The sequence below is a fragment of the Mustela nigripes genome, chromosome 4, assembly GCF_022355385.1.
Source record: "Mustela nigripes isolate SB6536 chromosome 4, MUSNIG.SB6536, whole genome shotgun sequence".
Classification (NCBI taxonomy): Eukaryota; Metazoa; Chordata; class Mammalia; order Carnivora; family Mustelidae; genus Mustela; species Mustela nigripes.
In genome coordinates this window covers 99,252,468-99,324,556 of record NC_081560.1, presented here as the reverse complement: position 1 = coordinate 99,324,556, position 72,089 = coordinate 99,252,468, and positions in this window count along the sequence as shown.

Here is a 72,089-nt window from a genome sequence, read left to right as displayed (position 1 = left end):
AATTTAGCATTTACTAAGACAATATTAGATGTTAGGACTATGTTATCCCATTTCCCAACACCTTCAGGATGGAGGTGATATTTTGATTCATTGATATTTTTAATTCAAAATCAAGATGTGACCATGCCAAATGATAACACATGTAGGAAATCCAATGCCCAAAGACACACAGTTGAAAACACACAAACACACATGTCACTTCTAATCATTTAAAACACATTTGAATATTTTTAATTGGTTAATAGTGTTATCAATAATGTAAATTCTTTGAAATATTTAGTAATATCATTCTTTAGCATATAGACTATATTATTTTAGCAAGAATCATCTTATGATGTTGCTGGTTTAAAATATTCTTTTTTTTTTTTTTTCCTAATAAAGGTGGTAATTTCTGGGCAGCAGGGAGCCACATGAGTTTTGCATTAGAAATCAGTTAAGGCCATTTGCAATAATTTTACACTATAGAGTTTATGGAGAAAAATGTGCTTCTTTCTATTTAAGTAAAACCAAGTACAAAAAATCAAGTATAAATATAGCATATTCAAATGGAAGTTTAAATTAGAACATGTACCTTTGCCTTGTTCTAAGATTTTCCAAGGAGAAACAGACCCATTGAGAGGAGAGAAAACCAAAAACTTGGCAACAACATTTTCAAATGTCCAAATCCTACGTGGTCTGGTCAGTTTTCTGGAAATGTTGCTTTTTAAGTCTTTTTATCTTTAATTGGAGAACATTTTTTCATTTTGATATGATAAGCACATAGGGGCATCCTCAATTCACAAATAGGTTTATTCGAAAAGATTATTTTAATAAATTGAATGTTTGAAGCTTATAGTTATTCCCCCTAGAGACAAGTTATAAAGTAATGCTTGAATCCTATATCCACATTAAAAAATGCATTTTTCCTATCATGTGACTGACCCATTATAAAAAGGAGAATGTGAAACTTGTATTTATGATAAATTTCATCATAATATAAATAGCTCATTTCATTACAGTAATATCTTTATTAAGTAACTTCATTTACACTCACACTTACCTGAAAATATAAATTTAAAGAGGTGTACACTGTGCCTTTAAAGAGTTCACATTCTGATTAGTTGTTATGATTATGATTATGATTATTATTTAAGGATTACAAAGTATTTACATAGACAGCTTTCCCAAGGATGCACCATGTAGTCAGCATGCAACAATAAAGTGTGAATCTTTAGGAAGTCACACTAAGTCTGCAAGTGTTTGGGATAATTGACTTTCTCAATCTTATCTCAATAATACTGTGTTAGTCCACATTCTCTTCTCAGCTCACTCCTGGCTCAATTTTTTCTACTTGGCGATTACATGTATTTAAATTTTTTTATTAATTGTTTACTTCAGGAAACCCTAAGAATCTGCATGATTGAGAGGCAACGAATCTATATTACAAGCATACAGTCACATGCGTCTATAGTCTATAATCTTTACTTACCATCTCTTTCCTGGAGAGAAATAGGGGCTGTTCACATAGAATCAGGGTTGCCTAGAGTAGAGGAAGGGTGGGTCCTTGTCTGAGAGGAAACTGAAGAGCCCATTCCCTGACTGCTAGAATTCTAAGGCTGAAGTAAGCTTGGGGCAGGTAATGGTGAAGGACACAGCTGACAGGGGGAAACATTAAATGATTGTAAAGTTGGACTTGACCTTGCCTTATTTGAGGGTGATCAGAAGGCTACTTATTGCCTGAGTATGCATAAGAAACGTTTAGAATTTCCAGAAAATCCAATCAGAGGCAAAAAGATCATCAATAGACTAAGTTTTAAGGGAACTAGTAGGGAAGGATCAAAGTATTCTCTGAAGGTGGTTGAGTCCAACTGATTTAATCAATGTGGCTTTACTCAGAATTCTTCCTTCTGAAGTTCAAGAGGAGAGGAGTCATACTTACTGGACTGCAACTTTTTCCTCACTCCTGGAATCAGCTAGGGGAGCTTTGCCTTCATTGAAAACCCTGCTCTTGACTTGCTTTTTTGCTGACATTCCTGTGCAATACTTCTAGAGAAAACATTGTTTCTGTCTCACTAAAGGATTCATTATCTCCTCCCTAAATCATTGTAAAAGGCACTGCCATGCAGCTTCTGATTCTTTACAATTTGTCTTCCCTGGTAAGGTCAAAAGTCTCTTCACACGAGTTAGCATAACTGAGTGATCTCCAAAAAAGTAATTAGCCAAAATAAAAATAAATGTAAAATAAATAAGTCATGGAGATGTAAGGTACAGCATAGAGATGTATGATACTATAATAATGTTGTCTGGAGACAGATGGGGCCTGCATTTGTGGTGAGCACAGCATGACATAAAAAGACATTGTATCACTACGATGTGCACCTGTAACTAATGTAACATTGAGCATCAACTAGACTTCAATAAATAAACAAACAAGCAAATAAGATAAAATAGGAAGCCTAATAAAATAAAATGTCCTCTGTCTTATTTTCCAAATAAATAGATCTACTTTCTTATTGGACCTTGTATGCTGGCCCCAAATGACTTTCTTTGGTAATTATTTTGTTAATTCCCTGTATGTTCTAGTCATGCAGCACTTCTTGGATGTCTGAAAAATATTACATAATCTTCTCTCTATTGTGAGGAAATTCAGGGATTCTCAAAAGCATAGATTCTCAGCAACTCACACTATGATAGTTCAGTCACCTTCTAGATGAGTTATTCTTGGTGTCTCACTGTTTTCTTGGTCTCTGAAGTGGATAATAATAGCATATCTTAAGTTTTATTGTATGTATTAAATCAGGTAATGTAATCAGAAGTTTAAACACAGCATTTGTGCAATGAAAAACAGCTGCAGTAATTCCCTTGTGATCCTTTTGATTATTCTGGGAAATACTGGGTAAACGTTCTCTGCAACTTCTTGAGCTCCAATTCCAATGTTACCTCTCCTTTAAATTCTTCTGTCACCCTTTCATTCTCAGTGACTTTAACTCATACTTGTATTATATTTGGCCCTAGTTAGAAATGAATTTCTTTTTATTTCTTACTTGAGAATGAATTCTTGGAAGTCATGAATACTCTATTTAAATTTACCTTATCATCTCTGCCACAATACAGAGGCTTCACTGATTGGGATGCGGGAGAGCCAGGTTCTTGTCTCACAGAGTCAAGAATAAATCTTGAGGACAACGGACCGTGAGTAAAGCAATAGAAGTTTATTAAGTGAGGATTCAAAAAAGAGTGAGAGGGGTCCCCACAGGGTTGCCAACAAGGTTGGTCTTTTAAAGAAAGCTAATCAGGGAATTTAAGTTCTTTTACGTTTCTACTGATACCACCACTGAGCAAGGACTAGTGATAACACCTTCAATGGCTTACTTCCTTTTTAGGGTTTGGTATTCATTGTCATTCACAGGTGATTATTATAAAAGACACACACACCCCACCCCAGGCCTAGGGCAGGGTGGTCCTGTTTGTTCTCTTATCTCTGGTTTCTCCACACTTCCACATTTGGGGGATTCTGTGAGGAGATCACTTAGCTCCCTATCTATCTCTCCCTACCTAACCCCACCTCTCCCTTACTCAATTGAATTTCAAGGAACGATGTTAATTTGACTGACTCTTTAGTCAAAAAACAGAAAGGGAGGACTGTCCTTCTCACTGAGGCTTCAGATATTCCTGTCATTTCTGAGCCAGTCCTTGCGTCGCTGGCCTCTCATTTGGGCTGGCCCCCGCAGCTCTTTGGGTTTGAACACACCTCCATTAACAGTTTCGTTGTCTGATGTCCATCTCCCATCCCTGGCCTTTAGGCTCCTTGGAGGTGACCTCCTGGTGTCTAGTAGCATGAAGAGGGCAATTGATTGATTCTGTGTATACAGGGTCAGCTGAAGAGAAATTCAGGAGTGAGTCCTCAAAACGTAAAAGAAGAAATAATCCCCTTGATGCTTTTATCCTGTCCCCTTATTGTGCCCTTTCTCTCTCTCTCTCTTTTAAGATTTATCTAAGAGAGAGAGAGAGAGAAAATGAGAGTGAGCAAGCATGAAAGGGAAAGGTCAGAGGAAGAAGTAGACCTCCACACCGAGTGGAGAGTCTGATGTGGGACTTGATCCTAGGATTCCAGGATCATGACCTGAGCTGAAGGCAGTCGCTCAACCAACTGAGCCACCCAGGCACCCACTCTCCCTTTTCTACCTCTATACCCTCTCCTTCCCTTTCTCCTTGTTCCCTATTAATTCATTTCCTTCAAATCTCTCCTGCGGTTCTCAGACATGTCCTTAATCTTTCCACCATGAAAATATATTTCCATGTCATTCTACTAATGTCCAATTACTATGTTTGTTACTAAATTGTTAGAGTTAACTGAACACCCCATGCTAGGTACCTGTTTTAGTCACCCAGGAAGCATGCAAATAAATTTCCCAGGAGGTCTGGACCTGTTTTGTTCTGCTTCATCTTGTCGTTTTGTCTTGTTTTGTCTGGACTTCCAAGTTAGAGGATTGAATTAGCCATACCCTTCAACTGATGTCCAAATGCAAAGCTGTTGCAGTCGGCACTTGGGCTAATGTGAAGACTCCACTGGGCCCATGTCTGTAACAGTGCTTGGCAATAATCAGCTCTTTCTGTCGGTATAATAAATGTAATTTAATACACATAATATGTATTATATATAAATAATAGTATATACAGATAATATTATTTTATCTGTATAATTTTCTCTTTCTACTGATAGATTTGAGTATCTCTCTTTTTTCCTTTTTTACCTTTTTATTTAACGTCCAGTTAGTGAACATCTGCTGTAATACTAGTTTCAGGTGTCTCGTACAATGAGGCAGTGCTTCTGTCCTTTACCCCGTGCCGAGCCTCTGCTTCACCATTAGGGTACGGGTCGTCTCTTCTATTCATGCACTTCATACCGTTTCCCCATTTTCGCACTGAAGCTGCTGTCTGCCTCTTCTTAATGAACAGGATTCCTGATTAGTTTCTTTCAATTTTAGACATTGCAAATCACTTACTCAATGTGTCATCTGCCTATTCACTTTAAAGACGATGTTCCTTTTTGAAGAGAAATCAATTTATAATTTTATGTAATCAAAATAACAGAATTCTGTCTTAAGGTTTCTGCCTTAGATGTTTTCCTTAAAAGTGTTTCACTATTTAAGCTTGAAAAGATATTATTCTACATTTTTATATCAACAATATATGTCTAAATATCACAGATCCTTTTAATCAGCCCAGATTTCTCTTTTTAAATTATTGTTCCTATAACAAAAACCTGAATACTATAACAAAAACCTGAATACTATGTATAACAACCCATTCATTTTATGTTACCAACTTTATTATATATTTAGTTCCTACACATAATTGGTCTTTTCCTGAGCTCTCTATATTCCTCCAAATTTGTTTATTTATTTATTTATTTTATTGATGCTATAATGTATCAATATATAAACAGCGAAGAGAATGGATAAGGGTCAAGAATATGTTCTTACTTTAAGGCAATATAGAGATATCTAGAAACTGAACAACAGAGCAGATTTTTATTTCATAATGGATAGGAATCTCAAGAATTTATGATTGTTAAGAATATGCACCTAGTCATATCGAAACCCATACCTAATGACTTGAGAGTTAAGATCACGGATTTTAACAAAGGGTAACAGTGACTACTTGGAGTATGTTTATAAGGCAGGCATAATCATATTTGCAAATAAGGTGTTACCTACAAAAGATACAGTCATGGAGTCTAATAGTTATGCGTTAACCAACCAAATAACCACTTAATCGGATAAGTATGTTATTCTATCCATGCTTTATCATATGGATAAAAATCAGATATCTGGCATGTCAATAACATTAGCTCTGAATAATGATAATATTTTTATTGTTATACTCATAAAAATATATTTGTATGCAATTTCTAACTCTACCATAAAGTGTGTATTAGTTTTACAAACAGAAGTAAATATTATATTTGTAATGGTAGCAGGATCAGGGTTTTTTTCTAGAACATGAATCCCCGGTAAGAAAGGGGCAACCCTGCTGGGACACTTGCATGCATGACCTACACAAGCTCTAAGGATTCTTCAAAAGGTCAGCAAAAATTGTGATTGCCTGAAGATTGCTTTGACCTTTTGGGGCAAGTTTGCAAATAAAAATGTCTAACTTTGTGTCCTCTCAATGAATATTTTCTCATTCCCCTTTTCCCTTTCTTCCTATTATCATTTCGTCTCTTCCTGTCTTCTGTTGTTTCTCTTCACCTCTATCTGCAAGTCTTTTCTGCATCTGGGATTCACATCATTGGTTTACTTTTGTGTCCCCTATTTTGTTCTTTTGATCTCTTCTTCATCACTCCTCTAGTTGGCTTTGTTAGATTCAAGAAGGAAAAGAGATGTAATATTCTATTCATGGAAGCAATAAAAGTATTGCAACCTGACAGATATGGGAATAAGAGAAGGGCACAATTTATAGTAAAATCAGTTGGTACTATTACTTGAAAATGTGGCTGTATGATGAACTAAAAATAGCAGCTCGGTTTTATGGAATAGGATGTGTGTGTCTGCGAGAGAGAGAGAGAGAGAAGGATTGCAAGGTTGAGACTAATTACTTAAGGAAGGGCTTTCAAGTACAAACTTCTTTGAGTTCTTGCATGATAAAAATGTCTTTCCATATATACATATACATATATGTATATATACCATCCTGCTTTCATTTCTTTAATGCAATTTAATCTTTTTGCTAGGAGGCCAGCTTTGATCAGATTTACAAAACATTTTCTAATTTTCTAATTTTTAAGTTTCTAATTTGAGTAGTTCTTCCATATTTGCAAATGCTTGTTTACCGATCCTTATTTTTTGTTGGAGCGTTTTGTGATCATTTTCCTCTGCTTCACCTTTCGTATTTTGGAATGTATCCTCATCATACGGCAAATTTGATTTTAATTTTTAACCTATTTCTGTGGCAGCTTACATGAATGTCTGTCATTTTTAAGATGTCTGTAAACGTCATAGATTTTTAATTGACTGGAAATCACAGATATTTCTATGGCAGCAGTTAGAACTCACTGGGTGAGTTACTGGATTTCATGTCTCAAAAATGCCCGTTCTTTTGGTTCAAGGAGTGCTTTGGGAAGGGGTTGGTATTTTCGCCGATAGCAGGATACTTTTGTTTCCATGTGATTCTTAAATTCTGTCACTTTTTCTCTTCTCCTTTTTTATCCAGAACCTCAAGGAGCCCCACCCCATTCAAGCCACTATTTTTATTCCAGAATCAGTGTTTTCTCAAGACCACATCCCTGATCCTACAAACTTCCAAGTCCTTCATTTTATTTCATCAATCATGAATGTTCTGATCTTCCACGTCTCAGGTCTTTCACAATTTGTCCCTATTCAGGGTGGGACCTATTCTCTCTCGTGCAGTGTTATATCCCATCACCATTAGGAAACAGGTGCACTTTCCTACTTCTGTGTATCCTCTGCCCAACTTTCTACTCCTGTGTGCAGTGTGAAAATAGCTTTTACTTGTTTACCTGAGTATTTCCACAGTTGAATGTAAGTAAAGTTTAGAGTATCATTTGTCATGGGTTTTGAATGGTTTTATGTGTTCTCAATTTTTAACTATATAATTTTGGAGAATGTGCAAAAAAAAAAAATGTCAACTTGCTTAACTTCAAATGTCCTGTGGGAATCCTAAGTTCTCCCAAAGTTCTTTTATTTTGAATATTAGAAAATCAAACCATTTTCTTATTGAATGAATATTTTGTAATACAAGTGATATCTAGAGTACAAGAATGGATTTTCCTATTATGTATGCATTTAATGAGGATATTAAAAACACTAGATATTGTCCTTAAAATAGAATATAGTGTTTTTATAGTGAAAGATTTGTGCAAACTTATTTTCAAATGTAAGTTCACATATTTGAATATCACATCCCTAAAATAAGTAAATACATGCATGAATGCAAAAATAAATATCAGATTCTTGTAAATTGTAAGAAAATAAACAAAAATATATCTTTAATGCTTGTGACCTAGAAAAAACAATCAGTTGCCTCTAGCCACTGGTGTAAACATTATTTTTCATGCGGTTTACTAGTTCCTGAATGTCATTATGAATAAGAAGTCAAACAACTGAGAAAGCTATGAAAAATGTAAATTCTCTGTTAGATCTGCAGGAGTTTTGATACCACTGGTCTCTGGGTGAATTCCAGGGTCTTCAGTTATCACAAGGACCAGGGGTCATTGTAGCCGAGAAACATCATCTTATGTTTTGTGTATTATTTTGTTCCTCCCATTCTCATAGCTTTCCTCCACTACATTACTGCACTATGATTCAAAACTACAGAATACATCACATTTTAATTAGTTGTTATCCATTCCCCTAAAATGTACATTACATAAAGGGTCTATTTGCTCCTCATTATATCCCTAATACACAGCATGATGATTTGCATACTGTAGGCAGTCAATAAGTATTTATTGTTTATGTGAATGATTGGAAATGACAAAAGCAACCAATGTCAAGCTCTAGATAATCACATTTCAGGTTATGAAAATCAAGAATGATTGAAAATTTTAATGTAATATATAGTGTTCATTTATCTATTTTAGTATATATTTCTTATGCTACCCATCCAAGGAAATTAAGTTATCAAACTGCTTATAAGTTCTGAAGAAAGGAACATTAGAATGTAGAAGGAATTATTTTAAGGACTCTTTCAAAGTCATCTAAACTTTTTCACTTTATGAGAAAACAGAAACACCCACAACCAGCCAATTCTCCTGCCTTTAAATTATAATATTATTGAAAACAATATTCAGAAACCTAGCCTCCTCCTACTGCTGCTTATACCTTTTCTTTTCCATTGTCAGTGATGTTCTGTTAGTCCTGTATCCAGTGGGTCTTAAATATCTTTTCCACATCATCCATCAGCAATAATCCTTTCTTCCAGCAGATAAATATGGATTAGCTCTTATGTTCAAGATTTTTAAAAAATGATGCTAATGGCTCCAACCATGGTGAATTACTGTAATTTAACAAAAGAGATTTATATTTGCTGCATCCATTACTGGTCTTTTCTTCCAACAGACAAATATGGATTAGTTTTTATGTGCAAGATTCAAAAAATAATGCTAATGATTCTATCCATTGTAAATTGCTGGAATTTAATGAGAAACAATTATATTTGCTGCATTCATTTCTGATCATCCGCTATGTTTAGGGACTTTACAAGCACCAGTCCATTTATCCTTCAATACAGCTCTGCAGTGAATATATAACCATCTACAACAGACTCATGAGGTCATTGAAATTCAGACAGCATTAACTTGCAATAAGATTCTACAAACCGGCATTTGTATTTTCATTAATTACAGAACTTGTAAGTTGTCCTTCTTAAAGTTATATTAAGCAAATGAGAGCATATTTGGCACAGAGGCAAGTCTTAAACTTCAGGTAAAATTGCCAGAAATCTTTATTTTCATCATTTACTAAGAAATTTGTGGCTGGAGCTCTCCCAGGTTTAAGTCTCAAATCTTATTTACGAGAGTTTCTTGGGCATGAATTATGCATCCAGGCTTCACAGATCCACCTAAGTGTTGAACTATTAAGGTGGCAGTTCTTATCCTTCCTCATCATAAATTTAATTAGAGGGCATTTTAAGTCCCTCTTCTTTTGACATTAGTTTTGACACCCCCTTTCTCAGTTCTAGGTTTTTCAAAAAAATTATTCATAACCAGTATCTCCCACACAAGGTAACTCTGATATGTTGTGTATAAAGACCAGGCCTACCCATAATGCACTGCAATTGCTCAACCATCATTAACTTTCAATAAAATACTCTCTCCTCTCCAATTGTACAGCACTTCAGAAATCATGGGAGACTATGTTCTCCTGGTTCCAGAAAACTAGTTAGTAGATTATCTCCTTCCCCATCCAAGAACATGGGTTTTTGATGTACTTTCTTTCTTTGTGAACTTTTCAAAACAAAGAATAACTTATTTCAACCCTGCCTTACCCAGATCGTCCAAGCACCACTTAACCTGAACTTAATTAATTGGTCTTTATCCCCCTCTTGGCCTACTAAATATGTTCCTCTTTCTTCTCATCCTTGATTAATGAGCACAAATAATACCCATGCATTTTCATAGTGGCAATAAAACTCATAGGTATTTTATAAATAGCTCATGATTCATTATAGCTCAGTGTTGTGCAAACTTTGGATTCTTCTGAGTCTCTGAGGTATGGGTCTAGACCAGCTGAGCATTGAGATGAAGAAAGGGCATCACATCTCTGTTTTGTCTGTAGATTATATGATTGATGTATAAATCGCAGCCACTGCCCAACACCTTCTGTAGAAGCACGTATTGCTCAGACTTCGGATTGAATCCCAAACTCCCACAGATGGCAGTGTTTTTCTATGTCCAGTGCTTTCTATCCCAAAAGCACAAGATACCCTTTTTTTCTCCCTAAAGCTTAGGGTGAGAACCACTATATCTAATTTCTGTTTCATTGAACACCATTGACACCAGAGATCCGGAGCTCATTTGCACTGCAGTTTTTTCTTTCACTTTGATGTGGGCCTTTCCCATCTCTGACCTGAGAAGAAATAACTCCCCCTTCATGTAGCAAAATTAAATTCTAGTAACAATGTCTACAGCTTCCACACAAAAACATCCTATCCCAACTACCCATTCTACAGATATGAGATTTGGGGAGGTGTCTTGAATGTTGTGAATTCTCATAAAGTGAAACAAATAGAAATAAATTCCCATATAATCAAATCCTAGACCTGGAAGATAACGGAGAACCTCAGTGGTTGATGTATCAGAAGGAAAAATTATGTGAGTTCAAGATTGTATATGTATGCAAGTAATATGAAATTGTTATTTTTTCAAAATTGTCAACTCAATCTTGCTTCATGATTTTAGCATTTTCAACTTCTACTGAGAATGTAGAAATCTGGAACACTGTTTTCACCACCACCACCACCCCCACACACAGAAATCTGGGTAATCTGTAACTTTCATCAACCTTCAAGAATGTTGAGGGCAGGACAATCAACTAAGGAAGGGTAGTATCTCCAAAGAAACATGGAAGTAATGACATGTTTATCTGGAGCTGACATGGGACAATATGTGAGCTGGTTTAAAACAAATAAACAAACAAACAAAACTTTGCTAAAGTTTATAGTGAATTACTTAAGTCTATGTGTGAGCTAGAATCAGAGTGTACACTAGTTGTAGTCAGGGCAGTCACAGGAGGCTATACACCTGTTCAAAGCCATTTTTCCACAGACCTTACCACACACTTCAGGGGAAATATTGGAGGCAGGGTGATATATAAAAGAAAATCACCTTTGTGGTGCATGTAGGAGGGAAGGGAATGGAAGCACCCATGGAAAAATCCCAAAGAAGGTCCACAAAGGCCCTTCACTCCTATCTCTCCTATGGTACAAAAACAAAAGCTTGTTGGGAGAGGGTTGTAGAACTGCTCTGTTTCAATGTTCCCATTGAAAATCTATTGTAGCTGTGGTAAGGGAGGTGGGTAGGAAGCAGGGATTGAAGGAGCAAGAAGGAAGAGCTCTACCCTTGCTGAAGGACAGGAAAATACCCACATACTGAGAGAGCCATGTGGCCTTAATCTCTGAAAAGTCCTCCTTGCTATGAATAGAGGCATTGCACTGGGATTGTGGCTGAACCAAAGTGTTTCTTGGGATACAATATCTTTTTCCCATCTCTGCATTTTTTTAAGTTTTCATTTGAATTCCAGTTAGTTAGCATACAGTGTTCTATTAGGATCATGTGTACAATACAATGATTCAACACTTCCATTCAACATCTTGGTTCTCATCATGAGTGAACTCCTTAATCCCCATTACCTGTTTTATCCATCCTCCTACCAAGCCCTCCTCTGGTGACCAGCAGTGTGTTCTCTAGAGTCGAGAGTTGGCTTCTTGGTTTGCCTCTCTTTCTCTCCCCCGACCCCACTTTGCTCACTTGTTTTGTTTTCTAAATTCCATATATGAATGAAATTATATGGTATTTGTCTTTCTAAGACTGATGTATTTCTCTTAGCATAATACTCTCCAGCTCCATCCATGTCCTTCTAAATGGCAATATTTTATTCTTTCTTATGGCTGATATTATTTATATAGATCGATCGATCGATCGTTCGATCTAGATATATAAATATCAGCCATAAGAAAGAATGAAATATTTCCAATATTGCCAGATAGATAGATAGATAGATCTATATATATCTAGATATATATCTAGATCGATCTGTCTAGATCGATCTAGATTAGATATATATCTAGATCGATCTATCATCTATTTATCTATCTATCTATATATACCAATATCACCTTCCCTTTATCCATTCATCAATTGATGGACATTGGGTTGTTTCTATGATTTAGTGATTGTAGTTGCATCCCTTTGAATTAGTATTTTTATATCCTTTGGGTAATATCATTATACTTTGGGTAAATACCTATTACTATGGCAGCTGGCTCATAATATAGCTCTATTTTTAACTTTTTGAGGGACCTTGATACTGTTTATCACAGCAGCTGTACCAAATTGCATTCCCACCAACAGTGCAAGAGGGCTTCCCTTTTCTCCACATTCTTGCAAATACTTGTTGCTTTCTCGTGCTGTTGATTTTAGCCATTCTGACAGGTGTGAGATATAACTTATTGTAGTTTTGATCTGTATTTCCTTTATGATAAGTGATGTTGGAGATTCCTGTGTCTTTGGAGATCTGTGTATCTTTGAAAAAAATGTATGTTCATGTCTTCTGCTCATTTTTAAATTGGATTATTTGAAGTTGGGTGTTAATGTGTTTTATTAACATATAATGTATTATTTGCTTTGGGGGTATGGTCTGTGAATCATCAGTCTTACACAATTAACAGCAGTCACCATAGCACATACCCTTCCCAATATCCATCACTCAGCCACCTTATCTCTACATCCCCACCGCCAAGCAACCCTCACTTTGTTTCCTGAGATTAAAAGTCTCTCATGGTTTTTCTTCCTTTCTGGTTTCCTCTTGTTTCAATTTTCCCTCCCTTCCCCTATGATCCTCTGTCTTGTTTCTCATTGAGAAACAAGATATCTTCACTGATATCCTCAGTGATATGAGGAATCTCACAGATTCCTCTTATCAGAGAGATCATATGATAATTGTCTCTCTCTGATTGACTTTTTTCGCTTAGCATAATACACTCTAGTTCCATCCACCTCGTTGCAAATGACAAGGTTTTATTTTTGATGGTTGCATAGTATTTGTGTGTGTGTGTGTGTGTGTGTGTACACCACATCTTCTTTATTCATTCATCTGTTGATGGACATCTAGGATCTTTCCATCGTTTGGCTATTGTGGACATTGCTGCTGTAAATGTTGGGGTGCACATGCCCTTTTGGATCACTACATTTGTATTTTGGGGGTAAATACCTGGTAGTGCACATCCAGGGATTCTTAAGCCTCATTCTATTTTTTTTAAGTGCCTTTCAGGGCGTGGGGTTTGCTCATGTTTTAATACAAAACAATGACAATTAAATTAATAAGTTTTGTATATCTTTAAATTGTATTCCAATTAGATTATTTTGTTAGGAATCCAAGAGGAGATTAATGAACTTGTTTATTAAATGTCCTGTATTTTCAGTACACTCTCCAATTAATCAATTTTTTCAGCATTTTTTTTAAATGCCTCCTATGTTCCAGGCACGAATAGAATTGGTGGATAAGATACTTATGCTTCCTATTACCACTGGAATTTTGAGGTGCTGGGAGAGGAAAATACAAATATACATAATTATTGAAATAATTCAGTGCAATACATACTACGAAAAAGAAGTCTGACAATAATACAAATTTGGATTTAAGATAAAAAATAATGTTATGTTTAATCTTCTGTGAGAGAATATGACATTCCATATTTATTTGGAGTTCATGTAATGGTTCTATAGTTTACTCTTGCATTGGTTGTGATACTATGTGGCTCTGCAGCAATGGCATTCAGGGGTTTGTGTTCCAAATTTCTGTTTCTTGTTTAATCAAGTGTGGAAATTTGTGTCTTTCTAGGACTTTCTTCATTCATCCAAATCATAAAATTATTGGAAAATCTGTTTAAAATTATCTCTTTTTTTAAAATTTAAGCTCACCTTACTTAACATATAGTGTAGTATTGACCTCAGGAGTAGAATTTAGAAATTCATCACTACATATGACCCAGTGCTCATCCCCACAAGTGCCTCCCTTGATGTCCATCACCCAGTTACTCCATCCACCACCCACCGCCCCTCCAGTAACACTTCCAGTTTTCTTAACTACAGAGTATCTTATGCTTAAAATAAGCTTTCATATGTCATTTTCAATCATCTGTAAGGATGATACTTCTTTCATTCCTCATGTCGATAATTTGTGCTGTTTCTAGTGCTTTCTCCAGTGTCTGCAAGATTTGTCTAGCATGAGGATTAATTATTTTAACAATTTCAAAGAATCAACTTTTGGTTTCCTACTTTTTTCTTGTTCTATTGTTTTATTCTATCATTTTCTGCTCTTTATTGTTAATTCAATCATGCTTACAGCTTAATATAATCCTAATTTAATTTTTGCTGCACTGAAATTTGCATGATTAGATTAGTTTTCTAGGTATTTAAGTAAAAACATTTCTTCTAAGAAACTACTTGAACTGCATCTCACAAATTTTGGTGTGTGCTTTTATTTAGGTTGAAATAATTTCTAATATACTTTGGCCCACACGTTTTTTTGAAGCATGTAAATTAGTTTCCAAATATTTGTAGAGATCCATAACAAGTATTTATATTACTAATTTATAATTCATTTTTGTTTCATTCAGAAAACACATTCTGATTTCAATTCTTTAAAATATATTGAGGAATATTTTATGTGAATATTGCATCAAACACTTAAAAAGAATGTATATTCTGCTATCATTGCAATAATTATCTTACTAATATAATTTCACTAAGGATTCCATGCAAGACTGAGAAAGGAATTGCCCCCCACACACACACACTGTTAGGAGTTGTCTCTAAGCTTCAGTTTTTCCTTTGTCGAAGCACACCAAGTGCATTTTCAGACCATTTTATTCATGCACAGGGCACTACAGTCCCATGTCTTAAACCTGGGTGTTATAGAACCTAAATCTTTTTTAACTGAATTGACTTATTCCCCATTCCTTCTTCTTTGGGGACTGTACTTTCTGGTTTTAGTTATATGGAGTTTGTTAATCTCCCTTTCTGATTCAGATTGTATATCCACTATCTCATCCAAATGTTGAGACATTATCTCTGTAGGAATTCACATTCAAGCATTTATTCACCTTCTTCAATCAAAGAAAACAAAGGGGAGGTTTATACTTGTCTTTGTTTCTTTCTCCTCCACCAGTCTATAGGTATCAGAATCCCACCAGGGAAGAGAGGCGGAAAACCAAGACTGCTCACATTGGATACCCACTCACCACGGGCATTTTGTTCTTGAAAACAGAGGTTTGTTCCATCCTTATAAACAATCCATCAACAAGGGGCAGTTTATTAAAACCTGACATGTGAGATGTACCCAGACCATAAAGATAAACGGAGCTAATGAAATGAAACAAATTATTGTAACAAACTGTCCAATATCTAAAAACTTCATGCTGAGCCACAAGTGACAGATGGAGAACATTTTCACTTTAATATCATTGAACAGCTGAATTTACCAACTATAACTTTAATATAATTTTAGTTGGATATAATTTTGGTTGGAATTCAAGACATCCTGTGTGACATAGTGATTTTAATTCCATGCTTGCCTGAACTTTCCTTGTCCTGACCTTGGGAACTGCATGATCTCTTACTCAACAGAAAGTTCTATCTTCCTGGCAACAGTTCTAAGATGACCCCAAGGTCATCAGCCACTAGTGGTATATGATCACTTTCCCTTGAATGAGGACAGGAACGGTAAACATAATGGGATACGAACCCCTTTCCTTAAATTGTATTATATAAGACTATTATAGTAGAACTCAAGGCTATTCTCCTGTTGACTTTTAGGAAGTAACCTACTGTACTATGACTGATCCACATAGCTAGGATTTGAGGACAGTTCCTAGGTGATGAAAGTGACCCCAGCAAAATCTTAATTTTACAATTTTACAACTTTTTACAATTTCTGCAATTTTACAACTGCAAGAAACTGAATTATGCCAACAACCTAAAAAGGCTTGGGAGAGAACCGTGAGTCTCAGATGAGATTGTAGTTGTAGCTAATGTCTGGACTTTAGCCTCCTGAGAAAAGAGCAGAAGACCCAGGTCACCTATTTCTGAAACCTGACCATTGGAAACGGTGAGGCAATAGATGGAAACTGTATTGTTTTAGGCAGCTACATTTGTGGTCATTTGCTATGCAGCATTAGAAAAGCAACACAATCTTCCTGCATTTTATGCCATATTACCTACCCTAAATTTAGAAAAGTATCTCCAATACCTAAAATGGTGAAATGCCGATCTTGAACTAGTAATTTTACAAAAACCCATGTGAAAATACAGTCTGGGGTTTTCATACATCTCAAATACTTAGACAATAAGAACTGAGTATAATCCATGATAATTTAATATAAAATATTACAATCTAGTTAACATTTATTTTCTAACTTAATGTTTTATGTTTATTTTATCTCCTTAGCTATTACATAAACTAGTTTCAGCTATTTTACATATGATATGTGATTTCTACTGCTTTACAATTCAACTCATAATGTCCTAATTCAAGTATAGAATAACAAAATCAGCACTACCTATTCTTTTGAAATTTCTAAGCAAATTTAGATGACAGGTGTAGAAATTGCATGACTAATTCAGAGGGTATGGGATTGGAAAGCTGTATACTAGTTGGCCCATATGATATTTCCATCTCATTCAATTCAGATAGCAGAGCCCTCAGAATCACCTTTTATTAGAAAAATGTTTGAAGACTGATATAAATTTGAATAAATGGCAAAGCAATTTGTCATAGATCAAAGTGCCTTTCCTCTTTTCCTACTGAGGCTTTTAAAACCTTCTTGAATGTTTGTTTATCAGTTTCATTCCATGGGCATACCATAGCATGGTAAAGCATCAGGGAAACAAAATATAGCACTTCATAAGTACTTTAGCATACTTGCAAGCTATAAATTGAATTATTTGTCTAAATAAGTTTCTCTGATTATAAAGGGAAATAAATATCCATTGTAGTGAAAATGGAAAATACAGATAAACAAAATGAAGTGATAGCAGTACCTCTAGAACTCTCTTTTAAACCTTCTTAGTAATTTAGAAAATATCTGTAAGACATTTGAAAATAAAAAAAAATATACATTAAAAAATAAAGGCATTGTTTACATTTACATATTTTTATTATAGTGAAATTGAAGTTTTTAAATATAACATAACATTATTTATTTTATCCTAGGTTAATTATTGGCAAATACTTTAAAATATTTTACTTCTTTCTAGTATGGTATTTATAACAAAATATGTAAGAATATTTTCTGGCCGTTTTCTTTTTGTTCTTGTTTTAACTACGTGTGCATTTCTCTGTGACTGAACATTTAGAAGTTTAAGCTGTGTAGTAAAAGCAATTGACCTACTGTTTTTTGTCTTTGGTTTCACATTTAGAAAAACTTTTTCTGTCACAAAAGTATACAAAAAGTTTTAGCAATCTTACCAAAATAATCAGTACATGGAAATCCCTTGAAAAACTCTCACCAATCCTTTAACCAGTAAGTTCAATATTTACAAGGCATTTCATTGACAGGGTATCTTGCTGTACTGTCCTGAGAAATGGGCTACAAATTCATTTTTCCTTCACAACCACAATGTTGCGTGTGTGTGTGTGTGTTTTGTTTGCTGTTGTTGTTTAAATCTTTAAGTTTTTGATGAATGTGGAATCGAACTTGTCTATTTTTATAAAGTGATAAACCTAGAGTTCTTCCCTCACCGATATTTTTTTTTAATTTTGTGTTTTTTGCTTGTTTAAAGAAAGATTGAATTCCAAACCCTCTTTCTAGTTCAAATTTACTAAGTGTTATGGAAGGCCTAATAGTCTGATTTTATATTTATGTTTAATGTATTCTTTCTCAATATTTTGCTTGCATTGCTAGTAAGTACTAGAGGGGCTCTTAAAGCAGTGCCAGAAAACTCTTCTAAATCAAAGAGTTGTTACAAAGACCTGCAGACTCCAATTTTTCCCCCATATCCTGTAGACCGAGCAGAGGCCCAGAGAGTCTCTTAGAATCATGTCAGGATGAGGATTAACAAAGGACTCCAGGCTTCTGAATGACTCATGGTCTCCCTGATCATTGTTTCATATTAAAAGTTTTATTTTATTTATTTATTTTTTAATTTTAATATTCCTCATATAAAAACAAATCTCGGGGCACCTGGGTAGCTCAGTCAGTTAAGCCTCTGCCTTATGCTCTGGTTGTGATCTAGGGTCCTGGGATCAATCAGTCAAGTCCTGCTTCAGGAGTTGGCTTCTCTCTCTGTCCTTCCACCTCCTTGAGCACATGTGCGTGCACATGCGCTCCCTCTATTTCTTAAATAAATAAAAATCTTAAAAAAAAAAAAAGACCTCTAAGCATATTGTATAACATATAAAACCTTGTAAAACAGACTAAAAATAAAAATCCATTATAAGCCTACTGCCTAAAGACAACCATGCTTATCAGCGGCCCATCTTTGGAGAAGGCAGGTAAGGAAAATCGTCATGCAATAATTTTGGTAGGTTCTTACAATGCTAGGAATTATTGCCATTGTAATCATCATCTTTACTGTTATTACTCTTCAAATTACTTCCCATTATCTGGAATTGTATGACAACAAAAAAAGAAAATATTTTCTTTTGTGTTTTAGAGGCTGTTTTGTTTAAATTAAATCTTATAAATGAATATCACGGTCAGCCTTCCCTAATTAATCCTTGCCCAATTTATTTACCTCTGGTTTATTTATCTCTGGTTCTTAATATAGTTTTTCTAAGTTATAAAATGTCCTCTGGAAATATTTTGAGAAGAAATGTTCACCTTTGGCGTACCTGGGAGACTCAGTCAGTTAAGCATCGACTTGATTTCAGCTCAGGTCCTGATCTCGGGGTTGTGGGATCAAGCCCCAAGTCTTGCTCTGTGCTTAGTCTTCTGGAGATTTTCTCTTCCTCTCTCTTTACCCTCCTCCTGCTCAGGCTCTCTCTCTCTCTCTCAAATAAATCTTTTAAAAAAGAAGAAGAAATGGTCACTTTTTAAAAAAGATTTTATTAACTTGACAGACGGAGATCACAAGTAGGCAGAGAGGCAAGCAGAGAGAGAGGAAGGGAAACAGGCTTCCTGAGGAGCAGAGAGCCCGATGTGGGGTTCAATCCCAGGACCCTGAGATCATGACCTGAACCGAAGGCAGAGGCTTAACCCACTGAGCCACCCAGGAGCCCAGAAATGGTCACTTTTTAGAAGTTCATGAAGGCTGGCTAATTTCACAGAATGGCTACTTGGTAAGAAATATATTTAAGATGAAGGACGGAATTGCTTGTATATAAAACCTGGAAACATGAAGCTCCTGAAAATATATTACAAACTTAGCATGATTCTATACTAGTCAAATACCTATTGAACTAAAGCACAAAAATGCCTAATCTCTTGTAGTAATATGAGAATAAACAGAAGCTCCAACTGATCTTAAACTTGTACCTGCATTATGGAGCACAAAAGCTATTTTCATAAACTACTTGAAGTTTGTTTATGGATTACAGAAAATAGGAGTTTCCAGCCCTATAAGCAGTAAACTATTCTTTGTTTTAATTAGATGTTGCTTTCAGTGAAATCCCTTTAAAAATTAAATGCCATCTATTCACTAAGTCCATATAGCACCCAGTGTAACACTAATCCCTAATTTGAAAGAAAAGAAGACTCGAACATTTATACTGTATGTATGAAAAGTCTTCTTTATCTAATTAAAATTTGATACTTAGGGTAACGTAAGAAAACTACTTCAGCCATGTAGATATAATTATGTGAGGTCATTTGTCACTGGTTCTATAATCTTCACAGAAATTAATAGGCTCAGATTCACAAAAACTTCCGTTAAATGTGAGGTGCATCATAAATCTTTAAAAAAATTAAGTTTAAAATTAATCTCCTTCCTAATAAATCAAATCTGATTTTCTTATATTCACTGGTTCTCACCCATCCTCCTTTCTTCTGCAAGAGCCAGTCTCTATTTAAAAAAAAAAAAAAAAAAAGTCAGTTACTCAATTGCTATTTATGAAAAATTACAAGACCAGGGCCTGCAGAGTGCTATGAATAGGCTACATTTGGTATCTCCTGGTCTTGAGATTAGACATGAGAATCCCATCAATCATATATGCCACTCAGCCTACATTCCTGCAACTTTTTTTTCTCTCTCAGTGGCTGTAGGTACCCTAACTGCATGAGCAACAGCTATTGCTTTACGGACCTGAATTCTTAATGCAAACGATGTTGGCTATCGGCAGTGACATGAAACTTCATCACTCTTGAGCAAGTGTTCCAAATGGAAAGTCATTTATTAGTTGTGTGACCTTGGTTAGTACGTAACTTCTGTTCATCTCACTCAACTCTTCATTTATGTATTTAACAAATATGTATGTGTGTATGAATCTATTTACCTATCTACTGAGAGAGAGACAGAGACAAAAGAAAAAAAAAAGAGAGAGAGAGAGAGTCAGGAGCAGGAAGGGGATGGAACATAGTTTTGTGTTGAATACGCCTGTGGGCTCTGGAGAGAGAAAAATAAACAGAGAACATAGAAACACCCACTCTCCTTGAACATGGCAGCTGATGAGGGCTGCTATCCCTGGAGAAAAATAATCTTGGAAAGGGTTGATTACTTGAATGGCTATGACCAGTTGTGTATTGGAGCTTGAAGAATGTCCGGGGAAAGTGTGCTGAGAAAGTGATGAACACTTGAAGACACCAAATGGGCCCCAAATTTCATTGAACTTATAAAATAGGTAGGATAATGTGACCAAGCTTGTTTTTTCCCATTACTTGTCTTAGGAATGTCTCTTTTAATAGAGATATATAACCAACCAACCGATATTTTCTATCTTTATATTTATATTTCCTGAATTACTATCCCTTCTGGCATTTACCAACTGTCTGCACAAAGTGAATGACTATATGAATAGATGAGACCCTGTGTGGTGTTTCACACATTAATTATAAACAGTAAAATCTGAGGTAACAACATGTGTGATTTGGGATTTACTGAAACTAGTTTCCTTTGAACATGTAATAGAAGACGCGCTAATTTTTTTCCCAGTGAATTATCACTCTTGGCATTCCTGGCACCCTGAAAGTCCTATTTCAATAACATCTGCTTCTAATCATTCTAACTAGAGAAAGCCCCCCAAAATATTCGCTGGAGATCTGTGGAGTAAAAATGTACAGACCGTATTGTGCTTGGGACATAGCAAGTCCAGGAAAATCTTGTCTTCACCTTCACTGAGTTTTTGAATTCACTCTGTGATGGAAAACTTAACCACATTGCAAGGCAGATTGCAATCAATGTGAGGCCATGGGCTCAATATGCCTTAAAAGGCAGAAGGATCATTGCAGTGCAGGACACAGGAAGACAGGGTAAAAGCACATACTTTGCATCATACATACATCACTGAAGAATTATTAGAAATCAGAAAGAAAATGGTCAGCTGATAAAACAGTCCAGCCTAAAGAAAAAAATGTAAGCAAAGGAAATCATGGTCTCTCTTCATTATAATCTTTTCTGTTGTCAAATTATTTTTTTCAGGATGAAGGTCCTGGATTCACTAACGAGATATCCTACTGATGGTATTATGCTAACAAGTCAGGCATTCATTTATTTTCCTTGCCATTCAGTTCAAGAAGCATAAACCAGAAGAGTAGTCTCCCTGATTTTCCAGGGGGTTCTTTTCTTCTGAGCTGCAATATATCACAGTCTATAAAGGATTCTGTATTCCATAATTCAGAAGGAAGTTCCTCCACAGGGGCTTTCAATATGCTTTTTAGGTTGGCTTAGAAGAAAGTATCCACTTGCCTACTTTCTTCCTGATCTTGCAGGTTCTCAAGGTGTCTTTCATGACACCAGTGTTTTGCATCTTGCTACCATCTGACTTTCTACTCACATCACCAGATCTAGGAGGAATCCTACCTGCTTGGTTTCTGCCTATAGGAGCCTGTTTCAGGAAGCAGTCTCATCTTGGGGGCCTGTTGGTGCTGCTGCTGGCCCCACAGTCTCAACTAACCCCCTCCCTTTTTTTTTTTTAAAGATTTTATTTATTTGACAGACAGAGATCACAAGTAGGCAGAGAGGCAGGCAGATAGAGAGGAGGAAGCAGGCCTCCTGCTGAGCAGAGAACCCTATGTGGGGCCTGATCCCAGGACCTTGAGATCATGACCCAAGCCAAAGGCAGAGGCTCAACCCACTGAGCCACCCAGGTGCCCCTCAACTCACCCTTTTAATTAAAAGGGTTTTACTAGAGTTTCCTCTAGTTACTACACAGATTTTTTTTCACAGAAGAAAAAATCAATTGTCAGTCATCCTCGTCCACCTCATTAAATCCATTCCATTCTATGCTATAGTTCCAGAAAGTTTTCTGTCTTTGAAAGGCATCATTTTTAGTTTTTCAGCACTGCACACATCTTTTCCCCTTATAATTTCTGAAAATTTTCCAAAAGATTTGAGACATGTAGAGTTAGTATATCTCGAGTATATTGTTTTTAACATATACCATACCCCATTTTTAAGTAAGAAACCAGGCATGAGTGAAAATGCCAAGACACTGAGTATTCCAATAGCACTCGTCTGTCATAAAACACAAAGGAAGGAAACACATGTTATCCAAACCCTAAACAAATGCCTCTAGAAAATTACCTCAGTGACAGGTATTATTTTGTGCCAAGAATTCAATAAAGAACTGCATGTGTTCTTGTCATCTACCTCATATGGTCTAGAAAGGAAGAAGGGATAATAAACGTATTCTATATTATGAAAAGGTGAGTGGCTGGAATTAAGGCATATTCCAAATGATGCATAAGAGACAGTTTTCATTTCAGTCTCTGGGATTTGGAAGTAGGTTGAGTAACTGTGAGATGTTACAGGCTGCTTCCACTAGAAAACTAACAAGAGAGCAAGATTTTAATATGTCCTGAAACTCTACCTGACAATGGGACAAAAGAGTTGGCCACTCACTGACCCTGTTCCATGCTCTGGCCTTTTGGCATGTCAGTCATCTGGGGGAGACTGAGTTGTGGACACTGAAAGTCTGATCTCCAAGATAGAGTATCCGTACTTCAGCCAGTCAGGGCATAAAAGAATTTGTATTGTTGTTGTGCTCAACATTGGGAAACTAATACTATGAACAAGCACAGCCTGACTTCAAGAAGCTTGTTAGTGTCAAGGGTGCAGAAAAGTAAGCCAACAGTACAACCATTGTATAGGATAAACTATCTGATGGGGATGTCAGAATGAATGGGATTTAACTGCTTAGAGAATATTTTCTGAGGTAAATGCCATCTCAACTAAGGAATGTGGATTTGTAGACATTATAGGGGTAGGTGAGATTGAAGAGGTGAAGCGTTTTCTACAGTGGGAAGTAAGTGTACCACTGTTTCCTATAGCTAGTTAATGATAGTACCATGAGAGCAGAGTTGATGAATGAGGGGTTGATGAAAATTAACCAGTGCCTTGTAAGCCAAAGTTTGGCCATTATCCAGGGGAAAAACAATAGTCATTAAGACATGTCAACAGAATTCTTCTGTGGAGGGGAACATTAAATGCTGCTAGCTTCTCCATATTTAAATTTCTTCAGATAAGTAAATACAACATTCCTTAGCATAAATAAACCACCATCTTTCTCCAAAGACTTACAACCAGTCTATGTGCTAGGATGTCTTAAAAGATCTCTTTCAAATTCCAGGACAGCTTTTCCAGATCTCATCAAATAGGTATCATATCTTCTTATAAAATTCCATAAAATGTTTTACTTTCTGTTATGATAATTTATATTTCAACCTACCGAAAATTTTATCTTTTGAACTATCCCCTATTTCCATAACACCTTATACAGTGTTTTTTTAAAATATTAGATTCCAAAGTAATGTTTAACTAATAGATAAATAAAGAAACTATGGAAAGAAAGCAAGGGGCAGGTGGGAAGTCAGAAAGGGTAGAAAGGAGAGAGCAATACATTTCTAGATAACATATATTCTACAACATAGAATTTCATCTAGTTACTGAAATCGGTCAGTTATTTTAGACACAATTCATCTTATTAAATTTATTATGTTGTCTATGTTGCTTCATGGTTATACAATACCCCCATCATTATGTCACACTTTTAATAACATGAATCTCTATCTTGATCACATTCAAAGGTATCATTTTGCTTCCATTATTCATTAGCATTCATTCTCTAGTCTCATTCTTTTGAATTATTTATAAGAATAATAACTTCCTTATTATTCTGCTTACAAATTTTGGCATACTTCTTGTTATTTTTTTTCTTCAAAAATCTCATTTACATATCTCCATTATAAATCATATATTATGTATAGCTAGACAAATTTTAGTTAGATTTTTCTTAATTATGGTATTGTAGGATGACCCAAGTTAGTCAAACTCTTATAAATTTTAAAAGTTTAGCTACTTTATTATTTTTTTATGATTTTATTTATTTATTTGACAGAGAGAGACACATCAAGAGAGGGAACACAAGCAGGGGGAGTGGGAGAGGGAGAAGCAGGCTTCTGGCTAAGCAGGGAGCCCAATGCAGGCCTTGATCCCAGGACCCTGGGTTCATGACTTGAACCCAAGGCAGAAGCTTAATGACTGAGCCACCCAGGCACTCCAAAAATTTAGCTACTTTATATATCATTTAAATGTAAACATTTTATCATTTAAATTTGTTAATATATGTATGACAGACTTTAAGTATAGAATCTTCACAAAATAATTTTTGTCTTCTCCTAAATGATAAGATCATCTATTTGGTATAACAAAAACTACAATTACAATTCTGCTTGTTAATAATTTTCTGCAGAATCATGCAAAATACTATTGTCTTAATTTTAGTAAATTCTCTTTTAAAAACATTTTGTAAATATTTTATACCTAATAAACATGACAGATAGTTTAGAAATCCTTGTATTTTTATGAAGTGAAATTTTAAAAATTTAGCTTAGATCTGATAAGGCCTTACCTTTGCTTTATTACTTAATATAACCCATGTTATCATTAATGCTCAAATTCATTTTTGGTTCATTAAAATATATTTCTTATTCACTTCACAGTTTGATTAATGTAAGCAGGAGTGGATGGACTTCTGCTTCCAGCAATAGTTCAGGAACACATATATTTTCTAACTCACGTTTATACCTATTCAGTAAGGAAATGGGAACAATAAAAAGGCAATCACACATGGGGTTTTTATGACTAAGTCCAGAGAGGGCACACATCACTTCTGTTTATGTTTTATCAGACAACATCTTCAGCACGTGGCCTCAAACAAATAAAGGAGCCTATGAGATGTCTTCAGGGTGAGACCCAAAAGAAGGGGGAACACAGTCATTGAGGAAGAAAGCTCTCTTTGCCAAAATATTGGACATTTGTTTCTTTATTAAAATGGCAAGTGTTGGAGCCAAGTGGAGCCAAGTGGTGGGTATTAAGGAGGGCACGTATTGCATGGAACACTGGGTGTGGTGCAAAAACAACGAATACTGTTACGTGATAAGAAATTAAAAAAAGAAAAGAAAAGATATATGAAAAAAAAAAGGCAAGTGTTGACATTTCTTAAAAACATATAGTACAGGGCACCTGGGTGGCTCAGTGGGTTAAAGCCCCTGACTTTGGCTCAGGTCAGGATCCCAGGATCCTGCGATCAAACACCCTGTTGGCCTCTCTGGTCCTCGCTCCTCTCTCTCTCTCTGCCTGCCTCTCTGCCTACTTGTGATTGCTGTCTGTCAAATAAACAAATAAAATTTATATATATATATATATATATATATATATATATATATGGTACATATTTTTAACATTATAGCAAAGTTTTTAGTTTACAATAGTTTTCAAATACTAAATTGTAGCAAAGAGAGTACAGAGGGTTCCCATATATCACACATCTGGTCTCCCCTATGCTTAAGACCTTGCATTTGTATGCACATTTTTTTTTACAATTAATAAACTAATATAAAAAATTCTTATTAATTGAAGTTCATACTTTATTCAGATTTCTTTCATTTTTACACAATGCACTTTCTTTTTCTTCCAGAATTTCACCTAGGGCATCAGGTTACTTTTTTTTTTTTTTTTTTTTGGTTACATTTGATCACTGTGTCTCCTCTGGCATCACTTAATGGGGAATATTTCTCAGACTGTTCCTTGTTTCGTACGACCTTTGTGAAGTAGACTCATGTATTTGTAGAAAGTCCACCTATTTGAATTTTTCTTCTTTTCTCATGATTAAGCCAACGTTACAGGTTTCTGGAAGTAAGAACACACATGTAAATTGTCATTGAAGAGGCATATTCTCAGTATAATTTATCACTACTGATTTTAATCATAATTCCCTGGCTGAAGTGGTTTTTGCTATGCTTCTCCACTATAAACTAACTCATATTCATCCACTCATTACAGTGTTCTTTAGAGGGAAAACTACCATGCGAAGCTCACACATAAGGAATTGAGAGTTACCTTGACATGAAGGGGGAGCATCTACATAAATTATTTTGAATTTTTCTTCATGGGATTCTTGACTATTCTCCATTCATCTGTTGATGGACATCTAGGCTCTTTCCATAGTTTGGCTATTGTGGACATTGCTGCTATGAACATTTGGGTGCACATGCCCTTTGGATCACTACATTTGTATATTTAGGGTAAATACCCAGTAGTGCAATTGCTGGGTCATAGGGTAGTTCTATTTTCAACTTTGTGAGGAACCTCCAAGCTCTTTCCCAGAGTGGTTGCACCAGCTTGCATTCCCACCAGCAGTGTAGGAGGTTCCCCTTTCTCCGCATCCTCGCCAGCTTCTGTCATTTCTTGACTTGTTAATTTTAGCCATTCTGACTGGTGTGAGGTGATATCTCATTGTGGTTTTGATTTTTATTTCCCTGATGCCGAGTGATATGGAGCACTTTTTCATGTGTCTGTTGGCCATTGGATGTCTTCTTTGCAGAAATATCTGTTCATGTCTTGTCCATTTCTTGATTGGATTATTTGTCCTTTGGTGTTGGGTTTGATAAGTTCTTTACAGATTTTGTTTATTAGCCCTTTTTCTGATATGTCAGATATCTTCTCCCATTCTGTCAGTTGTCTTTTGGTTTTGTTGATTGTTTCCTTTGCTGTGCAAAAGCTTTTGATCTTGATGAAGTTACAATAGTTTCTCTGTAGCTTTTTTATTAGATTCAGATTGTTGTTTGACTATTTTAAATTATTTGATAATTTGCTTTCATATTGTTGACTTTTAAGAATTCTTAGCCTATTTTGTTATAAATCATTTATCAGATGTTTGGGAATATTTTGTCCTAAATGTGGCTTATCCTGTAATTTTTTTAGCAATTTTTTAACCCTTCCCCTGACAACTGTCAGTCCCTTGGACCACATCCCTACCTGCCCAGCTCCCATCTATCAATTATTTCTATAATGAATTATACTTTGGTGCTAAACCTATGGTTTGTTTCTCTGGACCTGTGACAGTATATAGGTGGATATTATTCATTTTTTATTTTAATCCAGTCAATCTACATCCTTTTTTGGAGAGTTTAATCCATTTATGTTTAGAATAACTACTGATAGGGAAGAATTTACAATTTATCCATTTTATAAATTTCTTTCTGTGTTTTATAGCTTTGGTCTTCCTTTCTTACTATCTTACTTTTTATGTAGTTGACTTTTTGTAGTGACATATTTTAATTCCATTGCCACTTTTTTTGTATATTATATAGATATTTTCTTTGTAATGACTATTGGAATTTTGTTTGACTTTAAAAAGTTATAACAATTTATTTTGAACTACTAAAACCTTAATTCCAATTTTTTTTTAATAGTTAACAGAAAAGGGATAGGGAGAAGTAGGTTCTCTGCTTCACAGGGAGCCCAATGTGGGATTCAATCCCAGGACCCTGGGTTCATGAGGTTTGCTGAAGGGGGCAGCTTAACTGAGCCACTCAGGTGCACCTTTAAAATTCTTTTTTTTTTAATTTGTTATTTTTAAAATTTTGATCTTATGCAAACTGCTTATGTATAATTTGGCCGCCTATTTATGTTACCAATGTCACAAAGTACAACTTTATCTATTGTGTAATCACTGTTGTAAATTTATAATTATTTTATGTTTATATTTTTTATAAGAAAATTAAAAGGAGGAATAACAAACCAAAATTAAAATAGTACAAATGTACAACTGCATAAACTGTACAAACTGTACAACTGTACAAAAGTACAGTTTTACATTTGGTCAGAAATCTATCTTTACCAGAGAATTTTATACATCCATATGGTTTTGAGTTATCATCAGGCATCATTTCCTGTCATCTTGAATGACTCCTTTTAGCATCTCTTTCAGGACAGGACTAGTGGTAATGAGCACACTCTGAGTGTGTGTTTATCTCAGAAAGTCTTAATTTTTCCTTCACTTGAAATACAGTATTGCTGTCTAAAAAATTCTCAGTTGGCAGTTTTTTTTTTTTTCTCTCAATGCCTTCTGGCCTGTAAAATTTCTGCTGAGAACTCTGAAGACAAGCTTATGAAATTTTATTATATGTGATGAGTCACTTTTCTCTTGTTGCCTTCAAGATTTTTTCTTTGTTGTTTTTTTTTTTTTGCAATTTTATTTTATTTTTTTCAGTGTTCCAAAATTCATTGTTTATGCACCACACCCAGTGCTCCATGCAATATGTGCCCTCTTTAATACCCACCACCAGGCTCATGTGACTCCCCACCTCCCACCCTTCAAAACCCTCAGTTTGTTTCTTGGAGTACACAGTCTGCAACTGCAACCTGATACCTAGCTATAGTACCTTTCCCAGACAAAATAGAAGTCAGCCCCTTGGACAGCACCCAGCATGGCAGAATGTTGCAAGCAAGGTCAACTCCTTTCCTTCAGTTTCAAGGGAGAAACGGGGAATTAGGTAACCTCTACCTGACCATGGATGCTGAACTAAGAAGTAGAGGTTCAGACAAGGGTGAGCAAAAGGCAATGAAATGTGCTATCATTTTTAGAGTGGCTTTTTATTGATTAAGCTTTTGCTCATCTGCTACAGCTCCTTAACTGGTTTCTAGAGTTCCCACAAAAGTATCTTGGTTCATATAATTATTGTTTATTCAGTGTTTCTGGAGAATAACAAGGGCTTGGAATCTCCCAGGTCACTCTCTTGCTAATGTTAAGTCCACAAAATGTCTGTTTTGTACAGCCCACTGTTTAGTGGGTATGAAAAGAATCATGACATTTATTATATTCTGAAAAATCCAAGTAGTTATTGATTATTTACAGAGAAGATTCTGTTTTCATGAATGTACATATTTAGCTAAATTTACAAAACTCATTATGTATATTCACTTATCAGACTTCTTAAAATTCATATTTAGCTAAATTTGCAAATTTCAGTAAGTATATTCACTTGATCTCTGAATTTATAGAGATTAAAATATTGGTAATAAGAATATACAGATTAACACATGTATCTCTCTATAAATCCATTAGCTAAAACTTTTATTACCTTCATTTACAGGTGGGAAACTGAGGGACAGGTCAGGGAGCTCTCAAACAGCTGGTCAAAGAAAACATTCAAACTCAGTCTGGTTCCTAACCCCTGTTCTTAAATACTCTATCACATAACATTTCAGGAGTCACCTTCAATGACCTAAAGGTCACACAGTAGCAGAGGCTTATGCAAACCACAGAATTCTAAAATTCACTGATGATGGAGACTAAGACCTTCTTCTCACCAAGACTAATGATTGCTTCTGCTGCGTGGGAAAATGGTATTATGAATCTGGAATCCATATCCCACAGAGATGCTCCAGGTCCTAAGTTCAAGATATTAGAAATACAGAATTACTTGTAGAGAGAGAAAAAGCTCTAACTTAATACTGGTGATGCTTTTCCCAGGAAGTGTAAAGCAGCTCAATTGTGACCGACCGCCACAGTTTTGCCAGTACAAATATAATCTCTATGTCTTATTTACAACACTTTTTAAGACAAGTTTAAGGATGGAAATGGTTGTCTTCTTTTGTATTTCCCATCTCTTAGGTATTAATGCAAAGAGTATGTGATAAACACTAACTGAATAAAAAATGAAGACTGGTTTTCTGTTTATTCTCCTAATGGTAGCAAACTGATGTTCTTTCATTTTATATTCACATAAAGACAAGAGTTTCTTTCAGCTATCTTATAATTTATATTATGAGGATCTAAACATTAAAAAAAAAATGTTGCTGCCTTCCAAATGCTTTCATGCAATACAAAGCTACTTGCATTGATTAAAGTTGTTAATGACTTGATCAACACTCTGGTATATTAAACAATCTCTTTGTGAGAGAATGTTCCTGGAGTTACAACCTATTTAATAAGCTTTCTCAACTGCTATTAATAACTTTGAAATGTTTTAAAAGCATATTTAGATAAATATTTTTTGGTTTATGGAAAGGTAGACTAAATAGCTGAGATGTACTTGCATTTAAAATATAATACATATAATTTCAAGTTGAAAACAAATATAAATTGCTGAAAATAAAACAGAGATTGCAGCATGATAGAAAATATTTCTCCCAAATTCATTAGCATATTATTAAATTTTATTATTTAAGACTAGAATTTATAGGAAACATTCATTCCTATTGCTAAAATGTAGTTGAGCTGAGAATGCTAATTTGTATAGAGGTTCAAGGTAGTAGATAATTCAAACATTTGTGTTTATTACATGTTCTTATTTATCAACATGGCTTTCCTAAATTATCTTTGCTGTTGCATTTCACTTATTCATACTATATGTAGTAAGCAGAGACAAGGAACAAAATATCTGTATGTAAAATCACTTATTTTAAATAGAATATAATAATATGAGATATTTATAATTCTTTTTGTACCATCTCCTAAGAAAAAGCTAAAACAGCAATAGCAAAAATTACTTCAAGATGTTGAGATCATTGATAGAAATTTGTATATACAGTAAACACATTATTATTTTAATGGTTTCAGTTCATATAGAATATTAAAAACAAATAAAATCCCCACTGCATTAAAAATACTTTTATTATGCTTACAGAAAATAATTATATATGGAGTGCTTCAATTTGCACAGTGTTTAGCAAATAGTAGGGATTTCAAAGCTGTAAGTCCCCACCCTTTTATAAATTAAAATGGCACTTAACACACCTTTGACAGAATTAAGCTCAAAGCTGAATGAGAAATTATAATAAACTCTTTCCTCTGCCTAGTTCCAACTCAAACACTAAAATCCTTCCTTTCTCTTTCTTTTTTTTTTCTTCCTTCCTTTCTTCCTTGTTATGTTTCAGAGGTAAAATGATTTGTTTTGTTAGAAAAAATGTGAGAGGGCCAGTATGTATGGGTGATATTGAGTATGATAGAAAAAAAAATCACATTGTGAAAGTATGTAAAGAAGGTGAAGAAGTTTAATTAAGATAGATGATATGAATGAGATAAAGTGACAAAACTTGGTAAGTAAGTTGAGTGGTAGGGGACAAGTTATCTAGGTTCAGCTTATGATTAAGCTTTCATTCAGCTACATTTGATATAAAATCCATATTGAAATTATTTCCAATGTCTAAAAATTGAATTGACTAACTAAATAAGATGGGTATAAAATGCATTGTAATGAATATTTTTTTACCCTATGCTATAGTGCCTTAAAACAGAAAATGATTAAAAAAAAATCAACAAATCAAAAAATAAATAAATAAATAAAAGAGATAGAGAAAGAGAGAGAGAGAAGGAAAATTCTATGCTGGCTCAGATAAATGGACTGCTGTGTGGACCAATGGTGCCATATGACAAGGTGTAAGACTGCTGGCAATACTGACTCCATCTTTAAAAATTCGTTTTTCTCCCCTCTGGCACACAAGTAGTCTCTTTAGGTAACTAGTAGAGACTGGCTTACAGATGCCACCAGTTTAGATAACTACCCTGTGACCTCACCACCATGCTCCTCTCTCTATAAAAAGTTGTGGTTTGTGGTCTTGTCTTGGCAGAAAATGAGTAGAGAACAGTTGTGTATGCCCTGGATCATCTCCCCAGCTGTCAAATTACCCTTATAAGTAAGTTACCCTGAATAAAACTGTGTAGACAGTCTTGAGTGACCAGCTTTGTTTTTCAGTGTTAAAGTGTCTTCTCAGTCTGAAGGATACATTACTGACTGTCTTCCACCTTCTAACACTAAGACAACATGAAATCACTAAAATAGGACATCTTTAATGATACAGAATGCCCATATTTATGAGTTTATCAGAAAAAAAAATTAATTTACATTATACATCTTTAGTTGTCCAGAGCTTAACAAAATGAAGTACATCCATTAATTTCATAAGTATTTCTTTTCTTTTAAAGACAGAAAGTGAGAAATAGAACCATGAAAATTCTACTCAAACACAACCAGGCAGAGAGCTTCTGGCTAACTGAAGCAAAAAAATGTATAAAAAATCTATGCGTTAGGGGTGCCTGGGGGGCTCAGTGAGTTAAGCCTCTGGCTTTGGCTTAAGTCATGATCTCAGTGTCCTGGGATTGAGCCCCGCATTGAGCGCTCTGCTCAGCAGGGATCCTGCTTCCCCCCTCCCCCTGCCTGTCTGTCTGCCCACTTGTGATCTCTCTCTGTCAAATACATAAATAAAATATTTTTTAAAAATCTATGAGTTAATGCGGAAGGCCATCTACCGTCGCTACCAACATCTTTCTCAAGTTAATTCCAATAGCCATGATATGTGGAAAACTTATGCTCACCCATGCTTGTTTATCTTGTGTCTCCTGGGAATGAATATTTTGCATATTTCTATCCTTTGTTTTTGCTCATGCTCTTGTCTAATTATGTGATCTCCTTCTACTTTTCCACTGTAGTATTGTGTACCATTCGAGGCACAGCTGATTCATGAACCATGCATGGGATTTCCTCTCATCCTAGTAAGGATTAATTTCACCAAGACAAGAATACATTTTCCAAATTCCAGTTTGGGGCAGGGATTAAAAACTCATTACATAACGATGCAATCAAGTCAATAAAAAGGTTATTTTTGATCAACAAATGTTTGCTTTCCCATAACTTTTTTCCCTCCGTGTCTCCTGCAACTAAAACAAAGCAAAATAAACACTTTATATCTTTTTTTCTTTTACCAAGAATCTCTCAAATATTTGAAATGTGATTACGAATGTCTTAAATTATGATTTTCCAGACCAAACATATACGTTTGTCCCTGTTACATGATTTATAGACTCTTCAATACACAGTGTACATCATCTTAATGCATTATAGTTATGTTCATATAGTGTAATAAAATAGCATGGACCTTTTTGATGATGTTATTAAATGGAGAACTATATTGAGTTCATGAATGAGAAAGGTGATACTAAAAAAATGTCAAATTCAGCCACATTCATGTAAAAATCTCAATAAAATTATGTTGAGATATGATTCTAAATTTGATATTGGATGAATAAATGCTTAAGAAAAAAACATAAAATTTTTTAAAGGAAATGCAAATGTATGGAACCAAATATTATGAAAGTCTTATAATTAAAATAATTTCTTAAAGCTCAGAAATAGAGTTAAATAATATGTGTATGAATATTATGTATAGCATTTATAAATACTTATCTATATTAATACAACAAAAAGATGTTTTAAATTAGTGGACTTTGTTACAGCAATTAAACCTTCCTCATGGGCTGGATTATTGCTTTCATTATAAAAATGCATCCCATGTTGTATATGTTTATTAATTTCTCTTGAGTCCTCAATTCCTCTCTTCCTCTTATTTACTTTATTTGCTACCTACAGCATGCCATCTTTAAAAGCTTTCTGTATCTCTGCCTCCAGTTCTCCAGCACCCATTTTCTTTTCAGTTTTTTTTTTCCCCTCTCACAGTTTTTGTTTTGTTTTGTATTATTTTTATTTAAATTCCAGTTAGTAGGGGCGCCTGGGTGACTCAGTGGGTTAAAGCCTCTGCCTTTGGCTCAGGTCATGATCTCAGGGTCCTGGGATAGAGCCCCACATCAGGCTTTCTACTCAGCGGGGAGCCTGCTTACCTTCCTCTCTCTCTGCCTGCCTCTCTGCCTACTTGCGATCTCTGTCTGTCAAATAAATAAATAAAATCTTAAAAAAAAAATTCCAGTTAGTAAACAGACTGCGTAATATTAGTTTCAGGTATACAATAGAGTGGTTCAAAACCTCCCTACTCTGCTCATCACCCCCTGCTCATCACAGCAGGAGCAATCCTTAGTCCCTATCACCTGCTTCCTTCGTGCCCGCACCAACCTCTTTTCTGGTGACCATTTGTGTGTTATCTAGAGTTATGAGTCTGTTTCTGGTGTCTCTCTCTCTCTTTTTCTTTCATTTTCCCTTTGTGTTTTTGTTTCGTTTCTTAAATTCCACATATGAGTAAAATCATATGGTATTTATCAGCTCCTTTAATCAGTGTTTATCTCATTTTCTGCTTTGAAATTTTCTGGATATAGGTTATTATTGCCCTATCATCTGCCAAAAATATCTATTGGTCATACTGTCCTAATTTTAATCAGTTTGTCAGCACCATTTGGAATGGCTGATGATTTCCCCCTGGATCACTCCATTCTCTACTTTTCCATGACCCACAGTCACCTAGTGTCTCCCCAAATAGCTCAGCTGTCTTCACCTCCTTCCTCAGAAATTTAAATTTGGCATTCCCTAAAGCTTTCTTCTCAGTTCTTTTATTTTCTTCATGCACATCCTCTTTCTAGGTGATCCTTTAGTCTTATGGCTTCAAATATCACATCTACATGTCAGGCTTCCTACTTGAATCTTACATTTAGTTGTCTTTTAGGCATTTCTAATGTAACATCATTCTTCATTCCATTGCACGAATATATTCCTAGAGCTTCTCATCACCATACCTGGATCCACCACCCACTCACTATGTCAAGCCACAAGCTGGGTAGTCACTCAGGATTCCTACTTTTCTTCTCATATTGCATCGAAATTTATGCCAGATAAAACAATCCTTAAAGTCAGCTCTTACAAGCTCTACAGCAAAAACCTCATCTCAATCACCAACTCTCTTCTGAAGTACTCTAAGAAGTAAAACAAAAACAGCGGTGAAAGGAGGGTTCACCTCGCATAGTCGGTAAGGCTAAAGCCCAATGGACTCCAACAGACTTTGGGGACCACTCATCGGGCTCGTGCGGTGACTGTTCCTCCCATTCCAGTATGTGCCTGTGCCTCTGGGCTTTGTTTCTTCATCTGCAATATAGGGATTGTAACAATGTCGACCTCACTGTGTAATTTGGGGTAGTAAATGGATTAGTATCTATAAAGTACATAGAAGAGTATACATATAGCACCTGATTTTGTGTTGGGTAGGTAAAGGAAAATTCTCTAAAAAAATAAAAATTCCAAAAACACATTCTTATTTTATTTTATTAAAGATCTATTAATTTGGTTAATAGGCAAATGAATATAAACAAAATTATAGTATATCAGTAACTATTACAAAACTATAATGTTTTAGGGATGCTTCAGTTGGGTAAGTTTCCAGCTTCTGATTTCAGCTCAGGTCATGAGATCAAACCATTGTGTTGGACTCCACACTCAGCTCAGAGTCTGCTTGAGGTTTTTCTCTCTCTTCCTCTCCATCTGCCCCTTCCCCCCGACCCAGCTTTTTTTCTTTCCCTCAAATAAATAAATAAATAAAATATTTTTTTAAATACAGTATCTTAAAAAGCATAGCATTAGAGGGATCCCTGGGTGGCTCAGTCCATTAACCATCTGACTTCAACTCAGGTCATGATCCCAGGGTCCTGGGATCGAGCCCCATATGGAGCTCCCTGCTCAGCAGGGAGTCTGCTTCTCCCTCTGCCACTCACCCTTGCTTATGCTCTCTCTCTCTCTGACAAATACATAAATAGAATACTAAAAAAAAAAAAAAAAAAAAAAAAGTGCAGCATTAGAACAAAATAGAAAAGGGAATCAGACACTGGAATATACAGAGATGCCTGATTTATAAAACTGAGGCAAAAAATCCATCTGGGCTTACCTTAAGGAAACTGAGTCATATGGGAGACAACACTTGAAAAGAGACCTTTGTTCTATCCTTAGAGAAGCAGTGGAAATAGATGTTCTTTTTAATTATACTAGATCAGTTGGATATTTATGTTGAAAAGAGTGTCTTAATTATGAACCAAAACATATGTAAAAATCAATTCCGGATAGATTGTGTATCTAAATAACATAAAAGATTATTTTTGAAGATAATATAAAGGAATATATTAAAACCAGTGAAGAAGATAGAGATTTTTTTACCCTGATTGTAAAAATGTTAACCATAAAGGAAAATAATTATATTTATTAAAATTTAAAAAAATTATGTTCCATCATAAAAAACATAAAAATGAAAAAGCAAGCTGCAGAGTGAAATGGGAGTATTTGTGTATATAAAATTGACAAAGAGCTCATATCCATAATATATAAAGAACTCAAGCAAACCAGTAAAAAATGAAGACAGACCAATAAAAATCAATGAAATGCTTGGAAATGTACTTGACAAAGAGGACATCCAAATTGAAAATAAATACATGAAAAAGGTGCTCGACATAATTAGACATCATAGAAATGCTATTATAACATAATGTGAAGTCCCCGTAAAACCTCCAGAGTGAATAAAATGAAGGAGACAGAAAATACAGTGTTTGGTGAATGTGGCAAGATCTACTAAAACAGAATGCATGCCTCCTTATGACCCAGTAGAAGTTGACCTCCTTTAGCACACACTCGTGCACTAAAACACATGCCAAAGAATGTCTGCAGTAGCCTTATTTGCATTAGCCAAGCACTGGAAGCAAGAATATTGCCCATTTACTAACAGACTAGGAAAATGAAAAGCATGCTTCTGACAATGAACTAGTATGCAGCACTAACAGTAGCATGCGTATTTCACTGGGTCAATGTCCCTGGCATTACCATTCAAAAAAATAAACCAAATCAAAGAATACATGTACCTATGGTTCCATTTACATACCTTACTTTTTCTTTCTTTTTTTAATGGAAGATGGTAACCTTTGGGAAAATGCATGGTTATTAAACTCAAAGGGGATTGTTGGGTACTGGTGATGCATCATTTCTTTTGGGGGTAATTGGATACACAAGATTTCCGTAGTGGAAAATCATTAGCTGTACATTTAATTGTGTGTGTGTGTGTGTGTGTGTGTGTGTGTGTGTGTGTCTCCATAACAAAATCCACTTAAAAACTAAAATAAAGAGAGTAAATAGCAAATAGGTAACCAAAGACAATAAGGGTGCAAATCCTCTGAATGTTTGGGTGAGAAATTAAGTAACATAGAATTCCATGAGCTAAAGGGATGTGGGATCAGAGAAATGTTTTCTATTTTATTTGAATTTATTTTACAGGCCACACAATCGGAAAATGTTGATGTGTAAATCAAATCATGCAATGAAGTGGCTAATGGTACAGAAGAAAGACCCAAGGCTAAGCCAGACCCAAGGCTTAGAAATTCAAAAGGGTAACATTTCCAGAGCTCGTCCTTTGAAAGAAAACCAACTGGGACACCTGGGTGGCTCAGTCGGTTAAACGTCTGCCTTCAGCTCAGTCATAATCCCACGATCCTGGGATGGAGCCCCACATCAGGATCCTTGCTTGGCGGGGAGCCTGCTTCGCCCTCTGTCTGCTGCTCCTCCTGCTTCTGCTTTCTTTTTCTCTGACAAATAAATAAATAAAACCTTAAGAAAGAAAACAGACCATTTTGTCCATTGGTAGGAAGGAATAATTTATATAAATTATCATAAAATGTTGCATACTGATAGCGGTTTTTAATTTTAAAAATATTTTTAACAAATAAAAAGACAAGTGTAATTAACTCAGTCTTGAAGCTCATTTAAATGCAGTTATTCTCAGAAGTTTGTACATGTGATTTTTCTACTTGATTCACATATGGAAGTTGGTTCTAAACGCAAAAAACTGACCCATTCGTGTGAATGAATTATTTATTCATATAGGGCACCCCTCTGTGGCAGTACATTTCCACTTGTTTATTTTTCCTTTTTATCCACAGAGGTGTCTGTAGAACGGTGGCATTTTCTTTAAATATATTCTGACCTTCCCTTATTTCCAGGGCTCTCACCTTCCTTTTCTACATCTCAAGTTGGAACAATTATAAGTTTCTCTGACACACTTAACCTACCTGTCAGTTACCTAATTTGATGGGTAGATTATTTTGTCATCTTCTCTTCTGTGAGATACATTGATAAATTCCCCCCTGACCATTCCAGAAGTTCCTTTATTACTCCAAATCATTATCTCATCCATATTCATCACCTTTCTGCCAAATTTCATCTTTTTAACAGAAGTTTACTTTCTTAAAAGCCTGGGTTATCAGCCAACTAGACTTCCAGGCTGGAAGGCGTATCTAAGTTTTGCCAAGTTTGACTTTAAATACCGCCGTAATACTTTCATCAAAATTTCCTCATGGAAGTTATCTAGGGACTTCTTGGGAAAATTGCAATTTTTTTCTTTTTATTTAATCTTTACCTGCATATGTAACTCTATTACGTACATCTTACAAACAATCTTTCTCTATGTTTTTGTTTGTGAACACCAACTTGGTCAAGGCCTTCTTTTGTAGTATTCATGCCGTAGTTTGAAGATACCACTCCAGAAAGCTGGTTGTCAGTTTTCTGCTATTCTCTGCTGAGGATCTCCTATAAAATCATCCCCGTGATTCCATGTCTTCACATTTCATAAGCTATGACTTTCTCATGCTTACAAGAGAGCTCACAGGTGATCTGTTTGTATCATTAGCTGTTGGAACTTGGCATGTCCACTTTTAAGAACTTTTTTTTTTCTTCCTTTTTTAAGATTTTATTATTTATTTGACAGAGAGAGGCACAGCAAGAAAGCACAAGCAGGCAGGGTGGGCGGGGGAAGCAGGCTCCCTGCTGAGCAGAGAGCCCAATGTGGGCTCAATCCCAGCACCCTGGGATCATGATCTGAGCCAAAAGCAGAGGTTTTAACCCACTGAGCCACCCGGGTGCCCCAAGAATTTCAAAATCAAACTAAGCATAATTCAGGGAAATTAAACCAATGTACTGCAGGAAACAGAGGATGTGCCTCATCTCAGAACCTGGAAGCTTTAATTTGCTTAACAATCAAACTTAATTAGCATATTTAACCAAGTCAATTTTCCATTGAATAAAATAAATCCCCATGCACGAGGTTCTGTGCTATTTTGAGTGACACAATATAAAAATATGTTTCGCTACCGTTCTGTGCAGACAAATGTAAAAAAGTAACCTGGCTGACTTACTTTAAATGTGTGGACTCCTGAAAAGCTGGTGTAGCCGCAACCAGTGATCAGGTAATTTTTAAAAAATATTTTATTTATTTATTTGACACACAGAGATCACAAGTAGGTAGAGAGGCAGGCAGAGAGAGAGGAGGAAGCAGAGGAAGCTCCCTGCTGAGCAGAGAGCCCTATGCCCTATGCGGGGCTAGATCCCAGGACCCTGGGATCGGGATCATGACCTGAGCGGAAGGCAGAGGCTTTAACCCACTGAGCCACCCAGGCGCCCCTGAATAAAATATTTTTAATCATGACCAGGACGCCACCCCGAGGACTTTCCTTACCCAACGAGGCCCCTGCCTGGAGATGCTCTTGACACTCCCGACAACCCGGACAACTATCATTATTACTCCCTTGTCTCACAGACTAACCTTTATAGAGGTGGTTGAGCCTGGCCCACACACAGGGGGCCAATGAGATTGCAACACACAGGCAAAACTGCACAGCCGTGCTTGGTCAGCAATACAGGTGACCAATTGAATTCCAATTCACCACAGTAAATATATGCACGCCCCACTGATTGGAGGTCTCCATCTGGCCTGGCCCGCCCCCATATTTGGGGTCTGCAAGCAAGTTCCTCTGGGAGGGGCGGAGTCAATCTAAGTTTACAACTTAACTGCTCCCTCTGGCTAACCAGGCTCTAACAACCTCAGTTCAATGCAGACGTGAACACACACACACACACACAGTTTTATGATTTGGGTCTGAAGAAGAGTTAGATTAAATAATAGAAACTGGCTTGTACAGTATGTGTAGCCAGGAAAGCTACCCATTTCAAGGATCACTCCTAAACTAAGCAATAAATTAAATTTAAATCCCCATGCACAAGGTTCTGTGCTATTTTGAGTGACACAATATAAAAATATGTTTCGCTACCGTTCTGTGCAGACAAATGTAAAAAAGTAACCTGGCTGACTTACTTTAAATGTGTGGACTCCTGAAAAGCTGGTGTAGCCGCAACCAGTGATCAGGTAATTAAGTATCACCAGCTTTCCAATTTCCAGGCACTAAGGACCACATGGAAATGAGGACAGGGTCTGCTGTTCTGAATAAAAGCAAAATCTGGCTGATGAGAGAACAAAAAACACATAGTATTTTACTTTCTACTTAAAATATTTATCCTACTTTTATGATCAAAATATTCTACTGTCACATTCAATCATATACATATTTTAATTACTCTTTAATGCATATGTAAATGCATATTGCTCTAAATTGCAATTAATGCATATTTAAATGAAAACTGCTTTCTATGAGTACACAAAGCAGTTTGTACTTTAAAGGCCTTTATATAGGGGCTCCTGGGTGGCTCAGTGGGTTAAAGCTTCTGCCTTCAGCTCAGGTTATGATATCAGGGTCCTGGGATCAAGCCCCACAACAGGGTTTCTGCTCAGCAGGGAGCCTGCTTCCTCCTCTCTCTGCCTGCCTCTCTGCCTACTTGTGATCTCTGTCAAATAAATAAATAAAATCTTTAAAAAATACAAAAGGGGGGTGGGGTTAAAATAAAAGCTTTTATATAATTTTGGAACAGGAAATAACTGATTGAAAAATATATAATGAATTTTGACATTAGTGATTAAAAATATTTTATTCAATGGGAAATTGACTTAGTTAGATATGCTAATTCAGTTTGATTGTTAAGCAAATTAAAATAAATCCAAACTTCAAAGTGCATGGAATGAAAGTATTTTTCTGGGCTTTTAAATTATCATTTAAAGGTTAAATTATTCTAATTAATATTTCATAGTTCATTTGGGATTCATGGGTGAAATGAGATTAAATAATTTTGTTTTTTGTGCACACACTCACACATACACACATTATACACATATGAAATAAGTACATAAGTTACAAGTATGCACAAGTACATACATATCTGATTTGCATGGTTATATTTATATGTAAGTATTATATAGGTTACTACATATATATCATGTTTATAAAAAGTTATTTCTCCACCTGATGACTGCATATGATTATCTTTGTAAGGGTTCTAGTACATAAAAGTAGACAAAGTTGAGAACAATTGAAAATGTATATCCATTATTTAAATTTTAGATTAGAAATTTTTTTTTTTCCCAAGTGCAAAGCAGTGTGTGGGCCAGAGTGAAAAGCTGAAAACATTTTTAGCATACAAAATTTTACATGAAGAAGCAGGAAAGTTTTTTGATGGACTTTTAAAGCAATTTCTGGAAAATTGTAACTCCTCAATCTACCTTACTCCATTTGGTTCAATTTTGTACTTTTAGGTTAAGTTTTCTGATATATAATCTTCACTTCTCATGTAATCTGTTTTCTTTATCTCAGTGAACTACAACGAGTTAATGCTTATTCAGCTTATTAAACACAGTTGGTCCATTCAGAGACTGACACACATTATAGGATACAAAGGAAATATAATTATTTGTGTTTTTTTCAGACTTCATTTTGATGATTTTGGTTTGTAGGGCTAATCAAATATCATTCCATTCAATTTCAGTTGGAAGGGAAAATTCTTTGCCCTTTTTTTATCAGGCTTGTTTGGAAAGCCTGGTGGGGGTTGAGGATGGATCTGTTATTTTCAGGGACTAACTTCTATAACACTCTCTTCTTGTGCACAGCAGATGCAAAGAAGCCACTGGTTGTCTTCTGTCCTTTCCTTAGAGATACTGAAACATATAGAAGCCTTGACAAAAGACCTCATTCCTTCTTCAGAAACTCATTATCATATGGCCTTAGCATCTCTCTACCTGAGTACATGGAGGTTAGCCTGCCTAATCCTCTAGGCACATCTCTGCAGATGGTGTTTCCTTGATCCAGGAGTGATGAGGCATAGAAGCCGAAAAGCAGTCACTGTTAGTTCAGAAGGCTGACCTATAGCCAGCCAATTTTCAGAAGGATCAAATACGTGCCGGCTGCTATAGTCTTTTTTTTTTTTTTTAAGATTTTATTTATTTATTTGAAAGACAGAGATCACAAGTAGGCAGAGAGGCAGGCAGAGAGAGGAGGAAGCAGAGGCTTTAACCCACTGAGCCACCCAGGTGCCCCTAGGGCTGCTATATTCTTAAAGGCCCTTGGGTCCCTGGGTGTCTCAGTCGGTTAAGTGTCTGCCTTCGGCTTAGGTCATGATCCCAAGATCCTGGGATCAAGCCCCACATCAGGCTCCCTGCTTAGTAGGGAGTCTGCTTCTCCTTCTCCCTCTGCCCCTTCCCACCGCTCATGCTCTCTCACTCACTTGCTATCTCTCAAATAAATAAGTAAAATCTCTAAAGAAAAAAAAAAAAGGGTCTCACGAAAGCCTACATATCTCACTGATAGTTAATATCAAACTGAATGAGAATCACCAGAGAAATCTTACAAAAGTAGTCTTATGTATGGAAATTCAAAGAAGACAGTTATGGTCTTATGCTTCCTGTCCATCCCCTCCCCTTTGACCACTAAGCATATAACCACTAACCTCATACAGTAAAGAGTTCAGCTCTTTCTGCCCACAGGTCCTGTCTCTGTGTTACTTAAATGAATCTACTAAGTTATTCTCCTCTAAAATGGCTAAAATTACTTGATCTCAGGGCCAAGAGTTCAAGCGAGGCTCAACGTTAGGCATAGAGCCTACTTAAAAAAAAAAAGTGACTATTCTTTTATATTAATAAAATGTCTAAAATTAGGTATATTTAGCACAGTACAAAGTAAGTTATCTCAAAGATCTCCTTCAGGGTCTAGGTGAGAAATTCTTAATTTTCTATTCACATAAAAGACTTGAGTTTCTATGAACTATGAATGTGTTATCTGGTATATTCTAAGTTGCTTTGAACTTTTCTGGCTTCCTTCGCATTACAGAGCGTGCCCCATTAACCTGCTCATAAAAGTGAACACCCACTTTACATTCCTAGTATCCCTAGGAAGGGTAGGTGAGTGAGAAGACAGGAAGAAATCTGCTTACTTGATTTAATTATGCCTTTTAAAAAACATTTGATAGCCACACACAAAAAATTGCCTCTAAACTTTATTCAACTTAAACCCATTACAATTGCATTTGAGTCATGTTTTTCATGATACTTTCTGGCACATTCATATATCTATAGTGTGTTTATTTAATATTCTACAAACTATAATTAATCTTTTTTTTTTTTTAAGTAGAAGGACCTAAGGGACAAGGCAAGTGAAGTTTACAAGTAAAAACAACACAGAACTAATAAGTGGCTAAATTATGACATAAACTCGAGTCTTTTGATTTCAAGCACAGGTTTTATTCACAATAGAATATTCTTCTATAATAATCTACCACACTAGGATGAAAAAACTGACAAAATGCAGTCCATGCCTAATTACTAGCCATGAAGAATTTTACCTACCCTTAAATCTATAGGAACTATAAAATTTTGTGTAAGGTAGTAAGCGGAAATAAGAGACTTAGGATAAGGGGTGTGTGTGTGTGTGTGTGTGTGTGTGTGCGCGCACATATGAGAGACTAAGAGAGACAAAGAGACAGAAACTCCTGCTTATTTGAGTAATATAGAATATATTAACTCCATATTTCATTTAAAACTCGAGCTGAAAAATACCTTCCATATTTCTTGGTTTGTTTTCCTTATGGGTAAGGTAACTGCATAACTACTTTTCGGATCCTAGGAATCAGTCTGGGAGGCAAGATTACATAAATGTCATCAGTCAATCTGAGGTATAGCGACTTGTTACAGACAAATCCAGTATTTGAGACAAAAATCACTGGTATGTATTTGTGAGTATATCATGTGCAGAAGCGGTTGGCAAAAAAAAAAAAAAAAAAAAACAACTCCTAAGTATCGTGTCACCGCCAGGCAGTTTTAAAAGCATGATTCATAGTTTATTTATTTATTTATTAAGATTTTATTTATTTATTTGACGGATGGAGATCACAATTAGGCAGAGAAGCAGGCAGAGAGAGAGGAGGAAGCAGGCTCCCTGCTGAGCAGAGAGGGAGCCTGATGTGGGGCTCGATCCCAGGACCCTGAGATCATGACCTGAGCCGAAGGTAGAGGCTTTAACCCACTGAGCCATCCAGGTACCCCAATTCTTGGTTTAGAGTACTTGTACTTTACCCTGAAGACAGGGGTTTAAGGATCGTAAACATGACGTTTCAACTCAGTGTCCTACCCAAGGACAAATGACTAGAGGCTAGATCATGCGGAATCACTCCCTTGTTCTTTCCGGCTGACCTCATTTGGAGGAAGGCTTGGTGATGTTCCCCTGTGTATGATTCAGAGAAAAACCTCGCATCCTGACTGGCTCTCGTCAGGTGCTTTGTGCTGTAAATGTTAGTAATTACTTTTTAAATTAATAGACTTTTTTTTTTTTTTTTTTTTTTTTTGTCAGAGGGGGAGCACAAAAAGAGCAGAAGGCGGGGGGAGAAGTAGTCTCCGCACTGAGCAGGGAGCCCGATGCTGCCTCGATCCCAGGACCGGTAGTGATGTTTCTGGTATTGTTGGTGTCATACTCAAGTAATTGATGAAATGCACTGCATCACAAAGCTTGTCCTTGAGGCTTTTTCTAAGAGTTTTATAATGACCTTTACAGTCCCCACCCCTTTGGTTTAGTTATTTGATTCTGTCGAGCTACTTTTTGTATATGGTATAAGGTAAGAATCAACTTCCCTCCTGTATGTGGATGTACCAATTTTTCCAATACTATCTGTCGAAAAGACTGTATTTTCACTATTGCAGAGTCTTGGCAATCTTGTCAAAAAATAATTTGACCATCTGTTTGAGGGTTTGCTTCAGAGCCCTTTTTTCTATTCCATTGGTTTATGCACCCGCAATAAGTTTTGAAATCAGAAAGTATGATGTACCCAACATTGTATAGCTTTCTCAAGATTCTTTTGCATATTGGGAGTTCCTTGATATTCTGTATCAATTTGTGAATAAAATTTTTCATCCCTACATGACAAATATTGGGCTTTTAAGAGATTTTGCATTGAATCTGCGGATCACTTTGGAAAGTTTCGACATCTGAACAATATTAATTCTTCCAATCATGAACAAGGGAAGCCTTTCCATTTTTAATCCCTGCTTTAATCCCATTCAGTGAGATTTTCATTTTTTAGTATAAAAGCTTTTTGCCTCCTGGGTTACATTTATTTCTATGCACTTTTTTTTATTTTATTGCAAATGAATTATTTACTAAGGATCCTTTTCAGATTGTTTATTGCCAGCATATAGAAACACAAGTGATGATAATGTGTCAGTTTTGTATTCTGAGACCTTGCTGGATATATTTATTAGGTCCAGCATTTTGTGGGGAGGGTAGGATTCCAGAGGATTTTCTCTATATAAGATCATGTCCTCTATAAAGGTAGACAAGTTTATTTTTTCCTTTTCAATATAGATGCCTTTTATTTATTTTCTGTGTTTTTCTTTGTCCTTTTACATAGCTTTACACTTATATTTTCTTCTGAGCTTTACAGTTAAAGCTCTTACTTTCAGGTATATGATGCATTTGGAGTTATGTTTTTGTGTATGGGGTAGCAAAAGGACCCAGCTTCATGGTTGTATATGTGGATATCTAGGCGTCCCCACAAAATTTGTTAAAAAGGCTATTCCTCACCCCTCCCCTTTGAACTGTAGTGACACACCTATCAAATATCAATTGAACATATGTCTTATTTCTGATGTCTCTCTTATATCCCCGAGATCTATACATCTGCCATTAGTCCAGTACTATACTCTCTTGAAATTATAGCTTCGATGTAAGCTTTGAAATCAGGCAGTGCAAGTTCTCTAAGTATTTTCCTAAAAATTATTTTGGCTATTCTGAGCTCCTTATATTTTCATCTGAAATTTAACATCAGCTTGCAAATTTCTACAAGTTGGAGCTGAGCTTTTGGTAGCAGCTGTATTGAATTACAGATTGATTTTGTGCTCATTGTTGTCTTAACAATATTTAACATTTTTTAATAATTAGCTTTCTGATTCATGATCATGGGATGTCTTCCCATTTGTTTCACTTTTTTTAGCTTATTTCCAAAGTTTTATAGTTTTCAATTTAAAAGTATTGCATGTCTCTTAAGTTTGATTCAGTTTTGTGCTATTGTTATCTTTAGTTTTTTTTTAATTTCATGTTTATATTATTTATTGTTAAATATAAAAATACAACTGATTTTTAAAATATTTATCTTATATCTTGAAATCTTACTAAATTCATTTATTGGCTTTACTGTTTTTGTTGTTATTTTTGATTGTTTAGGTTTTTTTCTATAAACAAAGATCATATCATCTGTGAATAAAGAGTGTTTTACTTTTTCTTTTCCTTCTGGGTGGATTTATTTGGTTTGTTTAATTTTATTTTTCTAATTTTTTTTAAAGATTTTTTTTTTTTTATTTATCTGACAGAGATCACAAGTAGGCAGAGAGGCAAGCAGAGAGAGAGGAGGAAGCAGGCTCCCTGCAGAGCAGAGAGCCCGATGTGGGGCTCGATCCCAGGACCCTGGGATCATGACCTGAGCCGAAGGCAGAGGCTTAACCCACTGAGCCACCCAGGTGCCCCTTATTTTTCTAATTTTACTGGCTAAAACCTCCAGTACATGTTGAATAGAAGTAGTAAGGGGACACTTTTTTCTTGTTCTTGATTTTGGATGTCAGTCTATCACATTGTGTGATATTAACTTTGGGTCTTTTATTTTTTAAGATTTCATTTATTTATTGGAGAGAGAGAGAGACAGAGAACAAGAACAGGGGGTGAGTCAGAGGGAGAGGGAGAAGCAGGCTCCCTGCTGAGCAGGGAGACAGATGCGGGACTTGATCCCAGGACCCTGAGATCATGACCTGAGCCCAAGGCAGACAGTTAAGTGACTGAGCCACCCATGTACCCCAGCTTCAGGTTTTTCCAAACACACGCTTTAAAAAGTTAAGGAATTTTCCTTCTTTCCTTAGTTACTGGGTGTTTTGATAATCATGCATTGTTATATTTTTCCAAATTTTTTTTTGTGACTAGTGAGACACACTAGTCATGTGAAAGTTGACCTAATTATAACATGAATATAATGTATCCCATTTACTGATTTTTCTACTTTAAATCATTCTTGCATTCCAGAAATAAGTCATATCTTGCTGTGGTGTATAATCCTATTTGTATGTTTCTGAATTGTTTCGAAGTGTTTTTTTGGTTTTGGGTTTTGGTTTTGTTGGGTTTTTGTGTGTGTGTGTTGGGGGGGGGGGGTTGGTCTATATTCGTAAGGGCTACCAAACCCTAGTTTTCTTGTAGAAGGTGTCTTATTTTGGTATCATAGAGTGAGCAGATGAGTGTTCCTTCATCCTATATTCTTTTGGAACACTTGGGCATTCTAGATCTTAAATCTTTATTTTAAGTTTGGTAGAATTCACCAGTGAAGTCATCTGGGCCTTGAATTTCTTTTATAGGATATTTCTTGATTAAAAAGTCAAGGTCCTTACATATGCATTCATATGTATTCATACATGTGTATTTCTTCCTCATCCTGATTTTACTAACTAAATATCTTTTTCTCTTTGTCAGGATAGCTAAATGTTTGTCAATTTTGTTGATCGTTACATTGAACCAGTTTTGATTTTGTTGATTTTCTAATTGTTTTTGTATTCATTATTTCAAGTATTTGTGCTCTAATGTTTATTATAATAATAATATTATTATTGTTACTTCTGCTAGTTAGTTAGTATGACCTTTTCTTTCCCCATTTTTTCTTAAAGGCATATTATGTTTTTGACTTGAGATCTCTTTCCCAAATATAGGCATGCAGTTAGGTTCCTCTCTAAGGACTATTGTTGGTGTACAGCCCAAGTTTTTATGCACTGTACTTGCATTTTCTATGATCTCAAATTATCTTCTAATAATTTGATTTGTATTGCTTGATTCTTGGGTTATTTAGGAGTGTGATTTTAATTTTTACTCATTGGGGATTTTTCCAAATTTTCTTTTGTTGTTTGTGTCTAATTTTATTCCATTGTGTTTGGGAAACAAATATTTTCTGGTTTCAGTCCTTTTTGTTTTCATCCTGCTAGGCTGCTGTTCTTCATAGCTCACATTGTTGCAAAGTTGTTGGGTTCGGGGTCACCACAGAGCTGCGGAGAAGAAGCTGTGACTTCTGCAAGGTAAAATGCCATACAACTCACGGTTCTTATAAAAATCTAGTCATTTTTCATCAGTAATTGTTACATGCCCTTGGTTAGTTTCCAGAGCTATTAAAGAGTATATTTGATTATTGTTGCCATTGTTTTTATGGAGGGATGGATTTTTGGATGACTCTCTTCTTCCATTCTGTAAGTGCTTCTCAGTATTAATTATTAAACACATAAAATAGTCCAAGTATCAAAGACCTTTCCTATACAATTTAATCATATATCCTGGGAACTTTCTCTCTGAATACCTACTTGGAAAGATATTATAAGCACTGTCAAATAGGAAAATGAAAATTATGAAAATTCAGCTACCCCATCATTAGCTCTGAGTTAGAATGTATTTCAGGGCATTGAGAACACATTTAGACACATTTTAATTCCCGTCAAATTTCTTTAGTTTTTTTGTTGTTGTTGTTGTTGTTGTTGTTGTTAATTTTAAATTCATTTGTTTGTTTAACAGGCAAGGAAAATAGTATTAGAACTTTTGGGAGAGTTTTAGCAATAAGCCCCAGGCCTGATCCTATGTATGATCTTATAGGATCAATCACAGGCAATGACCAAGGCTGTACTCAGCAGGGCTCTTGGTGAAAGGCTGCATGCCCTGCCTCGCCTGATGGAAATTCTGGAGTGAGTTGCATTAGAAGACCCCAGGATGGGGACGCCTGGGTGGCTCAGTGGGTTAAGCAGCTGTCTTTGGCTCAGGTCATGATCCCAGTGTCCTGGGATGGAGTCCCACATCGGGCTCCTTGCTCAGCTGGGAGCCTGCTTCTCCCTCTGCCTGCCATTCCGTCTGCCTGTGTTTGCTCTCTCCCCTCTCTCTCTCTGATAAATAAATAAAATCTTAAAAAAAAAAGAAGACCCCAGGACGGACATGCTTTACCACGTATTTGCATGCCCAGCTCCTAGGAAATGCCTCCTAATCAAGGTGATTTCATTGGGGGCCCTTCTCAGACATCTTGTCTGTGACCTACTTATTGGAGGGCCTTGATGACACGTTTCTCTACTTGAACTCCTCACTTTTCATGGGATCCTTTCTTCCTTTCCTTCTCCCAGCCTCTGTGTCTGAATACAAGGCAGGAGCCTTTTGTCTGGGGCTCCTCATGCCCTGTTTACACGATTTCAGTGAACGAATGAAGGCATGATTATCGTTTTGTTTGGCGCATCACCCTCATTGACCCCCAACACTTGGCAGCTCTGTTATGACTCTTTTCACTCTCAAGGCCTCTTGAGAACCTAATATGTTAAAACGACCCTCTTTGTTTTATCTCTGAACCACAGCAGTGTGGTATGAATAAAATCCTGATGTAGCCTCTCTGTAAAAGTATGATATATTCACAATCACTTACAATCTTCTCTCTATTCGGACAGGGAGGGAAAAAACTCTGAAATACCAAACCCTATGTCTTCCATGCTTTTCTGAAGACTCTGGCTTCTAGGTCCCCACTCTGTTGCATCATTCCAAATGATTACTTTGGGAAAATGGCCACTGCAATTCTCAGAGGTTGCACGGGGCTCTGCCTGTGCAACAGCCCCACCCAGCACCTAGAGAACCTCTATGGTGCAGAGTTTTTAAAAGATGAGCCTTCGTTCTTCACACAGAGAATCCCTCTTCCCACGATTTCACTAGGCCCCCTGTTTCTCCAGAGAGCCTGGCTTCTCATACTGCACTCTGTATCAAACCCCACACAGACCTTTCAGTGACACATTTGGAAGTATTTTGATTCTTCGGCTTAAAAGTATATGAATCCACCTACACCTAAAAGTAACATTAAAAAAAAAAATATTGGGGCACTGGGTGTCTCAGTCGGTTAAGCATCTGCCTTCGCCCAGGTCCCGGGATGGAGCTGGGTATGGGCTTCTCCCTCTCCCTCTGTACCTCAACCCCTGCTCATGCTCTTTCACTCTCTCAAATAATCTTAAAAAATAAGAAAATAAACTAATTATAGTAAACAAATCTTTTTAAACATGTTAAAACATCACATTATTTATTATGTATCAACATATAAAGGTGTTAAAAAAGGGGAAACATGTTGTTTCACTGTGGGAAGGAACTACAAATGCTGAGAAAATTAGTTTTATAATAACCGGACACTGTATTCTATGTCATCTTTTTTTCTAACAATAGTCAGTTCTCAAGTAGGAATGCCTTAGACCGGCTGGTCAGATTTTATGGCAATTTGTTTAACATTTAAAAACAGATAATGTCTTTTTTTTTTTTTTTTTCAGATTTTATTTACTTATTTGACAGACAGAGGTCACAAATAGGCAGAGAGGCAGGCAGAGAGAGAGGAGGAAGCAGGCTCCCTGCTGAGCAGAGAGCCTGATGCAGGGCTAGGTCCCAGGAACCTCAGATTATGACCTGAGCCAAAGGCAGAGGCTTAACCCACTGAGCCACTCAGGCGCCCTGAAAACAGGTAGTGCCTTATTTTAATACTTTGAACATGGATTATATTCAGAATCCCTTTTTACTAGAGAGATATATGCATCTATTCACTTACACAGATGCAAGTGTCTGAACAGCTGTGGACTTCAACGTTATTTCCTGTACTTATAAACATTCTCAACACATTCCCCAGTGCTACCATGGCATCGCTATAAAACTAAAAATAAGAAGGAAGAAATCTTCCAGATGCTGCATACTCTTTAGCTGCTGTGGAGAGTGGGCACGTAATTCCAGTACTGTGAATATAGTTTTCAGTGAATCTTGTGAAGCATACTATCTACCTGAAGATTAATTGAAATTAAACAGAAAAAAAAATCTGCTATGAGGACTGTCACAAATCAAAATGTGAGCTGATTTTGTTCCTTTTTTTTTTCTTTTGAAAGAAACAGAAAAGCCACTTATTAATTTAATGATCTAAATAATTCAGATTTCCTCAGGTCTCACTTTATCTTTGTGCCATATTTCTATTTCAATGGCAAGTATTCACAAAGCCCTTATTTTCAAAGCTGAGCTGTTAAACTGTGCTTTAGTCTCTAAAAATGGCTTGATTGATCAACCGTAAAAAACAAATTTAGCATAATTTAAACTTCTGCATTCTATGTAAATGATGACTCTACAGTAGACAAAACACATCTTTTTACTTAAGTGAATACTGATGATACTGCAGTACGAGTATGAGAAGTAGTCATGGATGGCCTCATAAGCATATTCACATAAAGCATATGGCAAAAGAATTATTGCTGTTCTTTTATATATTATAGACTGATGTATAGCTACAAAGTCCCATCCCCAAATACAAACCAGATTATAGAAAGCTCAAAAATACATACATATAACTTTCTAAAAATAAGTTTATACACATATATATGTGTGTGTGTGTGTGTATACATATACACAGAGACATGTTTTAAAACTGAAAACTGGGGACTCCTTGGTGGCTTAGTTGGTTAAGCGTCTGCCTTGGGATCAGGTCGTGATCCCGGGGTCCTGGGGTCAAGCTCGGTGTCCAGCTCCCTGCTCAATGAGAAGCTGGCTTCTTGCTCTCCCACTCCCCCAGCTTGTGTTCCATCTCTCACTGTGTCTCTCTCTGTCAAATAAATAAATAAAATCTTAATAAAAAATTAAAAAAAAACTGCAAAATGTATTCACTGCATTTGGAAATAAATTTAGCTATGCATTTTCTTTAATCAGAAGAAAAAGAAAAACTAATTATGCAGTTGTTCTTGCCTGGTAAAACATGGGATTATCAGGTCCTTAGGAAAGGTAAACTCTGTCTTGATGTTAAATTACAAAGAGAATATACGTCAAGGCAAATGATCTTTAATGTGGTCCCTGCAAAAGATGCAGGTAGATTATTTATTTGAACAGTTTTAATAGTGACCCTAGATAACAGCTGAGGACAATATGTAAAATTCAGCCTATTGTTAAAATAAAATAAACATGCTGCAAGTAATGATTATCATTTGGAATTGTTCCTTTTTGGGATTTAATCAGAGCAATATCATATTGATTTAAAAAAAAAAGACAAGATTTTGAGAAGTTTGACAAAGTCCAGGCAACTCATGAACAGCCAGTTTTATTTACACTTAGTAACACTGTTATAAAGCCAATTTGCTATACTGTTTTTATGTTAAATCTTGTAGAAACTCCACTGAGACATTTAATATATAACTCACTTTCAAGATTCTATATTTAATACATTAGTAAATTTTTGTTTATGAGTTTCCTTTAGGCCTTTATTTCACTACAGTCCTTTCTTGGTTTTCAGAATTACAGTTTTAAGGAAGGTCCTGAAGTTTTACATGTAATGAGAGCTAACTTATATTGAGCACTATTCCTGCCAGAAACTATGTTAAAAGCTTTGTGCACTTACAGCATTTAATTCACAAAAGAATCATATTAATCTTGATTTAAGAAAAAAAAGAAAGTAAAGTAAAGCATATAAAGATTTATTAACTTTCCCTGGTTACTTAGTTCAGTTATATCACAGAGCTAGAACATAAACCTAACTCTGTTTCAAGAGCTTGTATTCTTAACCACTACAGTATATTGCAGTAAAATGTCATTTAACAGCTTATTCTATAATGTGTACTAAATATACAAGGACATTATTGTTTTATAAAAAAAAATGTGAAAATTGAGAAAGGCTTGAAACAAAAATAAAATTTCTTAATAAATAAACTTCTTACTGTGCTTTAACTGAAAATTTCAAATTAAGCAAGCAAGGAGCACCTGGCTGGCTCAGTGGGTTAAAGTGACCTGCCTTCAGCTCAGGTCATGATCTCAGGGTCGTGGGATTGAGCCCCACATTGGGCTCTCTGCTCAGCGGGGAGTCTGCTTCCTCCTCTCTCTCTCTGCCTGCCTCTCTGCCTACTTGTGATCTCTGTCTGACAAATAAGTAAATAAAATCTTTTAAAAAAATTAAGAAAGCAAGAAGTTTCCGTGATCTAATTTATGACTTTTGCAAGACAATGTTATTAATGAACTTATGAACAATTTTGTCAAAAGATTTTATTTATTTATTTGAGAGACAAAGCAAGAGCATGAGCAGGATGGGGAGGAGCAGAGGGAGAATGAAAAGCAGATGTCCTGCTGAGCAGGAATCCCCATGTGGGACTCTATCCTAAGACCCGAAGATCACTACTTGAGCTTAAGGCAGATGCTTAACCAACCAAGCCACCCAGGCATCCTTAATGAGCCATTTTTTACAGTAGAGTGAGAAAACCCCTTCAAATATCACACATTCATTTGTAAATAAACCATTACATTACTTCTAATTGTAAGGTCCTAAATAATAGGGATGTGACTAAGTTATCTTTGTATCCTGAAAACTTTCCCAGTGTCTTATGCAAAATGAGTACTCAGTGTGTGTTTATTGGTTGAACCCATAAATTAAGTAGTCAATGAATAGATGGTTTACTATAACAAAGTTGTGGCAGAGATTGTGGCAGAGATCTCTAGGTGTTGACCAAATCGCTTTTCCTTCTTTGCTCTTTGCACAGTTAGACCACATTTCCCAGACTTGTGATATCGTTGGAACCATGTTCCCATTAAGAACATGAACCCTGCAAAAGGTAAATAAAAATGATATTTCTTTTGCTAAACAGTAGTTTTATATCTTTATCAATCTCCTTGTCCCTCTGTTTTTTTCTTTCCTAATGAAATAAAATGATAAATTGCCAATAATTCATCTTCATATATAAAACATTTCTGAATATTCCATTTCTTTATGTTGTCCGTTTCCATATGAACTTAAGGTGGACCAGTTTAAGTCAAATGAAGATACACTCATTACTTTGGTTTTTTGTGTTCCACAGAGTTTTATATATAACAGAAATATAAAATATACTCAAACAATAAGACAAACAACCCTGCTGTAAAGATGAGAAATAAACATAATAAAAAAACAAACTATTGACTGGGAGGAAATATGTGAAATGGGATGAAATTATGGTTTTAATTAGCTTTAAATCATTCTTCAGTCATTCTTCTATAGGGTGTTTAAGAAGTCTCAGTGCATACATAAAATAAGGTTAAACATAAAGTCTTAAATAGAAAGAAAAGGCTATGCATATATATTTGGGAATCCTCCTTTATGTTATGGAATGCATCGTGGATTTGCGACATAATTGCTTTGAAATTGAGGGGACTTTCTGTTCCGGGCTAACAAGTTTTTTCTATAAATTGCTAACTTCATAAATCAACTCCTGCCAGACATTGAAATACAAACTTGAATGAACTTACTAAGCTTCTGTCAGATATACTGCTTTATTGACGGTTTAAAAGCACTTTTCAAGAATTTCCTGAGAGGACAATCCCGCGTTGTAAGCTGTGTGGGATAGCAAGAAACCATATGAGCAGTTTAAACACAGGTGTTCGCAAAGACAACGTGAGAACTGCATACATTCACATGGTGTTGTCCATTGTTAGGATCTTCTATTAATGTGGCACGTTGGGTGCCTTAAATGCACCAATTTGGGCACGTTATTAATCAAAATCCATACTATTGAAGACTTTCTTAGTTTTCACCTAGCGTCTTTTTTATGTTCTAGTCTCCTCTTCAGGATGTCGTCACTATGTCTCCTCAGTTACCTCTTGGCTTTGAAAGTTTTAGAATTTTCTTTATTCTTGATTACCATTTTGAAAAAACTCATTAGATATTCATAGAATGGTCTTCAATTGGGATTTCTCTGTTTTATTTTAAATAATTAGATTTGAATTACAAATTTTTCAGGGGTGAAATTACAGACTTTAAATATCATGTTCTCCCCATGATGTCATGGGTACATGCTATCACTATGACTTGGCACTGTTGTCACTAACTGATGACCTGGCTGAGTTGGTCAGATTTCTCTACCTTAATTCATCTCAACCTCCCCCACCCCCTTTCTTTATTATACTCTTTAGAAGGAAGTCACTATACACAGTTCACTTAAGTGGTGGGAGGATAAGCATCTCCTCTTACATGAGGAGTATCTATATAAGTTATTTTGAATTTTTTTTCATGGGACATTTGTCTATCCTGTCACATTTATTCATTGATTAGTTCAAACATTTGGTTATATCAGTATAGACTCGAAGGTATTTATTATACTTTGGGTTGTCATCTAATCCATTATTTATTTTGCTGCTCAAATTGTTCCAGGTTTGGGCATTGGTAGTTCTTCCATTGGCTCCTCTACCTCTTGGACACACCCATCTTTGTTTTTGTTTGAGACCTCTCTTAAGTTTTGGGACCTCAAGATGGTCTAGGCTCATCTTGGATATTCCTTGCTCGAAACCTATCATAAACAACTGGACAAACCAGAGAGAAAAGATACCTGTTTCTTTTCACTGACAAATAGTATTGGAAAAATGATCTAGGTGCTAGATTTGCTATTTGCTACTGATATTCTTGCTTCTAAGCCCTATCACCTGACAGAGCGAGAAAAAAAAATATATATATATACACACACGCATTATAACTAAGTGTATTAACTACATGTATATATTTCTATGAACATGTCTGTGATGTACCCATTTTTATATTAAACTAAATATGAGTTCATACTGATGTCTCCACACTTAATCTAGGGCTATATGGGTCATTCTAGACTTATTCCCTTTCTGGTCTGCAACCTCCCACTAAAATAATGTTAAACTTGTCTCACGCCATCTTCCAACAATTTGCCTGATTGCTTAATTCCAGTACACATGTATCGTGGATGTTATTTACAGGTTGTTAACCTATAACCCTGTTGAGAACAACTTTCAAAGAGAGCATAGTACTTATATACAGATTCTGTTGCTTTTAGTCTATTTCTAAAGTCACTTAGGTCAACCCCACTTTCTTCTATTCCCTTTAGTAAGGTTAATTCACATTATTTCCAATGGAGGTGGATTATTTTGTCATAGTCTGCATTTTTTAAAAGATTTTATTTATTTATTTGACAGACAGAGATCACAAGTAGCTGGGCGAGTGGTGCGAGTAGGGAATGAAGCAGGCTCCCTGCTGAGCAGAGAGGCTGATGCAGGATTCCATCCCAGGACCCTGAGACCATGACCTGAGCTGAAGGCAGAGGCTTAACCCACTGAGCCACCCAAGAACCCCCATAGTCTGCATATCATCCGGCTATACCCAATCTCAATATTTTTTAGTTTACATATATAAAGGTTTATTGTTTTTCCTTTAAAGTTCTATGAATTTTGGCAAATACATCATGCCACGTATGCACCATTATAGCATTATCCAGAACAATTATACCTTTCTAATATTCCCCTGTGTTTCCCCTCCCGACTCCTTAAGTCCCTGACATTCACTGAATTTTTCCATTGTATTACTTTCCTATATGATTGTACAGTGTGAAGCCTTCTCAAACTAGCTTTTTTTTTTTTTTCCATGTATCAGTGTGAATTCAAGATTTATCATTGTTTTTTCATGGCTTGATTGTTCATTCCTTTTTATTATGGAATAGTATTCTATTGTGTGGATTTGCACATGTTGTTTACCAATTCATTTACTGAAAGGCAGATTGGCTGCCTCTAGTTTTTGACAATTATGAATCATGCTACTATAACATTTGAGTGCATGTTTTTGTGTTTACATGAGTTTTCAAATGGGTTTGGAAAATACCTAGGCAACTTTGGCAAGTCAATATTTAGATTTGAAAGAAAATGTCAAATATTTCTCCAAAGTGGACATAGATAGCATTTTGCACCTTTGCTGATAATGAATGAGAGTTCTTGAAGCTTTGCCTCCTCAAAACCAGTCTGCATTGTCAATTTTTAAGATGATAGCCATTTTAACAGTTATGTCATTTGTTTTAATTTGTCTCACCCTCTTGACATACAATTTGGGGAATCTTGTATGTTTATTTGCCATCTCTACAGTTTCTTTGGTGAGTTATTGCTCAGATCTTCTCATTTTTTTAATTGAGCATTTTATTTTTGAATTTTAAATGTTCTTTGTACATTTTCGGTACAACTCCTTCATTATATATGTGTTTTCTGAATATTTTCCCCATTCTCTGGCTTGTCTTTTTATTCTTTTAATAGTGTCTTTTGCAGAGCAGAAGTTTTAATTTTAATGAAGTCTGTCTTATCTATTATTCCTTTTATAGCTCACACTTTTGGTGTTCTATATAAAAACTCGTCACCAAATTCAAGCCTTTATAGATATTTTTCAGTGTTTTGTTTTTTTTTTTTCCTTGAGTCTTCATAATTTTGCATTTAACAGTTAGGTCTATGTTTTATTTTGCATTAATTTTTGTGTAATGTGTAACATGTGTTCCAAACCATTTATCTTTTTGCATATGCAAAATATAATAACAAGGCATTACTTATTAATATTAAATGTGTAAAGTTGTGTTAATGTTAGAGTAATTTGAATCCGATTTATCCTTCAGCTGGAAACAACCAAAAACTAGTAAGATAAAATATGCAAAACAATGGTTTTGCAGACACTGGTTAAGTGACAATGGATGAAATCCTCAGAGGTAGGCGTCACAGAGGAGAGCCATTCGATTTTGTTGGTTACAGCACCGAGATTATAGACTGTTGTGCAGATGGAGGCAATCAAAGCAGGATACAATGGACTCTCATTGAGAGATGTGAGTCTAGTGTAACTAAGGCAGTAGAATTCACAGGACAGAGCAACAGAGAAAAGAGCTACAGGAGGGAACACTCACTCTGGTGGGTCTGCTAGCAGAAATAATTGTGAGCACATGTGTGTAAGGAAACTACCCAAGGAGGGAGGAGGCATTCAAAATGATTACAGCTTACTGTACCCAGAATATACATATGGCTTATAATAGTGTCTGTTCCCAACAGCAAACTAGAAAACCTCATGACTCATGGGCTGTTGTGTACAGTGCTCTGGAAAGTCCTGTCTCATAGTGTGGAATAATTAGTCCTGGACTGAACACTGTGCCAAACCCTTTGTCATTTTATAAAAACAAGAAATAAATGAATCAAGCTCTTTCTGCAAACTGAACTACATCCCAGAAAAAGTCTGAATAATTTTATAGAAATGCATAGCATCAAAAATCCAGCAATGTCTGATGTCCAATCAAAGATTAGTAGACATGCAAAAAAGAGCAGCAAAACATAACTCATAATGAGGAGAAAATTTAATTGCAATTGATCCCAACTGACACAGACATTAGAATCAGAAGAGCAGAATATGAAAGAAGATCTAATTGCAACCATATAGTCAAAGGTTCAACAAAGACATTCAAAATACCTGAAAAAAAATTATAGACATAAAATCTACAAGGTCTGAGATAAAAATAAAGCACTTAATGGTAGCTTGGAAAATGTGGAAGAAAGGACTAGTGCACCAAAATACATAGAATAGAAACTAATGTGAGAGAGATAGAAAAAGAACCTTACAAAATAAGAAAAATCATTAGTAAATAGTGGTTCACTATCACACAACTAAGCGTATGTAGAATTAGAACCCTTGGGGTCCAGCAGATGGAAAATACAGAAAAAGAATTAAATAAATAAAGAGCACTTTTTCAAATGTAATATAAGTATTTGTCAAATTTCAGGAAGCTCAAAAGTTTCCAAGTACATTAAAAAAAGAACATAATAACCAAATTACAAAAAAGCAATGATAAAAAGAAACTTTAAAGCAATGACAGGGGAAACAAAAAGGACATGTTGCAAAAGAATAAAAATTATGGGGGGAGGAGTCAAGATGGTGGAGAAATAGCAGGCTGAGACTACATCAGGTAGCAGGAGATCACTGAGATAGCTTATCAAACCATTGCAAATACCTACAAATCCAATGGGAGATTGAAGAAAAGAAAAATAACAATTCTAGAAACAGAAAATTGGCCACTGTCTGAAAGGTAGGACCAGTGGAGAAGGAATCCAAAGCCACAGGAAGATAGACCACAGGGGGAGGGGCTGCCTCCCGGCAAATGGCAGAGCAACGGAGCACAAAATCAGGACTTTTAAAAAGTCTGCACCACTGAGGGACATAGCTCCAGAGGCTAAACCGGGGTGAAACCCACAAGGGGCCAGCATGGCCCTAGGTCCCGCAGGGTCACAAAAGGATTACGGGTGTCTGAGTGTCACAGAGCTCACAGGAATTAGACTGGGGAAGCTGGCTACAGAGACAGAGCCGAGGAGTGACCTCTCAGCTTGGGGTTACCTTGTACTGGTCACAGGCTGGGTGAGCTCAGAGCGTGGCAGAGGCCAGGGAGACTGGAGTGATTGGGCTCTTTTCTCTGAAGATGCATTGAGCAGTGGGACCCCGAGCTCTTGGCTCCTCCAGGCCAGGGACTGGGAGGCCGCCATTTTCATTCCCGTCCTCCAGAACTCTACAAAAAGTGATCAGGGGACTAAAGCTCCCAAAAGCAAACCCTAGCAGATTACTTAGCCGGGACCCTGGTAAGGGCAGTGCAATTCCACCTCAGGCAAAGACACTTGAGAATCTCTACAACAGGCCCCTCCCCCAGAAGATCAGCAAGAAATCCAGCCAAGACAAAGTTCACCTACCAAGGAGAGCAGCAGAATTCCAGTAGAGGAGAAAACAAAGCACCTAACTCATGGCTTTCTCCCCATGATTCCTTAGTCTTGTGGTTAATTGAATTTTTTTTAAATCTTTTTTCTTCTGATAATTTTTTTAAACTTTTACCCTTTTCTTTTTTAACGTTTTTTAACTAGTTTATCTAATATATATATATACATATCCGTATATATATATTTCTTTTTTATATTTTCTCTTTATTTGTTTTCTTATTTATTTATTTATTTATATTCCTCTAAACTTCTTTATCCCTTTTCTCCCTCGCATGATTTGGGGTCTCTTCTGATTTGGTTAAAGCGCATATTCCTGGAGTCTTTGCCACCCTTTCAGTATTTTATTTGCTCCTTCATATACTCTTATCTGGACGAAATGACAAGGCGGAAAAACTCACCACAAAAAAAAAGAACAAGAGGCAGTACCAAAGGCTAGGGACCTAATCAATACAGACATTGGTAATATGTCAGATCTAGAGTTCAGAATGACGATTTTCAAGGTTCTAGTGAAAGACTCCCTCTCCCCTTGCTAAAGGCTTGTTTAAGTAACCTGATGTCCCCAAAGCACCCCTTATCCCCTTGCTGAAGGCTTGATTGTTCCCATAGCTGGATGGCAACACATACCAGGATGTCTATTGTCTGTGATCACCCGGTCTGTCAAAAGAAAAGACAAATGAGGAATAGAGTGTACCTGGGACTTTCCAGAGTGCCGAGCCAAGGCCCACCAGAACAAACCGTTGTGTCCTTGCCTTAAACCCAGTGCTTGACAATGCTTGATTTAAGTTAACCAATCAGATCCCTGTAACCAAGCATCTGCTTCTATAAGCTCGCTTCCCGCCACCCCAACCCTTGCCCTATATAATCTGCTCCCCAATCTATCCCGGCGCACTCAGCCCACAAAGGCTGATGTGTCCGCAGGCGCCTGTGTAACCAATAAACCTCTTGCAACTTGCATCCAGTGGAGGCTTGGTGTCTGCTTCTTGGGTGCGGCTCCAGGGTCTTTCACTAGCTGGGCTCGGAAAATGGAAGATATTAGAGAAACCCTCTCTGGAGAGATAAAAGCCCTTTCTGGAGAAATAAAAGAACTAAAATCTAACCAAGTTGAAATTTTAAAAAAAGGTATTAATGAGGTGCAATAAAAAATGGAGGCTCTTACTGCTAGGATAAATGAGACAGAAGAAAGAATTAGTGATATAGAAGACCAAATGACAGAGAATAAAGAAGCTGAGCCAAAGAGGGACAAACAGCTACTGTACCACGAGGGGAGAATTTGAGAGATAAATGACACCATAAGACAAAACAGCATTAGAATAATTGGGATTCCAGAAGAAGAAGAAGGAGAGAGGGGAGCAGAAGGTATATTGCAGAGAATTATTGTAGAGAATTTCCCCAATATGGCAAAGGGAACAAGCATCAAAATCCAGGGGGTGCAGATAACCCCCCTCAAAATCAATAAGAATAGGTTCACACCACGTCACTTAATTGTAAAATTTACAAATCTAAGCAACAAAGAGAAAATCCTGAAAGCAGCTCGGGAAAAGAAGTCTGTAACATACAATGGTAAAAATATTAGATTGGCAGTAGATTTATCCACAAAGACCTGGCAGGCCAGAAAGAACTGGCATGATATATTCAGAGCACTAAACGAGAAAAACATGCGGCCAAGAATACTATATCCAGCTAGGCTATCATTGAAAATAGAAGGAGAGATAAAAACTGAAAGAATTTGCAAACACCAAACCAACTCTCCAGGAAATATTGAAAGGGGTTCTCTAAGCAAAGAGAGAGCCTAAAAGTAGTAGATCAGAAAGAAACAGAGACAATATACAGTAACTGTCACCATTCAGGCAATAAAATGGCACTAAATTAATATCTCTCAATAGTTACCCTGAATGTTAATGGGCTAAATGTCCCAATCAAAAAACACAGGGTATCAGAATGGATAAAAAAACAAAACCCATCAATATGTTGCCTACCAGAAACTCATTTTTGACCTGAAGACACATCCAGATTCAAAGAGAGGGGGTGGAAAAGAATTTATCATGCTAATGGACATCAGAAGAAAGCTGGGGTGGCAATCCTTATATCAGATAAATTAGATTTTAACAGAAAGACTATAATCAGAGATGAGGAAGGACACTATATCATATTCAAAGTATCTGTCCAACAAGAAGATCTAACAATTTTAAATATCTATGCCCCTAATGTGGGAGCAGCCAACTATATAAACCAATTAATAACAAAATCAAAGAAACATATCGACAATCATACAATAATAGTAGGGGACTTTAACACTCCCCTCACTGAAATGGACAGATCATCCAAGCAAAAGATCGACAAGGAAATAAAGGCCTTAAATGACACACTGGACCAGATGGTCATCACAGATATATTCAGAACATTTATCCCAAAGCAACACAATACACATTCTTCTCTAGTGCACATGGAACATTCTCCAGAACAGATCACATCCTGGGTCATAAATCAGGTCTCAACTGGTATCAAAAAGATTGGGCTGGATCCTATATGGTTTCACTTATTTGTGGAGCATAACAAATAGCATGGAGGACATGGGGAGTTAGAGAGGAGAAGGGAGTTGGGGAAAATTGGAAGGGGAGGTGAATCATAAGAGACTATGGACTGAAAAACAATCTTAGGGGTTTGAACTGGCAGGGGGGGGAGGTTTGTGTACCAGCTGGTGGGTATTATAGGGGGCACGGATTGCATGGAGAACTGGGTGTGGTGAAAAAATAATAAATAAAGTTATGCTGAAAATAAATAAATTTAATTTAAAAAAAGGATGGGGAACATTCCCTGCATATTTTCAGACCACAATGCTCTGAAGCTAGAACTCAATCACAAGAGGAAATTTGGAAAGACCCCAAATACATGGAGACTAAAACAGCATCCTTCTAAAGAATGAATGGGTCAACCAGCAAATTAAAGAAGAACTGAAAAAATTCATGGAAACAAATGATAATGAAAACACAAAGGTTCATAATCTGTGGGACTCAGCAAAGGCAGTCCTGAGAGGAAAATATATAGCAGTACAAGCCTCTCTCAAGAAACATGAAAGGTCTCAAATACACAACCTAACCCTAAACCTAAAGGATCTGGAGAAAGAACAAGAAAGAAAGCCTAAACCCAGCAGGAGAAGAGAAATAATAAAGATCAGAGCAGAAATCAATTAAATAGAAACCAAGAAAAAAAAATAGAACAAATCAACGAAACTAGGAGCTGGTTCTTTGAAAGAATTAATAAGATTGATAAACCCCTGGCCATACTTATCAAAAAGAAAAGATAAAGGACCCAAATAAATAAAATTGTGAATGAAAGAGGAGAGATCACAACTAACACCAAAGAAAAACAAACAATTATAAGAACATACTATGAGCAATTCTACGTAAACAGATTTGAAATCTGGAAGAAATGGATGCATTCCTAGAGACATATAAACTACTACAACTGTGCCAGGAAGAAATAGAAAACCTGAACAGACCCATAACCAGTAAGGAGATTGAAACAGTCATCCAAGATCTCCAAACAAACAAAATCCAGGGCCAGATGGCTTCCCAGGGGAATTCTACTGGGAATTCTACATTTAAAGAAGAACTAATTCCTATTCTCCTGAAACTGTTCCAAAAAATAGAAGTGAAAGGAAAACTTCCAAACTCATTTTATGAGGCCAGCATCACCTTCAGCCCAATACCAGACAAGGATCCCATCAAAAAAGAGAATTACAGACCAATATCCTTAATGAACACAGATGCGAAAACTCTCACCAAAATACTAGCCAATAGGATTCAGCAGTATATTAAAAGGATTATTCACCATGACCAAGTGGGATTTATTCCAGGGCTGCAAGGTTGGTTCAACATCTGAAAATCAATCAATGTGATACAACACAAGAACCATATGATACTCTCAATAGATGCTGAAAAAGCATTTGACAAAATATAGCATCCTTTCCTGATCAAAACTCTTCAAAGTATAGGGATAGAGGGCACATACCTCAATATTATCAAAGTCATTTATGAAAAACCCATTGCAAATATCATTCTCAATAGAGAATAACTGAAAGCTTTTCTGCTAAGGTCAAGAACATGGCAAGGATGTCCATTATCACCACTGCTACTCAACATAGTACTAGAAGTCCTAGCCTCAGCAATCAGACAACAGAAAGAAATTAAAAACATCCAAATCAGCAAAGAAGAAGTCAAACTATCACTCTTCACAGATGATATGATACTATATGTGGTAAACCCAAAAGACTCCACTCCAAAACTGCTAGAACTTGTACAGGAATTAAGTAAAGTGTCCAGATATAAAATCAATGCACAGAAATAAGTTGCATTTCTCTACACCAACAACAAGATAGAAGAAAGAGAAATTAGGGAGTCACTCCAATTTACAATTGCACCCAAAACCATAGGATACCTAGGAATAAACCTAACCAAAGAGGCACAGAATCTATACTCAGAAAACTATAAAGTACTCATGAAAGAAATTGAGGAAGACACAGAGAAATGGAAAAAGGTTCCATGCTCCTAGATTGGAAGAACAAATATTGTGAAAATGTCTATGCCACCTAAAGCAATCTACACATTTAATGAAATTCCTATCAAAGTACCATCCATCTTTTTCAAAGAAATGGAAAAAATAATCCTAAAATTTATATGGAACCAGAAAAGACCTCGAATAGCCAAAGGGATATTGAAAAAGAAAGCCAACGTTTGTGGCATCAAAATTCCAGACTTCAAGCTCTATTACAAAGCTGTCATCATCAAGACAGCATGGTACTGGCACAAAAACAGACACATAGATCAATGGGACAGAATAGAGAGTCCAGAAATAGACCCTCAACTCTATGGTCAACTAATCTTTGACAAAGCAGGAAAGAACGTCCAATGGAAAAAAGACAGCCTCTTCAATAAATGCTGTTAGGAAAATTGGACGGCCACATGCAGAAAAATAAAACTGGACCATTTCCTTATACCACTCACAAAAATAGATTCAAAATGAATGAAGGACCTCAATGTGCGAAAGGAATCTATCAAAATCCTTAAGGAGAACACAGGCAGCAACCTCTTAGACCTCAGCCACAGCAACTTCTTCCTAGGAACATCGCCAAAGGCAAGGGAAGCAAGGGCAAAAGTCAACTATTGGGATTTCATCAGATCAAAAGCTTTTGCACAGCAAAGGAAACAATCAACAAAACCAAAAGACGACTGACAGAATGGGAGAAGATATTTGCAAATGACATATCAGCTAAAGGGCTCTTATCCAAAATCTATAAAGAACTTAGCAAACTCAACACCCAAAGAACAAATAATTCAATCAAGAAATGGGCAGAAGACACGAACAGAAATTTCTGCAAAGAAGACATCCAAATGGCTAACAGACTCATGAAAAAGTTCTCCACATCACTCAGCATAAGGGAAATACAAATCAAAACCACAATGAGATACCACCTCACACCAGTCAGAATGGTTAAAATTAACAAGTCAGAAAATGACAGAGGCTGGTGAGGATGCGGAGAAAGGGGAACCCTCCTACACTGTTGGTGGGAATGCAAGCTGGTGCAACCACTCTGGAAAACAGCATGGAGTTTCCTCAAAAAGTTGAAAATAGAACTTCCCTATGACCCAGCAATTGCACTACTGTGTATTTACCCTAAATATACAAACTTAGTGATCCAAAGTGGCACATGCACCCAAATGTTTGAGCAGCAATGTCTACAATAGCCAAACTAGGGAAAGAACCTAGATGTCCATTAACAGATGAATGGATAAAGAAGAAGTGGTATATATATACAATGGAATACTATGAAGCCATCAAAATAAATGAAATCTTGCCATTTGTGATGACATGGATGGAATTAGAGGGTATCATGCTTAGTGAAATCAGTCAATCGAAGAAAGACAACTATCATATGATCTCCTTGATATGAGGAAGTGGAGATGCAACATGGGGGCTTAAGTGGGTAGGAGAAGAATCAATGAAACAAGATGGGATTGGGAGGGAGACAAACCATAAGTGACTCTTAATCTCACAAAACAAACTGAGGGTTGCTGCGGGGAGGGGGGTAGGGAGAGGGTGGCTGGGTTATGGACATTGGGGAGGGTATGTGCTATGGTGAGTGCTGTGAAGTGTGTAAACCTGGAGACTCACAGACCTGTACCCCTGGGGATAAAAATACATTGTATGTTTATAAGAAAATAACTAAAAAAAAATAAAAGCTTTAAAAAAGAATAAAAATTATGATGGCACATTACTTATTGAGAATATATTATGAACATAGATGAAAAAGTTATTAAAAATAGAAATTTACATCCAGAAATATATATTCTTGGATATATATGTGTATCCAAGAATATAAAAGGTAATATTCCATGATTGAATGAAATTTTTCTAGGAAAATAAGTGTGGTTTAACATGTGAAAATTAATCAGTGTAATATACAATATTAACAATTTTAAAAAAGCAAATATCATCATGGATGCATAAAAAGTATTTGATAAAATCCAATACTCATTCCTAATAACTACTTTTAGAAAACTAGGAATATAAAGAACTTCCTCAAGCTGATAAAAAGCATCTGTCAAAACCCAACAACTAACATCATATTCACTTAATTCATTTAATATCAAAATCTATACAAAGATGTTTGTTCTCACTATTTATGTTCAGCATTGTGCTGCAAGTCCCAGATAATGCATTATTGCAAAAAAAAGTGTCCAGATTAAAAAGAAAAGAAAAGTAAGACTGTCTTTGTTATATAGAACATGTTAATCTAGGTAGGAAATTCAATAGAATCTACAAAAAAGCTACAAGAAGCAATCAATGATTCTATTAAAGCTTTACAAGAGAAGGTATTTGGATGACAATGAGTATATAAATATACAATCAACATCACTAATCACTAGGGAATGCAAATTAAAATCACAATGAGTTGCAAACATAGCCACTAACATGGCTAAAATTAAGAAGACTGACAATATCAAGTATTGAAAAGGATAGGAAGGAGTTAAAACTCTCAGATGCTGGTATTGTCAGTATAAAAGTGTACAGTCAACTTGGAAAAGTTTGGAAGTTTCTTTAAATATTACCTATACTTACCATATGATTCATCGATTCTACTCCTAAATATTTATTTTAAAGAAATAAATCTTCTGCCTAGACAAAGCTTTGTACAGAGATAGTCACAGTAGGTTTATTTGTAATAGCTCCTCCCCAGATCGAAATACAAACCACTCAACAAACAAATAAATAGATGGTCTTTTGGGATGCATGGCATGAATGAATCTCAATTATTCTTCATGAAGTAGGTGAGAAAAAAACACACTTGCAGTGCCGGGGTGGCTCCGATAGTTAAGCATTGGACTCTTGATTTAGATTCAGGTCATGATCTCAGGTTGGTGAAATCGAGCCCTGTGCGGGGCTTCAGTGCTCAGTGCGGAGTCTGCTTGATGTTCTCTCTCTCCCTCTTCTTCTGTCCCTCCCCCGACCTCTCTCTAAAAGTATGTAAATCTGTAAAAGACAAACAAAAACAAAAACAAAAAAACATTCTTATGACCCTGTTTCTATAGAATTCTATAAAATACAAACTATCTGACAAAATAGAGTGACAAGTGACTGTGCAGGGAGCTCATGAGATGAACAGGAAGGGAGGATTTTGAAAAGACACAGGAAACTGAAACAACGGATTTGTTCTCTGCTCTTCAGTGGCGTGGGGATCATTTTAAGAATGTATACACATGGGGCACATGGGTGGCTCAGTTGTTAAGCATCTGCCTTTGGCTTGGGTCACTATCCCAGCATCATGGGATCCATCCCCTGGATAGAGGCCCAGGATTGAGCCCCAGGATTGAGCTCTGCATCAGGCTCCCTGGGAAGAAGGGAAGCCTGTTTCTCCGTCTCTCACTCTCACTGCTTGTGTTCCCTCTCTCATTGTCTCTCTCTGTGTCAAATAAGTAAACAAAATATTAAAAAAAAAAGAATGTATACATATGCCAAAGCCTATCAGACTGTGTGTGAATTATACCTCAATAAACCTTTTTAATATATTATTACAGGGATCAAAGATCTCATTCCTATCAATCAATGTAAATGGACACATCTCCTTTATTACAAGTAAATTATTTTCAAGTTTGCTAAATAAGAACCTGAGCATATGCTTTCTATAAGATATTACCCAAAGGGCACCTGCGTGGCTCAGTTGGTTAAGCAACTGCCTTTGGCTCAGGTCATGACCCTGGAGTCCCAGGATCGAGTCCCATGTTGGGCTCCCTGCTCATCAGGGAGTTTGCTTCTTCCTCTGCCTCTGCCTGCAGCTCTGACTAGTTATGCATTCATGCTCTCTCTCTATCAAATAAATAATAAATAAAACTTTGAAAAGAAAAAAAATATATTTGAAGGGATTTAGTCATTGGCCCAAGGATATTATTTAAAAAGTGAGGTCATTTGGAACATGCACATGAAATAGAAAAATGTAAAGTAAAATCCAACTTACCAAAACTGACCCCAGTGTAATTAAAACATGTAACAATGCCAATACCCCTAGGTAAATGGAGAACTACCTCAAAGAAAACAAAAAACAAAAACAACAACAACAACAAAAACATCAGAATCAGATGAATTCTCCAATTTCTACAGCACTTTGAAGTCTAGGAAATCCCAATGGTATTTATGTTGGTGTGGAAAGTAAAAATTTCTGAATTTCTGAATTATATTTATGAACCAGGTACAGCATTAAAACCTCACTCTGATTTAAAAAGAATAAAGCTATCACAAAACCAAAAGACCAATACAGCGATCTCTGGGTGGCTAAGTCTGCTAAGCATCTTCCTTCAGTCCAGGTCATGACCCCAGGGTCCTGGAATGGAGTTCTGTCGCAGGGAGCCTGCTTCTCCCTCTGCCTGCTGCTCCCCTGCTTTTCTCTTTTTCTCACTCTCAATAAATAAATAGAATCTTAAAAAAAAAAAAAAAAAAACAACTAACATATATTAAGGATATCAATGAGGCAATCCTAGACATAGTATAATTTGAAAGATTATAAAAGTAGGTTAGGGAAAATAGCATACGGTATCTAAGAGAGATTAACTAGAAGAATGCAAATGTGATTTGTTAATTATTGTAATTCACTATGTAAGTAAGTACAATGAAAACATTATATGGTTATTTCCTTAGGTACTCAAAAGTTTCAGTAGAAAATCAACAATTATTTTCAGTGAAGGCACTCAATAAAATAGAAACAGATGGCCAGTAACTTAACATATACTTCAGCTCCAAATTTAGCAAACATCTCCATTTAATTAATGAGAAACCAGTAGAGGTATTCCCACTAATTTAAGGCTAAGGCAAACCTGCACATTGCCTTCTTTAACTTTTTTTTTTTTTTTAACATTTTACTAAAAATATTAGATCATGCAATCAGTTGTTGAAGAAAAAAAAAAGAAGTAAGATAATTAGAAAATATTATAAAAGTTTAGGTCAGAAGAAGTAGTGCAGATAACTATGAAGGTGTAATTAATTGTTTTCATAAGTGTAGGAAATCTGGGGGCAGATTTCTTATTTTAGGTTTCTGCTACTTTATGAGTTTTTAAACATTATGGATAAACTTAAATAGCTCTACTTATGCAAATACTATGCTGGGACTGTAAACCTACCATGAGAGGACAAAGTGAACTACTGTTAGTTGAAATAATGTGGGAAAGACCATCCAGAAGACCAGTGCCTGGCACTGAGCCCATCTGGCTGGGGCACATGACTGAGCCCCATTGAAGCTTTGTAAGAATGTTTAAGATTTGGTGAGCAGTGTGGTTATCTGTCTGTCTCAAGGCAAGCCTCCTACATAAATTCCATTGCTTCTTACACCTGCCATTGGCCCTTCTGACTTGGCTCCCTCTGTCTTTGGTCTCTCTGTGCCCTCCCCCAGAGGGGGTCAGATTCAGGACTCCAAGGGTATGAACCAATAATTTGCTGTGTTGGAACAGGGACACACTGCAAACTAGCTGGTTTAGTGAACTTGCTTGAGGGGCTGCCCGAGTGCACTGTGGCAGAGAAAAGCCCTGGAGAGGCCAGAACAGGGAAGGAGAGGGTGCTGTGGTGCCTGCAAGTGAAGCAGCTGGGTAACCCAAGCTGTGGACCCCAATCCAAATGAAAACAAGAGCAAAGCTCCAGCAACCATGGCCTGTGCGCCTGCCCCATTCAGGAAAGGCTCATGATGAGAGAATTTTCTCCCTCTGAACTTGCTGATGCAGCTGCCATGTTCCAGAAAAAGACCAGGAGAATATCAGGTGTCTGGAGTGTGGCCACGGAACACAGGCAATGCCATTTCTCCAACCAGGCAGGAGGCAGAGAAAATGAGCAACATCACCATTCTCCTGCCCTCCAGAAGCACCTGCATGGTTTAGGGAACTCATTCCCTTATGGATTACATTATTCTTTTTCTATTTTAGATTTTATTTATATATTTGACAGGGAGCAAGAGAACACAAGCAAGGGGAGTGGCAGAGGGAGGAGGAGAAGCAGGTCCCCCATTGAGCAGGGAGCCCCATGTGGCACTCGACTCCAGGACCCTGAGATCATGACCCCAGATGAAGGTAGATGCTTGACCGACTGAGCCACCCAGTTGCCCCGGATTATATTATTTTATTTTGCAGGGAGCCTTGGCCCAATGTGGGGGCCTCCCTGGGCATGTAGAACCCTGGGGATACAATAAATTCTTAGGAAGTTGGGAATGAGATGTGCCAAAGACATCCTCGTCTTTGAAAATGCTGATCAGGGCATATTTGCTGTAGGGATTAGACATTCTCTCTTCTGGAGAATATAAATTGGGCACAGATATCCTACAAAGCCAAACTCCGCAAAGCTCTATCGGTGAACTCAGACTCAGGGTTAGAATAGCTGGGGAAATGCCAGTTAGAAACCAGTAAGCCTGACAACACCATGAAGGGTGGTAACTGCCAGACAATATAAATTGCCTGGAGGGGATAAGGAGATAGCAGAAACTACCCATGAACTTCTCTGAGTTCATGGTGCTCATAGTGCATTCAACATCCCAGCACAGAAAAAAAATAATAAAATAAATAAATAAATAAAGAAGATGGTTCATGGAGGGTGACTGTGGGACTCCTGAGAATGGAACAGGGCAGTGCCCCCACCAAAGGAGCTGTGCCCAACACGGCCACCATTTAAGTAACTTGGTCACGATCCTAGGAGGGTTCCAGGCTAGGCTGGACTCAGCAAATGCTTTTTTCAATATATCTCTGGACACAGAGTCACAACATCAATTTATCTTCATGAGGGAGGGGCAACAATGGACATTTCAAGTCTTCCCCAAGGTCACCTGCACAGCCCCACCATAGATCAAAATGGTAGCCTGGGACCTACCCCTGCTCTCTACCCCCACATCAGTAACTCAGGCCCGTTACATTGATGATGTAAAGTTCACAGGTGAAGATTTGTGTTTGCTGCAGGACACCTGTAGGCTTTGTTGGAGCATCTGCAAGAGAGGTGATTGGCCATGAAGCCCAAGAAAATGTAAGGCCTATGCATGCCAGAAGGATTTGGGAGTCTTTTGGTTAGGTAAGACATGTGTTATTGTAGAGGCTGTGATTTATAAGGTGCAAGTTTATCCAACTCCTAGAAATGTGAAAAAGGTACCAGCTTTGATAAGGATTGGGGTTAGGAGGACTTTTGTTCCCTGCCTGACAAAATGTTTTCATCCCTTTTGCCACCTGGTAATGAAAGGACATGTGTGGGACTGGGTATCAGAGAAGCAAGCTATCTTTAAGAAGCCAAAAAATACTAGTGAAACCAGTTAAGTGTCTGGGCATCTCCTAAATCGGAATACCTTTTGAGTTAGGTGTAGCTGTGATGTCAGAAGGTATGAGTTGGATACTGTGAGAGAGACTGCAGAAAGAGGGTGTGCCCCTAGGATTTTGGTACCCG